The 60,948-nt window shown below is 36.4% G+C and overlaps 1 protein-coding gene across 1 annotated transcript; it reads left to right on the forward strand.

The window, feature by feature from the left end:
• Positions 1-42,706: 42,706 nt before the first annotated feature.
• LOC101051119 (synaptophysin-like protein 1) lies at positions 42,707-43,734 on the forward strand. The gene has a single exon (XM_039475511.2). It carries the CDS (start codon positions 42,804-42,806, stop codon positions 43,527-43,529), a length of 726 nt encoding a protein of 241 aa, XP_039331445.1. The 5' UTR covers positions 42,707-42,803; the 3' UTR covers positions 43,530-43,734.
• Positions 43,735-60,948: the final 17,214 nt, after the last annotated feature.

Consider the following 60,948-nt stretch of genomic DNA (forward strand, 5'->3'; position numbering starts at 1 on the left):
ACTGGAAACAGCAGGTATTATTGAGCTGTCATTATGCCCTCTGTTGGTATGTGTGTGTGCCTGGGGCAACTGATGAGGCAAGAGAATTCTCAGACCCCTGGGAAACATGATTGGGCACTGAAGAAAGCAGTGCCAGGCTGGGTTGTCCTGTCTTCAGACTTTCTGGTGGTGTACACAGACATAGGCTGTGGTGAGCAGGTCAGGGAGATACCCAGGTTGCAGGCAGCTTGCTTGGGTGATGATGCCAGTAGCAGCAGTTGATGGAAAAGTCCTGTCTTCAAAGGATGTGCAAGTGTGTAATGACCCTACTGCTTGAAGGAAATGAGTTTGCTGTCTATGGTAACTGCCTCAGATATGTGAGTTTCATGTTCTGAAGAGCATGGGTGTCAGCCTCTTGCAGAAGCAGTAGTTATGGTGGCTTAGAGGACATCCTGTTTTCAGGGTGCATGCAAGTTCATAGCAATCCTACTGCTGAGGGGCGTGAGGTTGCTGTCAATGACAGTAGCCCCCGGTAGGTGGGTTTCAGGCTCTGGGGAGTTTGCACTTCCGTTGTTTTTGTCTTAGGTGCAGCCTCTTTGGCGTGCCACCACCCTTTCACTGGTGTGCAGGACAATGTGTGGGCTAAAGTGCTGGGAACCCTGCTGCTCTGCTGGGCCTAACCAGTGTTTTACCATGTCAGCCCTGAGAGTGGACATGGGGGAATGTCGGTGGGGCTCCAGGGCTATGGAAATCCAGTCTTTAGGGTCCCAGAGCAGGATCCAGTCGGGTGGGGACCAGTCTTTCAAAACGGTGCTGTGCTGCAGATGCCTAGGACTCGAGGGTTGTGTGAGACCCAATGTAAGCTCTTTCTCTGGAATGATACTGCCACAGTGACTCCAGAGGTCCAGGACTCAGGAATCACAGGAGTTGAGGGGTTCTCCCATAACTAGGGTTATAGGAGTCTGCAATGAGAATACAAGCCACTGGCAATCTTTCATTTACCCTTAAGCCACAACTGGAAACCCTCTCTGGGTTCCCTGCTGCTCCTGGCCAGTCTATTTTTCTTATCTTCTCCTTTGGTACCTCAGGTGTGTTCTGTCACTTCACTACTGAATTCTAACATTTTTTTTTCTCATATGTTTGTTTAAAATGTGATTATCTACTTGCTATTTTGGCTCTTTGTTTTGTGGAGAAACCCAGTGTTCTTTGCCTCTAGTCATCCATGTTGAAAGTGGTAAGTAAAGTTTATTTTTCAATTGATAAGTAAATATTACATATATTTATGGCATATAGTCTGATGTTTTGATATACATATACATTGTGAAATGGGTAATACAGGCTATTTAATATATGCATTACCTCATGCAAATATATATATTTTTTGGTGAAAACACTTAAAATATACTTTTAGCAATTTTCAAGAATACAATATATTGTTATTAGCTGTAGTCACCATAACATACAATAGATCTCTTGAACTTATTTCTTTTTTCTAAATGAGAACACATGGACACAGGGAGGGGAGCACTACACACTGGGGTCCGTTGGGGGGAAATGGGGGAGGGGCGGGGGGGTGGGGAGGTGGGAAGAGATAGCATGGGGAGAAATGACAGATACAGGTGAGGGGACAGAAGGCAGCAAACCACACTGCCATGTGTGTACCTATGCAACAATCTTGCATGTTCATCACATGTACCCCAAAACCTAAAATGCAATTAAAAATAAATAAATAAATAAATAAATAAAAGAAAGTTTATATCCCCTGACTAACATCTTCACAATACCTTCACCCTTCAATGTCTCTTAACCACCGTTTTACTGTACATCTATGAATTTGACTTATTTATGAATTACACACAATGAGATTGTGCAGTATTGCCTTTCTGTGCCTGGCTTATTTCAGTTAACAAAATGTCCACCAAGTTTACCTATGTTATCAAAATGATAGGGTTGTCTTCTTTTTAAAATTTTTGAAGATTTTATATTATTTTTATGATGGCTAAGTGAAGTGATACTAACAGTGTACAAGAATTATCTTTTCTCCACATTCTCCCCAATACTTGTTATTATTTATTATCTTTGTAATAACCATTCTGAGAGGTTTGACTTGATAGTTTATTGTGATTTTACATTTTCTGAATGATTAGTGATATTGAGCATCTTAAAATATTATATATAATTTAAATGGGTATATATATATATATATATATATATATATATATATATATACATATATATGTGTATAAACATTATTGTGAGTACATAGTAGGTATATATATTTATGGGGTCCATGAGATGTTTTGATACAGGCATGCAATGCATAATAATCAGATCATAGAAAATAAAATATCCATTACCTCAAGTATGTATTCTTTGTGTTACAAACAATCCAGTTATACTCTCTCAGCTATTTAAAAAGGTACAATTAAATTATTATTTACTATAGTTACCCTATTTACTATAGTTACCGCACAATAGAGTAACTATAGTAAATAGGGTAGCTATAGTAAATAGCATTTACTTATAGTAAATTAAATGCCTCACTAGCATTTTTTAGCATGACTTTTAAATTTAAGCCATTTTAACTAGGGTGACATGATATTCCACTGTAGTTGTGATTTGTATTTCTCTGATGATCCATGAGTTTGAGCACTTTTATATATATTTATTTGCCGTTTGTATGTTTTCTTTTGAGAAATGTCCATTCAAATTTTTTGCCCATTTCTCAATCAGATTATTAGGTTTTTTGTTTCCTATAGAGTTGTTTGATTTCCTTACATATTTAGGTTATTAATCTCTTGTCAGATGAGTAGTTTGCAAATATTTCTTCCCAATCTTTGGGTTTTTTATTCGCTTTGTTGATTGTTTCCTTTGTTGTGCAGAAGCTTTTAACTTGATGTGATCTCATTTGTCCATTTTTGCTTTGGTTTCCTGTCCTTGGGGGATATTACTTAAGAAATGATTGTCCAGACCAAATATAGTTACTGCACAATAGGGTAACTATAGTAAATAATAATTTAAATGTACCTTTTAAACCTATCATTTTGATAACATAGATAAACTTAGTGGACATTTTGTTATTATTGGACAAACCTATCATTTTGATAACATAGATAAACTTGGTGGACATTTTGTTAACTCCTAGGTATCATTTTGATAACATAGATAAACTTGGTGGACATTTAAACCTATCGTTTTGATAACATAGATAAACTTGGTGGACATATTGTTATCGTAGGACAAACCTATCATTTTGATAACATAGATAAACTTGGTGGAAATTTTGTTAACTCCTAGGTATCATTCACTCTTTTCAACTAATTTTTTTGTACTCACTAACCATCCCTACCTCCCTCCAGCCCCCCTACTACTGTTCTCTGTGTCTAGTAACCATCCTTCTATTGTCTATCTCTATGCGTTCAGTTATTTTGATTTTCAGATCCCACAAATAATTAAGAACATGTGATGTCTTTCTTTCTGTACCTGGCTAGTTTCACTTAACATAATGACCTTCAGTTCAATCAATGTTGTTGCAAATGATGGGATCCCATTCTTTTTTTGTGACTGGATAATACTATATTGTGTATATGTATCACATTTTCTTTATCCATTCATCTTTCGATGGATACTTAGGTTGCTTCCAAATCTTGGCTATTGTAAACAGTGCTGCAACAAACATGGGAGGAGTCCAGATAGCTTTTTAATATACTGATTTTCTTTCTTATGAGGATATATTCTGCAGTGGGATAGCTGGATCATATTGTAGCCATATTTTTAATTTTTTGGAGAACCTTCAAACTACTCTTTATAGTGGTTGTGCTAATTTACAGCAGTTGCAAAGCCCTACACTCCTCCACTCTACCAGCTGAGCTATCAAAAGGTGTATACTAATTTACATTGCCACCAATAGTGTACAAGCGTTCCCATTTCTACACATCCTCACCAACATTTTTCATTGCATGACTTTTAAATTTAAGCCATTTTAACTGGGGTGAGATGATGTCCCACTGTAGTTGTGATTTGCATTTCTCTGATGATCCATGAGTTTGAGGATAGATAGATAGATAGATAGATAGATATATTTATTTATTTATTTATTTGCAGTTTGTACGTTTTCTTTTGAGAAATGTCCATTCAAATTTTTTGCCCATTTCTCAATCAGATTATTAGGTTTTTTGTTTCCTATAGACTTGTTTGATTTCCTTACATATTTAGGTTATTAATCTCTTGTCAGATGAGTAGTTTGCAAATATTTCTTCCCAATCTTTGGGTTGTTTATTCGCTTTGTTGATTGTTTCCTTTGCTGTGCATAAGCTTTTAACTTGATGTGATCCCATTTGTCCATTTTTGCTTTGGTTTCCTGTCCTTGGGGGACATTACTTAAGAAATGATTGCCCAGACCAACACCATGGAGATTTTCTCCAATGTGTTCTTGTAGTAGTTTTATATTTCGAGGTTTTAGATTTAAGTCGTTAATGCATTTTGATTTGATTTTTGTATATGACTAGAAATAAGGGTTTCATTTCATTCTTCTGCATGTGGATATCCAGTTTTCCTAGCAGCGTTTATTGAACATACTGTCTTTTCCCCAGTATATGTTCTTGAAATCTTTGTCGAAAATGACTTCACTGTAGATGTATGAATTTGTTTGTTGGTTCTCTGTTCTGCTCTACTGGTTTGTGTTTCTGTTTTTGTGCTGTTACCATGTTGTGTTGTTTTGGTTACTATAGCTAGTAGTATAATTTGAAGTCAAGTAATGTGATTCTTGCAGTTTTGTTCATTTTGCTTAGAATAGCTTTGCCTCTTCTGAGTCCATTTTAGAATTGTGTTTTTTATTTCTGTGAAGAATGTCATTGGTATTTTGACAGGGATGGCATTGTATTTGTAGATTGCTTTGGGTAGTGTGGACGTTTTAACAATATTAATTCTTCCAATCAATAAACATGAAATATTCTTCTATTTTTGGTGTCCTCTTTGATTCTTTTTATCTATGTTTTATAGTTTTTATTATAGCAATTTTTGAATCATTTGCTTAATTCCTAGGCATTTTATTTTATTTGTGGCTATTATAAATGGGATTACTTTTTAATTTCTTTTTTAGATTTTTTACTATTGGCATATAGAAATGCTACAGATTTTTGTATGCTAATTTTGTATCCTCCAACTTTACTAAAATTGTTTATAAGTTCTGATAACTGTTTTGGCAGAATCTTTGGAATTTTCTAAATATAAGATTATATCATATGTAAACAAAAATTTGACTTATTTCTTTCCAGTTTGGATGCATTTTATTTTTTTTACTTGTCTGATTGCTCTAGCTAGGAATTCCAGTACTATGTTTAGTAACAGTTGTCAAAGTGGGCATCCTTGTCATATTACAGATCTAGAAGGAGAGGTTTTAAGTTTTTCCCCAATTCAGTATATTAACAGTGGGTCGGCCACATAAGGCTTTTATTATGTTGGGGTGTTTCTTCTACACCCAGTTTTCTGAGGATTTTATTATGAAATTATGTTAAAAATTATTATATTCTTTTTAGCACCAATTGAAATGATTGTATAATTTTTGCCCTTCATTCTATTGATACAATGTGTCACATTGATTGTTTTTCCTATGTGGAACCATCCTTGCATCCCAGGGTAAATCCTCTCTGGTCATGATGAATAATCTTTCTAATGTATTGTTGAATTCAGTTTTCTAGTATGTTGTTGAGGATTTTTTCATCAATGTTTATTGATGGTCTATTTTTTTAAATGTATCTTTATCTAGTTTTGGTATCAAACAATATCTCAAAAATAAATATATTGGTCTATTTTTTTTTAAATGTATCTTTATCTAGTTTTGGTATCAAAGTAATACTGGCCTTTTGGAATGAGTTGGAAAGTAGTCCATCCTCTTCTATTTTTCTAAATAGTTTGAGGAGAATTGGTACTATTTCTTCATTATATGTTTGACAGAATTCAGCAGTGACACCTTTGTGTCCCAGGTTTTATTTCCTGGGAGACTTTTTACTATGGCTTCAATCTTATTACTTGTTATTGCTCTGTCAAGGTTTTAGGTTGTATGTGTTTAGGAATTTATTCATTACCTCTAGATTTTCCAATTTATTGACATACAGTTGCTCATAGTAGCCACTAATGATCCTTCAAATTTCTGCAGCATCAGTTTGAATGTCTCTTTTTTCATCTTTAATTTATTTATTCGGATCTTCTCCCTTCTTACTAGTCTCACTAAAGGCTTGCCAGTTGTGTTTCACTTTTAAACACCAAATGTTTTCATTGATCTTTTGTATTGTTTCATTTTCATTTCAATTTCAGTTATTTCTACTTTGATATTATTTATTTTCTTCTACTAATTCTGAGTTTGTTTTGCTCTAGCTTTTCTAGTTTTTAAAGATGAATTATTAGGTAGTTTACTTGAAGCTTTTTTTAATGTAGGCACTTATAGCTATAAATTTCCCTCTTAGGACGTTTTTGCTGTATCTCATAATCTTTGACATGTTGTGCTTCCATTATTATTTGTTTTAATTTTTTAAAAAATTTTCTTGATTTGTTTATTGATTCACTAGTCACTTAGAAGCATATTGTTTAATTTCCGTGTATTTCTGTAATTTCTAAAGTTTCTCTTGTTATTGATTTCTGGTTTTATTCCATTGTAGTTAGAAAAGATGCTTGATATTATTTCAATATTTTTTAATGTTTAAAGGCTTGGATTTAACATATTGTCTATCCTTGAGAATATTTCATATGCTAAGAAAAGTAATGTTTATTCTGCAGCTGTTAATGAAAAATTATTTAAATATTTGTTAGATTCATTTGGTCAATAGTGAAGATTAAGTTTGATGTTTCTTTATTGATTTTCCCTCTATTCCATGCTGAAAGTGGGATGTTGAAGTTTCCAGCTATTATTGTATTGGGGTTTATCTCTATTTTTAGCTTTAATAATATTCACTTTATATGTCAGAGTGCTCCACTGTTGAGTGAATATGTATTTAAAATCATTATATCCCCTTGCTAAACTGATTCCTTTATCATTATATAGTCATCTTTTATGTCTTTTTATACTTTTTGTCTTGATATCCATTTTGTCTGGTATAAGTATAGCTACCCTTGCTTTTTAAAAATTTTCCATTAGCACGGAATATTTTTTTCCGTCCTTTACTTTTTGGTCAACATGTGTCTTTATAGGTGAAGTGTGTTTCTTATATGTGACAGATTATTGAGCCTTGTTTTTTTAATGCATTGAACCACTCTTTGTTTTTTGACTGGGAAGTTTGCTCCATTTACTTTAAATATTATTACTGATATTTGATATTAAATATTTGTTAATATACCTGTTGGCCAAATGTATGTACGTTTTTAAGAAATTTCTTGACAGATACAGGTGAGGGGACGGAAGGCAGCAAACCACACTGCCATGTGTGTACCTATGCAACAATCTTGCATGTTTATCACATGTACCCCAAAACCTAAAATGCAATTAAAAAAAATAAAAAAAGAAATTTCTATTCAGAGTTATTATATATAAATAGATATAATAATTATGAATATATTCAGTTAGAATATATCCTCTACAAAATTTATCTGTTATCAGTGTGGTAGTATTAAGTAGAAACTTTAGGTGTTTATTAGGCCAAGAGGACTTTTCTTTTATGAATCGCTATAGGTCCCCTTATAAATACAAGGGAATATTTTCTTGCTTGCTCTTCCATTTTTCTCCATATGAGAACACAGTTGATTTTTCCTCTGGAGGATGCAAGCCTCAGCAAACACCAAATCTTGGTGTCTTCATCTTAGACTTCTAGCTTCCAGAACTGTGAGAAATACATTTCTGTTCTTTATTAATTACAGTCTGTGATATCCTTTTACAGCAGAACAAGATGGACTAAGTCAAGGTCCTTTGCCCATTTTTAAATTAGGTTATTTCTTTTTTTACTACTTAGTTATTTGAGTTTTCTATGTATTTTGATATTAACACCTCTTCATATGTATGGCTTGGAAACATTTTCTCTCATTCTGTAGGTTGTGTCTTTACTCTGTGTATTGTTTTCTATGTTCTGCAGAAGCTTTTTAGCTTGATGAAATTCAACTTTTTTTTTTCTTCTTTTTACCTGTGCTTTTGGTGTCATATCTAAAAAATTTTTGCGCAGACTAACATCATGAACTTTTTCCCTATGTATTTTCAGTGGTTTTACAGTTTCTGATTTTACATTTATGTCTTTAATTCATTTAAGGTGGGGACTTTAAGAGGTGATTGGGTCATGAGGCCTTTGCTCTGAATTAATGGATCATCACAGGAGTGAGTTACTTATCACAAGACTGGATCTGTTGTAAAAGCCAGTTTGGTTCTTAGTGCGTTCTCTCACCATGTGATGTCCTGCACCACCTCAGAACTATGCTGAGTCCCAATCAGCATGAAAACCATCATCAGACATGGCTCCTCAGCCTTGAACTTCCCAGCCTCCAGAAATGTAAGAAATAAATTTGTTTTAGGTATAGATTACCCAATTTCAAATATTCAGTTATAGCAATAGAAAATGGACTAAGTCATAAGATTATTTCAGTGAATAGATGTAATATATGTAGTGATGTGTTTGTAGACATATGTTTCAAAGATGTCTTATAGAAAGTTACTTATAAGCTATGTTATTAATGAGTGAATGTTAAGTGGTTATCCAACTGTAACATGTATAATGGGGTATGTAAAAATACTTTTTCAAGGTAGAAAGTTGCAATTTTATTTTATTTCTTGCTGAAAAGTAATGATTGTATATATTTATGTGATATGTGATGCTTTAATATTTGTTTACATTTTGAAATGATTAAATCAAGCTTCTTAACACATTCATCACCTCACATACTTATCCACTTTTTGTGATGATGACATCTGAAATAAAATCTTTAGGCAACTTTTAAATATACAGTGCATTATTATCAATTATAGTCATCAATTTGTATACTGCATTACTAAAGCTTATTTTTCCTGTGTAGCTGAAACTTTATATCCTTTGATCAACTTCTCCTCTTTTCTCCATTTTCCCCCTCTCCGAGCCTCTGGTAACCACTCTTCTGCTCTCTACTTCTATGAATTCCACTTTTTTAGATTCCACATATGAATGAAATTATGCAGTATTTTTATTTCTGTTCCTGGTTTATTTCACTTGGTATAATATCCTTCATGTTTACCTATGTTATAGCAAATGATGAAATTTCCTCCTTTTTAAAGGCTGAATAGTATTTCATTATATGTAAGCACACACACACACACACACACATATATATACATATATGTATGTATATACTCGCACATATTTATATATATACATATGTCTATAGATTACATTTTTAAAATCATTCATCTGTTGATGGAAACTTAATTTCATTTCTTAGCTATTGGTGTTAATGCTACAATAAACATTAGAGTGCAGCTATCTCTTTAACATACTGATTTGAAAACTTTGGATACATAGCCAGAAATGAGATTGTTAGATAATATAATAGTTCTAGTTATAGTTTTCAAAAAAACAACCATACTGCTTTCCAAAGGGGGTATATTAATTTATATTACCACCAACAGTGCACAAGGGCTATTTTTTCTCTACATTCTTGCCAAAACTTATCTTTCTAAAAAAAATAATAGTTATTCTTACAGGTGTGAAGTCGTATCTCTTTGTAGTTTTAATTTGCATTTTCCTAGTATTAATTGATATTCAGCATTTATTTATATATTTAATGACCATTTGTATGTCTACTTTTGATAAATATTTATTCAGGTCATTTGCCCATTTTTTTTATTGCATTTTAGGTTTTGGGGTACATGTGAAGAACATATAAGATTATTGCATAGATACACACATGGCAGCGTGGTTTGCTGCCTTCCGTCCCCTCACCTGTATCTGTCATTTCTCCCCATGCTATCTCTTCCCACCTCCCCACTCCCCCGCCCCTCCCCCATTTCCCCCCAACGGACCCCAGTGTGTAGTGCTCCCCTCCCTGTGTCCGTGTGTTCTTATTGTTCAACACCCGCCTATGAGTGAGAATATACGGTGTTTGATTTTCTGCACTTGTGTCAGTTTGCTGAGAATGATGGTTTCCAGGTTCATCCATGTCCCTACAAAGGACGTGAACTCATCGTTTTTGATGGCTGCGTAATATTCCATGGTGTATATGTACCACATTTTCCCTATCCAGTCTATCATCGTTGGACATTTGGGTTGGTTCCAGGTCTTTGCTATTGTAAACAGTGCTGCAATGAACATTCGTGTGCATGTGTCCTTGTAGTAGAATGATTTATAATCCTTTGGATATATACCCAGTAATGGGATTGCTGGGTCAAATGGGATTTCTATTTTTAGGTCCTTGAGGAGTCGCCACACTGTCTTCCACAATGGTTGAATTAATTTACATTCCCACTAACAGTGTAAAAGTGTTCCTATTTCTCCACATCCTCTCCAGCATCTGTTGTTTCCAGATTTGCCCATTTTTAAATTGGGTTGTTTTCTTGCTATTGAGTTTAGTTTCTCATATATTTTGAATACTGTTTCCTTATCAGAAGTATGGTTTGCACATATTTCCTTCCAGTTATGGGTTGATTCTTCACTCCATTCATTGATTTCTCTTCTCTGCAGAAGCTTTTTGGTTTGGTGCAATTCCACTTAGTTTGGGTTTTTGCTTTTGTATGTGTTTTTGGGTTCATATCCAGGAAATCTTTGCCCAGACCAAAGTAAAAGAGTTTTTCACCTATGTTTTGTGCTACTAATTATACAAGTTCAGGTTTCATATTAATCCCTTAATAGTATAAGTTGATTTTTGTATGTGACATGAGTTGAGTATCTAATTTTATTCTCTTTATGTGGATATCTAGTTTTCCCAGCACCGTTTATCCAAGGGACTGTCAATTCTTCATTGTGTATTTTGGCATCTTTGTCAAAAATCAGTTGAGTATGAAAGTGTGGGTTTATTTCTTGGCTCTCTATTCTATTTTATTTATTGATGTGTCTGTCTTTATACTAATACTATGCTGCTTTGATTACAATCACCTTATGGTATATTTTGAAATCAGGGTATGTGATGCTTTCTGCTTTTTTTAATTTTGCTAAAGATTGCTTTGGCTATTCTGGGTCTTCCATAGTTTCATAATTTCCAGGAGTTTTTTTTTTTAATTTCTGTGAAAAATGACATTAGGATTTGAATAAAATTACATTGAATGTTTAGACAGCTTTGGATAGCATGGAAAACAATAATAATTCTTTCAATTCTTAAATGAGGGCTACATTTTAATTTATTTTGTCTTCTTAAATTTATTTGATTAATGTTTTATAGTTTTCAGTGTACAGATCCTTCAGAAAATAAAAAGTATTATTTCTAAATATTTTCATAGCTATTAAAATGGAATTGCCTTGATTTCTTTTTCAGATAGTTTATTATTACTGTTCAAAACAAAATAGATTTTTGTGTATTGATTTTGTAACTGACAAATTTACATTATTTGTTTATTAATTCTAACAGTGGTTGGTTGAGTCCTTAGGGTAGACTATATATAAGATAATGTCATCCACAAAAATGGACACTTTTTTCATATTTGGATTTTTAAAAATTTGTTAATCTAACAATTCTTCTGGCTATGACTTCCAGTGTTGTGCCAACTAGAAGTGGCAAGAGGGGGCATCTTTGTTTCATTTTAAAAAAATATTTTTATGGGTATATAGCAGGTGTGTAAAATTATCAGGTATATAAGATATTTTGATACAAGGATACAATGTGTAATAATCATATCAAGGTAAATGGGGTATCCCTCACCTCAAAAATGTATCACTTCTTCGTATTACAAACATTCCAATTATACTTTTTTAGTTGTTTAAAAATGTACAATTATTGTTGACTGTAGTCATTCTGTTGTGCTATCAAATAGTAGATCTTATTAATTCTAACTATATTTATGTACACATTAAACATCCCCACTTCCCTCCACACACACACTATAGTTCTCAGCCTTTTGTAATCATCATTCTATTCTCTATCTCCATTAGTTCATTTGTTTTCATTTTTAGCTCCTACAAATGAGTGAGAACATGTGAAGTTTGTCTTTCTGTGTCTGGCACATATTGGTCTTAGAGGAAAGTTTTTAACTTTTTACCATTGAGTATGATGTTAACTGTGGGCTTGTTATATGACTTTTACTTAGTTTTTTGTTTGTTTGTTTGTTTTTCAAATTTAATTATATTTTATTTTACATTCTGGGATACATGTGCAGGATGTGCAGGTTTATTACATAGGTGAATACGTGCTATGGTGGTTTGCTGTACTAATCAACCCATCACCTAGGTGTTAAGTCCAGTAAGCATTAGCTATTTATCCTGATGCTCTCCTTCCCCCACCCCTTGTGTGTATTGCCCCAGTGTGTATTGTTCCCTCTCTGTGTCCATGTTTTCCATTGTTCAGCTCCCACATATAGGTGAGAACATGCAGTATTTGATTTTCTGTTTCTGCAGTAGTTTGCTCAAGATAATGTCTTCCAGGTCTATTCATGTCCCTGCAAAAGACATGATCTTGTTCCTTTCCATGACTGCACAGTATTCCATGATGTATATGTACCATATTTTCTTTATCCAGTCTATCATTGATGGACATTTGGGTTGATTCCATGTCTTTGTTATTGTGAATAGTGCTGCAATGAACATATGCATGCATGCATATCTTTATAACAGAATGATTCATAATCCTTTAGGTATATACTCTATTGAAATTGCTGTGTCAAATCGTATTTCTGACTCACATGACCTTTAATTTGTTGATGTAACTGTTTTCTATACTTAATTTGTTGAGAGTTTTCATTATTGAAGGATGTTAAAAATTTTGAAATTCTTTTTTCTGCATTTATTGAGATGAGCATATAATTTTTGTCCTTTGATTTATTAATGTGGTATCTAACATCTATTTATTTGTATATGTTGGACCATTTTTTTGCATCCCATGAATACATTCCACTTGATCATGATGAATGATCCTTTTAGTATGTTGCTGAATTAAATTTGCTAGTATTTTGTAAAAGATTTCTGCATCTATGTTCATCAGTGATATTGGCCTATAATTTTTTTTCTTGTAATATACTTGTTTGACTTTGGTATCAAGGAAATGGAAGTCTGAAGAGATGGTTTTAAAAGTGTTACTTTTTTGACTGTTTTGGAAGAGTTTGAGAAGAATTTGTATTATTTCATCTGGAAAAAATTCGGTAGACTTCACCTGGGAAGCCATCCAGTCCTGAGTTTCTTTGATGGAAGACTGTTTATTACTAATTCAATCTTTCTACTCATCATGTATCTGCTCAGATTTTTTATTTTTTAAAAATTTGGTGGCAGGTTTATGTGTCTAACAATTTATTCATTTGCTCTGAGTTATTTTGTCATACACTTATTCATAGTAATCCCTTTTGATCTTTTGGATATTTTTGATATCGGTTGTAATGTCTCTCTTTTCATTTTTGACTTTATTTTTTCTTATATAATCTAGCTAAAGTTGTCAGTTTTGCTCATCTTTTCAAAAAAAAAAACTTTTTAATTTCTTTTTCCATTGTTTGTAAGTCCCTGCTTCATTCATTTCTGCACTTACCTTTATTGCTTACTTTTTCCAACTAACTTTGGGCTACTTTTATTTTTCTTTTATAGTTCTTTGATATAATGCTAGGGTATCAATTTAGATTTTACTTATTCTTATGCGGTTCTTTGTTGCTGTAAACTTTTCTATTAAAACATATTTACTTTATCATATTCATTTTGGAGTTATGTTTACAATTTTGTCTCAAGATTTCTTTAATTTATCTTTTATTTTTTCCCTTGACTCATTGTTAAAGAGCCTGTTATTTAATTTGTATATACTCATGAATTTTTGAAAATTCTTCCTATTATTAATTTGTAGTTTTGTACAATTCTTGTGGAAAAAATATTATTTCCAACCTGTTAAAGTTTTAAAAATATGTTGTATGGCCTATATTTTGTATATTAGAGAATGTTTCAAGTATGCTTGAGACAAATTGGTATTCTGCCATTATTGAATGAAATGCCCTATATATGCCTATTAGGTTTGTTCAGTCTAAAGTGTAGTTAAAATATGATTTTTGTTTTATTCATTAGCTGTTTGGATGATGTGTCCATTGTTTAAATTGTGTATTGAGGTCTCTTAATATTTTTGTATTGGAGTCCATCTCTCTCTTCAGGTCTATTAATATTTTCTTTATATATTTAGATGCTACAATGATGAATGCATGCATATTTAAAATTTTTATATTTTCTGATAAATTGATTCTTTTGCATTATATAATGACCTTCTTTGTCCCTTGTGACAGTTTTTGACTTAAAGTCTATTTTGCCTGATGTAAGTGTAGCTGCTCCTACTGTCTTCTGGTTTGTATTTGTATGAAACATCTTTTCCCTTTCTTTTAAAAAGTTTTCAAATTTTTAAATTGAGGTAACGTATATATATAAAATTTCCCACGTTTGCCATTTTAAATGCACAGTTCAGTAGTAATAAATACATCTATATTTTTCGTTCTCCTTCATTTCCCCCATTTCTTCTCTCTTTCCTGGACTCTTAAATCCACTATTCTATTTTCTATCCTTATGTGATTCACAATTTTTAGCGCCCACATATGATTGAGAACACTTGGTATTTGCCTCTGTGTTTGGCTTATTTTACTTAACCAAATGGCTTCCAGTTCCATTCATCTTGCTAGAAATGACAGGACTTCATTCTTCTTTATGGCTGAATAATATTCCATTGTACATATATACATTTTCTTTATTCAGTCATCCATTGTTGGACATTTAGGTCAATTTCATATTTTGGCTATTGGCTACAGTGCTGCAAGAAACACGATAGTACAGATACTTCTTTGATATATTTATTTTCTTTCTTTTGAATATATGCTGGATCATCTGGTAGTTCTAGGTTTAATGTTGTAGAACATCTTTGTTGGCCTTTTTGATATGAGTCATTTTAACTGGAATGAGATGATCACATTGTGGTTTTGATTTACATTTTCATCGTGATTAGTAATGTTGATCATTTTTCTATACCTATTGGTCATTGGTATGTCTTCTTTTGAGAAATATCTGTTCAGATCTTTTGCCCATTTAAAATGGATTATTATTATTATTATATTTTCTATTGAGCTGTGTGAGCTCCTTATAAATTAAGGGTAAAAGTCTTGTCAGATAGATAGTTTGCAATACTTTTTTCCATTCTGGAAGTTGTATTTTCAGTTTGCTGTTTGTTTCCTTTGCTTTGGAAGCTTTTTAGCTGATATAATTCTATTTGTCAGATTTTCTTTGGTTGCCTGTGCTTTTGATGTTTTGCACAAGAAATCTTTGCACAGAATAGTGTCCTAATGCATTTCCCCAATGCCTTTTTTCTAGTAGGTTCAGGTCTTGGATTTAAGTCTTTAATTCATTTTGATTTAATTTTATGTAGTGTGAAAAAGAGTGGCCTAGTTTCATTCTTCTGCAAATAGCTATCCACTTTCCCAGCATCATTCACTGAGAAGACCGTCTTGGCCGGGCGCAATGGCTCAATCCTGTAATCCCAGCACTTTGGGAAGCTGAATCGGGTGGATCATCTGAGGTCAGGAGTTTGAGATCAGCCTGGCCAACATGGTGCAAACCTGTCTTCACTAAAATTACAAAATTAAAGAGGCATGGTGGCATGCGCCTGTAATCCCAGCTACTCTGGAGGCTGAGACAGGAGAATCTCTTGAACTCAAAGGCAAACTTTGCCATGAGCTGAGTTTTGCTGTGCAGTCCAGCCAGGCAAAAAGAGTGAAACTCCGTCTCCAGAAAATAAATTTAAAAACAAAAAAGAGAAAACAGAAAGAAAAGACTGTCTTTTCACCATTGTGCATGTTCTTGGTAACATAGTTAACGATAACTTGGATGTAAATATGTGGCTTTATATCTGGGTTATCTATTTGGGTCCATTGGTGTATGTTTCTCTCTTTATGTCACTACTATGCTATTTGGCTACAATATCTTTTTAGTAAATTTTGAAGTCAGGTAGTGTGATGCCCCCAGCATTGCTTCGTTGTTGTTGTTGCTTTTTCGTTTTGCTCAGAATTTCTTTGACTATTTGTCGTCTTTTGTACTTCCATATAAATTTTATAATCTTTTTTTATTGCTGTGAAGAATGTCATTGGTATTTTGACAGAGACTGTATTAAATCTGTAAATGGTTTAGAGTAGCATTGCCATTTTAAACACATTAATTTTTCCAATTCATGAGCATATACTATTTTTTCATTTGTGTCCTCTTCAATTTCTTTCATCACCGTTTTATAGTTTGCCTTTCATAGATCTTTAACTTCTTTAGTTAAAGTAATTTCTAGGTATTTTATATTTTTTGTAGTTATTCTAGTTGGGATTGCTTTATTGATTTCTTTTTTGTACTTTTCACTGTTGAATTTTTGTCCTGCAACTTTACTGAATTTATTTATCCGTTCTAACCATTCTTTTAGTAATGTCATTAGGTTTTTCTAGGTAGAAGATCAAGTTGTTTGCAAACAAGGCTAACTTGACATTTAAGAAAGTAATGGATGTTCTTAATTTTTCTCTCTTGCCTAATGGCTCTGGCAATGACTTCCAGTAATATATAAATTAGAGGGGTGAAAGTGGAAATTCTTTTTCTTGTTCCAGTCCTTAGAAAAAAAGATCATCATTTTTTTTTTTTTCTGTTCAGTACAATGCTAGCTGTGTGTTTGTAAAATATTGCCTTCTTATTTGGAAATATGTTAATTTTATACCCATTTTGATGAGGGCTTTTAAAATTAAAAATGAATGTTGAATTTTATCAATTCAACAAATAATTATTCAACATCTATTGAAATAATAATTCTGTTAATGACTTTTTGCCTTCATTCTGTTAATGCAATGTTTTATCTTTACTGTTTTGCATGTGTTGAATCATTCTTGAATCCTTGGAATGAATCCCACTTTATCATGGTAAATAATTTTTTAATTATGTTGTTGGGTTCTGTATGCTTGTATGTTGCTGAGCATTTTTGCATCTATGTTCATCAGTGATTTTGGCCTGTGGTATTCCTTTTTGTTGTGTCCTTATCTGATTTTGGTATCAGGGTAATGCTGGCCTTAGAGAATGTTTGGAAGTATTCTATATTCTTTTATGAGTTTGAGTAGAATTAGCATTAGGGCTTCTTTAAAGATTAGGTAGAATTCAACAGTGAAGTAATCAGTTTCTGGAGTCTTCTTTGCTGAGATACTTTTTATTACAACTTTGATCTCATTACTCGTTATTTGTTGAGGTTCTCTATTCTTTATGTTTCAATCTTGGTAAGTTATCTGAATTCAGGAATTTATTCATTGTGTCTAGATTTTCCAATTTGTTTGCATATAGTTGTTTATTATAGTGTCTAATAATTCTGTATTCTGAAGTCTCACTTATTATGTCTCCCTTTTGTTTCTGATTGTATTTGTCTTTTCTCTTTTTTCTTAGTATGACCAAATGTCTCTAGATTTTATCTTTTCAAAATGCTGATGTTTCATTTCATTGACCTCCTTTATTGTGTTTTTAGTCTCAATTTTATATTATTTTATTGTATTTTTTAATTCTCAATGTAATTTAGTTTGGCTCTGATCCTTATTTATTTTCTTCTACTTATTTTTAGTTTGTTTTTGTTTCTCTAGTTCCTTCGGTTGCATCATTTCTTTTATGTTAATTTAATTTTAAATTCTGGGATACATGTGCAGAATGTACAGGTGTATTACATAGGTAAATGTGTGCCATGGTGGTTTGCTGCACCTACCAACCCATCACCTAGGTGTTAAGCCCCACGTGCATTAGCTGTTTATCCTGATTCTGTACTTCCCCCCCCCCACCTCAACAGGTCCTAGTGCATGCTTTCCTCCTCTTTGTGTCCATGTGTTTCATTGGTCAGCTCCCACTTATGAGCGAGAACATGTGGTGTTTGCTTTTGTGTTCCTGTGTTAGTATGCTGAGGATAACAGCTTTTATCTCCATCTAAGTCTCTGCAAAAGATATGATCTCATTCACTTTTATGGTTGCATAGTATACTCTGGTATATATGTACCACATTTTCTTTATCCAGTCTATCATTGATCTGCATTTGGGTTGATTTAATGTCTTTGTTATTGTAAATAGTGCTGCAATAAACATATGCATGCAAGTATTTTTATAATAGAATGATTATATTCCTTTGGATATATACCCAGTAATGGGATTGCTGGGCCAAATGGTATTTCTGGTTCTAGGTTTTGAGGAATCACCACAGTGTCTTCTACAATGGTTGAAAAAATTTACATTCCCACCAAAGGTGTAAAAACGTTCCTATTTCTCCACAGCCTTGCCAGCATCTGCCATCTCTTGACTTTTTAATAATCACCTTTCTGACTGGCATGAGATAATGTCCCATTGTGGTTTTGACTTGAATTTCTCTAATAATCAGTGATGTTGAGCTTTAAAAAAAATATCCTTGTTGGCTGCATATATGTCTTCTTTTGAGAAGTGTCTGCTCATGTCCTATGCCCACTTTTTTTTCTTTTATTGCATTTTAGGTTTTGGGGTACATGTGAAGAACATGCAAGATCGTTCCAAATCACATGGCAGTGTGATTTGCTGCCTTCCTCCCCATCACCTATATCTGGCATTTCTCCCCATGCTATCTCTCCCCAACTCCCCACCCCGCACTGTCCCTACCCTATTTCCCCCCAACAGACCCCAGTGTGTGATGCTCCCCTCCCTGCGTCCATGTGTTCTCATTGATCAACACCTGCCTATGAGTGAGAATATGTGATGTTTGATTTTCTGTTCTTGTGTCAGTTTGCTGAGAATGATGGCTTCCAGGTTTATCCATGTCCCTACAAAGGACACAAACTCATCGTTTTTGATGGCTGCATAATATTCCATGGTGTATATGTGCCACATTTTTCCTCTCCAGTCTATGATCGATGGGAATTTGGGTTGATTCCCGGTCTTTGCTGTTGTAAACAGTGCTGCAATGAACATTCGTGTGCATGTGTCCTTATAGCAGAACAATTTATAATCCTTTCGATATATACCCAGAAATGGGATTGCTGGGTCAAATGGAATTTCTATTTCTAGGTCCTTGAGGAATCGTCACATTGCCTTCTACTATGGTTGAACTAATTTGCACTCCCACCAACAGTGTAAAAGTGTTCCTATTTCTCCACATCTTCTCCAGCATCTGTTGTCTTCAGATTTTTAATGATTGCCATTCTAACTGGTGTGAGATATCTTAGTGTAGTTTTGATTTGCATTTCTCTAATGACCAGTGATGATGAGCATTTTTTCATATGTTTGTTGACCTCATGTATGTCTTCTTTTGTAAAGTGTCTGTCTGTTCATATCCTTTGCCCACTTTTAAATGGGCTTGTTTTTTTTTCTTGTAAACCTGTTTTAGTTCTTTTTAAATTCTGGATATCAGCTCTTTGTCAGAAGGGTAGACTGCAAAAGTTTTTTCCCATTCTGTTGGTTGCTGATTCACTCTAATGACTGTTTGTTTTGCTGTGCAGAAGCTGTGGAGTTTGATTAGGTCCCATTTGTCTATTTTGGCTTTTGTTGCCAATGCTTTTGATGTTTTGGTCATGAAGTTTTGGCCTACGCCTATGTCCTGAATGGTTTTGCCTAGATTTTCTTCTAGGGTTCTTATAGTGTTGGGTCTTATGTTTAAGTCTTTAATCTATCTGGAGTTAATTTTGGTGTAAGGTGTCAGGAAGGGGTCCAGTTTCTGCTTTCTGTACATGGCTAGCCAGTTTTCCCAACACCATTTATTAAACAGGGACTCTTTTCCATTGCTTGTTTTTGCCAGGTTTGTCAAAGATCAGATAGTTGTAGATGTGTTGTGCTGCCTCCAAGGCCTCTGTTCTGTTCCATTGTTCTATATCTCTTATTTGGTACCAGTATCACGCTGTTTTGATTACTGTAGCCTTGTAGTATAGTTTGAAGGCCAATAGTGTGATGCCTACTGGTTTGTTCTTTCTGCTTAGAATTGATTTGGCTCTGTGGGCTCTCTTTTGGTTCCATATGAAGTTTAAGGTGGTTTTTTCCAGTTCTGTGAAGAAGGTCATTGGTAGCTTGATGGGGATAGCATTAAATCTGTAAATTACTTTGGGCAGCATAGCCATTTTCACGATACTGATTTTTTTCTAACCATGAACAGGGGTTATTTCTCCATCTCTTTGTGTCCTCTCTTATTTCGTTGAGCAGTGATTTGTAGTTCTCCTTGAAGAGGTCCTTTACGTTCCTTGTTAGTTGTATTCCTAGGTATTTTATTCTTTTTGTAGCAATTGTGAATGGCAGTTCGTTCTTGATGTGGCTCTCTTTAAGTCTGTTATTGATGTATAGGAATGCTTGTGGTTTTTGCACATTGATTTTGTATCCTGAGACTTTGCTGAAGTTGCTTATCATTTTCAGGAGATTTTGGACTGAGACAATGGGATCTTCTATATATATAATCATGTCATCTGTGAATAGAGACAATTTGACTTCCTCCTTTTCTATTTGAATAACCTTTATTATTTTTTTTTCTTGCCTGATTGCTCTGGCTAGGACTTTCAGTACTATATTGAATAGAAGTGGTGAGAGAGGTCATCATCGTCTAGTTCCCGATTTCAAAGGGAATGCTTCCAGTTTTTGCCCATTCAGTATGATATTGGCTGTTGGTTTGTTGTAAATAACTTTTATTATTTTGAGATACGTTCTGTCAATACCTAGTTTATTGAGGGTTTTTAGCATAAAGGGCTGTTGAATTTTGTCAAAGGCCTTCTCTGCATCAGTTGAGATAATCATATGGTTTTTGTCTTTGGTTCTGTTTATGTGGTGGATTATCTTTATAGACTTGCATATATTGAACCAGCCTTGTACCCCCGGGATGAATCCTACTTGATCACAGTGTATAAGATTTTTGATATGCTGTTGCAGTTAGTTTGCCGGTATTATATTGCAGATTTTTTTGTCTGTGTTCATCATGGATATTGGCCTGAAGGTTTCTTTTCTTGCTGAGTCTCTGCCAGGTTTTGGTAACAGGATAATATTGGTCTCATAAAATGATTTTGAAAGGATTCCCTCTTTTTAGATTGTTTGGAATAGTTTCAAAAGGAATGGTACCAGCTTCTCTTTGTATGTCTGGTAGAATTCGGGTGTGAACCCATCTGGACCTGGGCTTGTTTGTGGGTGGTAGGCTCTTAATTGCTGCTTCAACTTCAGACCTTGTTATTGGTCTATTCAGGTTTTGACTTCTTCCTGGTTTAGGCTTGAGAAGATGCAAGTGTCCAGGAATTTATTCATTTCTTTCAGGTTTACTAGTTTACCTGCATAGAGTTGCTTGTAATAATCTCTGATGATTGTTTGTATTTCTGTGGTATCTGTCGTGATATCCTCTTTATCATTTTTTATTGCATCTATTTGATTATTCTCTCTTTTCTTTTTTATTAATCTGGCTAGTGGTCTATTTTGTTGATCTTTTTGAAAAATCAGCTCCTTGATGTATTGACTTTTTGAAGGGTTTTTTTTTTGTGTGTTTCTGTCTCCTTCAGTTCTATTCTGATCTTAGTTATTTCCTGTCTTCTGCTAGGCTTTGTTTTTTGATCTTGCTCCTCTAGCTCTTTCAATTTTGACGATAGGGTGTTGATTTTAGATCTTTCTTTGCTTCTCATATGGGCATTTATTGCTATATATTTTCCCCTAGAGACTGCTTTAAATGTGTCCCAGAGATTCTGGTATGTTGTGTCTTCGTTCTCATTGGTTTTGAAGAACAACTTTATTTCTGCCTTCATTTCATTGTTTATCCAGTCAACAATCAAGAGTCAGTTGTTCAGTTTCCGTGAAGCTGTGTGGTTCTGAGTTAGTTTCTGAATTCTGAGTTCTAACTCGATTGCACTGTGGTCTGAGAGACTGTTTGTTATGATTTCCTTTCTTTTGCATTTGCTGAGGAGTGATTTACTTCCAATTATGTGGTCAATTTTAGAGTAGGTGTGATGTGGTACTGAGAAGAATGTGTATTCTGTGGATTTTGGGTGGAGAGTTCTGTAAATGTCTATTAGGTTTGCTTTTTCCAGGTCTGAGTTCAAGTCCTGAATATATTTGTTAATTTTCTGTCTCATTGATCTAATATTGACTATGGGGTGTTAAGGTCTCCCACTATTATTGTGTTCAAGTCTAAGTCTCTTTGTAAGTCATTACAGCTTGCTTTATGTATCTGGATGCTCTTGTATTGCATGCATATTTATTTAGGATCGTTAGCTCTTTTTGTTGCATTGATCATTTTACTATTATATAATGTCCTTCTTTGTCTCTTTTGATCTTTGTTGGTTTAAAGTCTATTTTGTCAGAGAGGAGAATTGCAACTCCTGCTTTTCTTTCTTTCTTTCTTTCTTTTTTTTTTTTTTTTTTTTTTTGGATGGGCTTCCCTTTGTGAGTAACCAGACCTTTCTCTCTGGCTGCTCTTAGCATTTTCTCCTTCATTTCCTTTTTTTTTTTCCCCTCCTTCATTTCAAACCTGTAGAATCTGACGATTATTTCTTGCTCTTCTTGAGGAATATCTTTGTGGTGTTCTCTTTATTTCCTGGACTTGAATATTGGCTTGCCTTACTAGGTTGTGGAAGTTTTCCTGGATAATATCATGAAGAGTATTTTCCAGCTTAGATTCATTCTCTCCATCACATTCAGGTAGACGTATCAAACAACATTATGTCTTTTCACATAGACCCATATGTCTTGGAAACTGTTCATTCCTTTTTACCCTTTTTTCTCTAATCTTGCCTTCTCATTTTATTTCATTGAGTTGATCTTTGACCTCTGATATCCTTTATTCTGCTTTGTCAATCGGCTGTTGAAACTTGTGCATGCTTCGTGAAGTTCTCATGTTGTGTTTTTCAGTTCCATCAATTCACTTATATTCTTAAGTTGTTTATTCTTGTTAGTATTTCTTCAAACGTTTTTTCAAGGTTCTTAGTTTCTTTGCATTGGGTTAGACCATGTTGTTTTAGCTCACAGAAGTTTCTTATTACCCACCTTCTGAAGCCTGATTCTGTCAATTCATCACACTCCTTCTCCATCCATCCTTGTTCCCTTCCCAGTGAGCAGTTGTGATCCCTTGTAGGAGGAGAGGCATTTTGGTTTTGGGTGTTTTCATCCCTTTTGCACTGGTTTCTTCTCATCTTTGTGGATTTATGCACCCGTCACCTTTATAGTTCTTGTCTTTCAGATTGGGTCTCTGAGTGGATGTCCGGGTTGTTGATGATGAAGTTCTTTCTTTCTGTTTCTTAGTTTTTCTTTTACCAGTCAGGCCCCTCTGCTGTAGGACTGCTGAGGTCCACTCCAGGCCCTGCTTGCCTGGGGATCACCTGCAGCAGCTGCAGAACAGTAAGGTTGCGGCGACTTTCTTCTTCTGCTATCTTTGTCCCAGAAGAATACCTGCCAGATGTCAGTCTGAGCTCTCCTTTATGAGGTGAGTCTTTGGGTATATGGTGGGTGAGGGAGCTGCTTGAAGAGGCAGTCTACTCTTTTTTTAATTGCATTTTAGGTTTTGGGGTACATGTGAAGGACATGAAAGATTGTTGCATAGGTACACACATGGCAGTGTGGTTTGCTGCGTTCCTTCCTCTCACCTGTATCTGTCATTTCTCCCCATGCTATCTCTTCCCACCTCCCAACCCCCCTGACCCTCCCCCATTTCACCCCAACAGACCCCAGTGTGTAGTGCTCCCCTCCCTGTGTCCATGTGTTCTCATTGTTAACACCCACCTATGAGTAAGAACATGCGGTGTTTGATTTTCTGCTCTTGTTTCAGTTTGCTGAGAATGATGGTTTCCAGTTTCATCCATGTCCCTACAAAGGACGTGAACTCATCATTTTTGATGGCTGCATAATATTCCATGGTGTATATGTACCACATTTTCTGTATCCAGTCTATCATTGATGGGCATGTGGGTTGGTTCCAGGTCTTTGCTACTGCAAACAGTGCTGCAATGAACATTCATGTGCATGTGTCCTTATAGCAGAACAATTTATAATCCTTTGGATATATACCCAGTAATGGGATTGCTGGGTCAAATGGGATTTCTATTTTTAGGTCATTGAGGAATCGCCACACTGTCTTCCACAATGGTTGAACTAATTTACACTCCCACCAACAATGTAAAAGTGTTCCTATTTCTCCACATCCTCTCCAGCATCTGTTTTCTCCAGATTTTTTAATGATCACCATTCTAACTGTTGTGAGATGGTATCTCAATGTGGTTTTCATTTGCATTTCTCTAATGACCAGTGATGATGAGCATTTTTTCATGTTTGTTGGCCTCCTGTATGTCTTCTTTTGTAAAGTGTCTGTTCATATCCTTCACCCATTTTTGAATGGGCTTGTTTGTTTTTTTCTTGTAGATCTGCTTTAGTTCTTTGTAAATTCTGGGTATCAGCCCCTTGTCAGATGGGTAGATTGCAAAAATTTTTTCCCATTCTGTTGGTTGCCGATTCACTCTAATGACTGTTTCTTTTGCTGTGCAGAAGCTGTGGAGTTTGATTAGGTCCCATTTGTCTATTTTGGCTTTTGTTGTCATTGCTTTTGGTGTTTTGGTCATGAAGTTCTTGCCTACATACATTCTATGTCCTGAATGGTTTTGCCTAGATTTTCTTCTAGGGTTTTTATGGTGTTAGGTCTGATGTTTAAGTCATTAATCCATCTGGAGTTAATTTTGGTGTAAGGTGTCAGGAAGGGGTCCTGTTTCTGCTTTGTGCACATGGCTAGCCAGTTTTCCCAACACCATTTATTAAACAGGGAATCCTATCTCCATTACTTGTTTTTGTCAGGTTTGTCGAAGATCAGATGGTTGTAGATATGTTGTATTTCCTCTGAGGCCTCTGTTCTGTTCCATTGGTCTATATCTCTGTTTTGGTACCAGTACCATGCTGTTTTGATTACTGTAGCCTTGTAGTATAGTTTGAAGTCCGGTAGTGTGATGCCTCCTGCTTTGTTCTTTTTGCTTAGAATTGACTTGGCTATGCGGGCTGTCTTTTGGTTCCATATGAAGTTTAAGGTGTTTTTTTTCCAGTTCTGTGAAGGTCATTGGTAGCTTGATGGGAATAGCGTTGAATTTGTAAATTATTTTGGGCAGTATGGCCATTTTCACAATGTTGATTCTTCCTAACCAGGAACATGGAATGTTTCTCCATCTGTTTGTGTCCTCTCTTATGTCGTTGAGCAATGGCTTGTAGTTCTGCTTGAAGAGGTCCTTTACGTTCCTTGTTAGTTGTATTCCTAGGTATTTTATTATCTTTGTAGCAATTGTGAATGGCAGTTCGTTCTTGATTTGGCTCTCTTTAAGTCTGTTACTGATGTATAGGAATGCTTGTGATTTTTGCATGTTGATTTTGTATCCTGAGACTTTGCTGAAGTTGTTTATAAGTTTCAGGAGATTTTGGGCTGAGACGATGGGGTCTTCTAGATATACAATCATGTCATCTGAAAATAGAGACAATTTGATTTCCTCCTTTCCTGTTTGAATACCCTTTATTTCTTTTTCTTACCTGATTGCCCCAGCTAGAAATTCCAGTACTTTATTGAATAGGAGTGGTGAGAGAGGGGCAGTCTATTCTCTATAGGATCTCAAGTGCTGAGCTGTGATCTCCGTTGTTCATTCAGAGCTGCTAGGCAGGTATGTTTAAGTCTGCTGCAGCAGAACTCATAAACCCCCCACTTTTTTTTTTTCCCAGGTGCTCTGTCCCAGGGAGTTACGGCTTTATTTATGAGAGTCTGTTGTGCTGCTGCCCTTTTTCAGGGCTGCCTTGCCCAGCGAGGAGGCAACTTAGTCAATCTCTGCCTGCAGAGGCTTGGCTGAGCTGCTGTGGAGTTCAGGATCTGTGTGGCTTCCCATGCTGTGACCCACTGCACCAGCTGAAACAGTGGCACTGAGATTCGTGGCACCTTTTTTGCCTGGGAATCTACCGGCCTGGCTCCTTGTTTCAGTCCCCTTTTGAATCAGATGAATGGGCGACTCTGCCTTCCCGGAGCTCCAATCGCCAGCAAAATGGCACCCAGACCCATGTATTTTGTACCTAGGACCGCAGCACCGCAGCATCAGGGCACCTGCAAAACAGCTGCACTGGCTAAAATGCTACACCAGCAAAAACAGCCATGGCAGCAAAAACATCTGCACCAGCCAAACTAGCTACACTGGCAATCCGTGGGGCTCCTCTGCCTGGTTATCTCCTGGTTTGTGAGCAATAAAAATCCATCTGGAAATGCAGTGTCCACTCACCCTTTCACTGGGAGCTGCAATCCTGGGCTGCTCCCAATTGGTCATTTTCAAAACCACTCTTTTAACCTTGTTAATTATTCACAAGCATGCTGACTTAGAACCTCTGTTATTAAATCTATACTGAAGAAATGTGAGAAGGAATAGGGAGTATGGGTCTGTTAGCTGCAATTGCTCTCTGAGGGCAGCTGTTGGTCTCCGTAGCCCACTCAATTCACGGTACTGTATGTGTGGGTGTATTTATTCATCTGTCGCTGAGTCAGGGTCTGCGGGACAGACTTCCGTAGGTGGTGATCAATGTCTCAAATTGGGGTATTGAGCCCATTTACATTTAAGGTTAATATTGATATGCATGAATTTGATCCTGTCATGATGATGCTAGCTGGTTATTTTGCATACTTGTTGGTGTAGTTGCTTCATAGTGTCATTGATCTTTGTACTTCAGTATGTTTTTGCAGTGGCTTGTAATGTTTTTTTCTTCCCATATTTACTTCTACCAAAAGTTACCAAAGTTATCTCGTTTGATCCATGTAATGACTCAGATGAGGCAGGAAGGCATCCCATTTCATAGATGAGAAAATGGGCTCAAGACAACAAGTATCCTCCCCAGTGTCATGTGGACAGAATGGGATCCAGATTCTGTAGGCAGGTCTTTACAAAGTCTGGCTACATAAAAGATCTGAGTTGAAGTCTTTCAGGAGTTCTGCATACATTTGATTTGTATTTTGTTTTAAAACATATATTTTAATAATTTAAAAAATGAATCATGTAAAATTCACTACTTTAGCCATTACAAGAGCAGAAAATCAAACACCACGTGTTCTCACTCATAGGCGGGTGTTGAACAATGAGAACACATGGACACGGGGAGGGGAGCACTACACACTGGGGTCCGTTGGTGGGAAATGGGGGAGGGATGGGGGTGTGGGGGGGTGGGGAGAGATAGCATGGGGAGAAATGACAGATATAGGTGAGGGGAAGGAAGACAGCAAATCACACTGCCATATGTGTACCTATGCAACAATCTTGCATGTTCTTCACAGTACCCCAAAATGCAATTTTATATATATATATATAACCCTTAAGCTCAGCAAAATTTGTTATTACCCACACTCTAAAGCCCGGTTCTGTCAATTTACCCATTCACTCTCTGCCCTGTTCTTTGCCCTTGCTGGAAAGGTGTGGCAATCATTTGGAAAAGAAGATGGCCCTTAGTTTTGAGTTTTTCTTGTTTTCTTGTTAATTCTTCTCATTTTTATGAGTTTATCTAGTTTTAACCTTTGAGGTTGCTGACCTTTGGATGGGGATTTTGTGGGTTCTTTTTTGTTGATGCTGTTGTTGTTGTTGCTTTTCGTTTGAAAATCTTCATTATTTATTTTTATCTATTTTGTGTCCTTCACGGTGAAGTAAGGCTCTTTTAGGCAGCATGTAGTCCAATCTTATATTTTATATTTAAGTCACTGTGTGTCTTATTGGTTTTTGCATGATTGTTACCATGAAGCTTACAAAAAATCTTATAAATATAAGTTATTTTGAAGAGATGACAACTTATCTTAGATCACAAATACAAGAATGCAAACAAATAAAGGCAAAGCCCCACAAATTACTATACTTTAACTCCACCCCTTCCACACACATTGTGACTCTTGGTTGTATGAAATTACATAGTTTTATATTACCTGTCTCTTAATAGGTTGCTATAGTTCTTATTGTTTTGATAGATTTATCTTTTGGGCTTCATACTAGAGTTATGAGTGAACTGCACACTTAGGTCTAGTGGTGATGAATTCTTTCAGCTTTTGTTTGGGAATAAATATCTCTCCCCCCCAAATTTGAATAACAATTTTTCTCGATACAATATTCTTGGATGTAGGATTTTTTTCTTTGAACTATTTGAAAGTGTCATCTTATTATCTACTGGCTTGTGTGGTTTTTGTTGAGAAGTCTGTGCCAGATAAATGTGAGTTCTTTTATATGTTATTTGCTACTAAGGGTAATCTTATTTGTATTAAATAACATTGGCATTCTCAGACCTTCCTGTACCTTTATATTTATAACTTTCTCAAGTTTTGAGAAAATTTCTGTTATTTTTTTGAATACTTTTTTTCCTTTCTTTTATTTTTATTGCATTTTAGGTTTGGGGTTACATGTGAAGAACATGCAAGATTGTTGCATAGGTGCACACATGGCAGTGTTGTTTGCTGCCTTCCTTCCCCTCACCTGTATCTGTCATTTCTCCCCATGCTATCTCTTCCCACCTCCCCACCTCCCCGTCCCTCCCCCATTTCCCCTCAACGGACCCCAGCGTGTAGTGCTCTCCTTGCTATTTCTTAGCTCGTTTTTGAAGGCCAATAATTCTTAAATTTTATCTTTTGTTGTAATTTTCTCTATCTTATCGATGGTCTTCATTTTTTTTTTTATTCTTTCCTTAAAACCTTTTCTCTTCTGACTGTGCATTTCTGAATAACAGGCATTCAAGCTCTCTGATTATTCTTCCAGTTGCTCCATTTTGCTGTTGGGGTCCTCTAATGAGTTATTAAGTTTAGCAAATGTGTTTCTGAATTCTAAGATCTCTGGATTGTTTTATTATTATTTCTAAGTTTTTTTCTTAATTTTCGCTCATAAATTTCTGTATTGCTTTTCATTGCTATCTTTGAAAGCACTGATTTTTTTTTTAAACTGCTATTTTGATTCCTTGGTCATAGAGCTCAAAAATTACTGTCTTCTTTTATTGAATATATTCTCTTGGTAAACCTTTAGCATTAGGGCACTGTCTTTTTTTCAGCTCTAGGTGGCAACTTAAGCCCAGGTTCACCTTGGCTCAAATGAATAATGGAGAAAATTTCACAGAACTTATCCTGTCAATGCGTGAAGGTTGACTAAGGATTTGTATACACAGGAATCCTGTGGAATATACCACCTACAATGTCATGTGGCTGAGAAACCATTCTCATTTGACATCTCCTTTGGATGAACTACGGAACTGAGTTTCCAGGGCTGAGGATAATAGTTATACCACTCTGCTTTCTCTCTGCCTGAATTCAGGACTATTTCTTCCTTTAGGTAGTCATGATGCTTTTCATGGGTTAGAGGACATGTTTCCCTTCAGGGCTGTGAAGATTGTAGAAACGTTGGATGACCACCTTGATCTCACTTTTTATAGTGTAGAAATTATGAGTTAAAGGAATATTTTTCACTTGCTTATGCAGGCAGAATGGTTGTGGGACACTGTGAATGTGGAAATCTGATTCTCATACCATCTTCTTAGAGTTTTTTACACTTTTCTGTATCCCAGAATGGAATCATTTTATTCTCAAATATGAATTCTGAGTTATTTTGGTGAAAATTCTCAGTGCTATATATTTGCTTTTGGTTTTCTGTGGAGGGCAGTGGTGTAGATGAAGTCAACTTGCTTCTATACCACCATTTTAGAACCAGAAATTTTCATTATTTACTTTCATCCCTTTTGTGTCATCAAAGGTGAATTGAGACTCTTTTGGGCAGTATGTAGTTCAGTCTTCTATCTTACATTCCATTCACTGTATGTCCTTTGATATAAAAATAAATTTAACCTATTTACAGTCAAGCTAATTAGTGATAGGTAATGGTTTTCTACTGCAATTTTGTTAATTTTATTATAGTTTTTTTGCAGATTGTTTTTCTTAATTGCTGTCTCCCTTTATGATTAAATAATTTTCTCTAGTGGTATGCTTTTGCTCTTTACTTTTTAAATCTTTTTTGGATCTACTATAGTTTTAAGCTTTGCAATTACCGCAAGGCTTACATAAAACATTTTATGGTTATAGCAGTCTATTTTGAGTTGATAATATCTTAATCTTCATTAAATAAAATAACTCATGTTTAATCTAAACCTCCACATATTTTTTGTATTGATGTTACAATCACATCTTTTTATGTTGTGGGTCCCTTAAACAATTATTGTAGCTATCATTATTTCTTTATAATTTCTATATTACCCTTCATACTAAAGATAGAAGTGACTTAACACAGCACTATTGCAGTATTAGAAATTCTGAATTTGACTGTGTTATTTTACCAGTGAGTTTTCTACTTTCATGTATGTTTATATTTATAATTATTATTCTTTTATTTCAGCTTTAAAATACTCCCTTCAACATTTTTTATAAGTCAGTTCTGGTGGTGAACTACATTAGTTTCTGTTTGTCTGGGAAAATCTACATCTTTCATTTTTGGATGATAGCTTTGCCAAGTAAAGTGTTCTTGACTTGCAATTTTTATCCTTTAGGGCTTTGAAATTATTTTCTCACTGTCCTGGTCTGTAACATCTCTTCTAAGAAATCTGCTGCTATTCTTATTGAAGCTCCATTATATGTAATTTGCTTTTTCCAAATAGGTGATGTGCAATGTTTCTGGTGCTAGTGAGGCTGCCATCTAAGTAGTCTCTGTGTAGCTCTCCCAGTCGAGGTTGGTTCTCATGAAGATTTCAGTGGCTTTGCTGTACATGTCTGCTGTGGCAGTGATGATTCTCTTTCTACTTTCAGATCCTTTCTTTGTCTTCAGTTTTTGAGTTTTATTACGTTTTATTTTTATCTTTTACACTCACTTAATTATATATTACAAAAAATACAGTAAAAATTATTGCCAAAAATTATTTAATAAAAAATTCAATTTACCTAAAAATATTGTGTCTGATCTTTCTGTAAAATTATCTACTTATTTTTCATAATAAACATATATTACTTTGTATTAAATCCACATCAGATTTATGAAGGGCCAATGTTTAATTTAATTTCTCTTTTTAAAATTTAACTAAAAGAGATACATATATATACACATATATATGTATACATATAGGTATATATATGTATATATATACTTATATATGTGTACATATATAAGTATATATATACACATATATATGTGTATATATATGTTCTATTTTAAGTTTTGGAGTACATGTGCAGAGTGTGCAGGTTTGTTACCTAGGTATACATGTGCCATGGTGGTTTGCTGTGTCTCATCAACCTGTCATGTGTACTCATTGTTCAACACCCACTTATGAGTAAGAAAGTGAGAACATGCAGTGTTTGGTTTTCTGTTAGTGTGTTACTTTGCTGAGAATGATGGTTTCCAGCTTCATCCATGTCTCAGCAAAGGACATGAACTCATCCATCTTTATGGCTGCATAGTATTCCATGGTGGATATGTGCCATATTTTCTTTATCCAGTGTATCATTGGTGGGCATTTGGGTTGGTTCCAAGTCTTTGCTATTATAAACAGTGCTGCCATAAACATAAGTGTGCATGTGTCTTTATGGTAGAATGATTTATAATTCTCTGAATATATATTCAAGAATGAGATTGCAGAGTCAAATGGTATTTCTGGTTCTAGATCCTTGAGGAGTCACCACAGTGTCTTTCACAGTGGTTGAGCTAATTTACACTCCCACCAACAGTGTAAAAGTGTTCTGATTTCTTCACATCCTGTCCAGCATCTGTTGTTTCCTGACTTTTTAATGATCACCAGTCTAACTGGCATGAGATAGTATCTCAATGTGGTTTTGATTTGCATTTCTCTAATTACCAGTAATGATGAGCTTTTCTTCATGAGTTTGTTGGCTGCATAAAAGTGTCTTCTTTTGAGAAGTTTCTGTTCATATCCTTCACCCACTTTTTGATGGGGTTGTTTGTTTTTTTTTTTCTTGTAAATTTCTTTAAGTTCATTGTAGATTCTGGATATTAGCACTTTGTCAGATGGATAGATTGCAAAAATTTTCTCCCATTCTGTAGGTTGCCTGCTCACTCTGAGGATAGTTTATTTTGCTGTGCAGAAACTCTTTAGTTTAATTAGATTTCACTTTTCAATTTTGACTTTTGTTGCCATCGCTTTTGGTGTTTTAATCATGAAGTTTTTGTCCATGCCTATGTCCTGAATGGTATTACCTAGGTTTTCTTCTAGGGTTTTTATGGTTCCAGGTTTACATTTAAGTTTTTAATCCATCTGGAGTTAATTTTTGTATAAAGTGTAAGGAAGGAATCCAGATTTAGCTTTCTGCATATGGCTAGCCAGTTTCCCAAACACTATTTATTACATAGGGAATCCTTTCTCCATTGCTTATTTTTGTCCGGTTTGTCAAATACAAGATGGTTGTAGATGTGTCATGTTATTACTGAGGCCTCTGTTCTGTTTCACTGGTCTATGTATCTGTTTTGGTACCAGTACCATGTTGTTTTTGTAATTGTAGCCTTGTAGTATAGTTTGAAGTCAGGTAGCATGATGCCTCCAGCTATGTTCTTTTTATGGAGGATTGTCTTGGCTATGTGGGCTCTTTTTTCATTCCATATGAAATTTGAAGTATTTTTTTTTTTCTAATTCTAATTAGACACAAATGGAAAAACATTCCATGCTCATGGATAGGAAGAATCAATATTGTGAAAATGGCCATACTGCCCAAAGTAATTTACAGATTCATTGCAATCCCCATCAATCTACCACTGACTTTCTTTACAGATTTGGAAAAAAGTACTTATAATATGTATAGGTTTTGCCTTATTTGAATTAAATCTGATCAGAGGTTTTTGACCTTTCTGTATCTAGATATTTATGTCTTTTCTTGGATTTGAAAGTTTCTCTGGTATTTCTTTTAATAAGGTTTCTTCGTTTTTTTCTTCTTTAACATTTATAATTTGAACATTTGCTTTTTCAAAACTATTACATATATCCCATAGGGTTGCTTCATTTTTTTAAATTTAGTCTTTTTAATCTTCTTACTATATAGCCAAATAATCTGTCTTTGAGTTCACATATTCTTTCTTCTTCATGATTAATTCCATAGTTGGTTCTATTGCATTATTATTTTATTTATTGCTTTTTAAGCTTCAGAATTTGTTTGATTTTTTAAATAATTTCAATTACTCTGTTAAGTTTCTTTGTATGTTCATTTTCTCTTTATTTTATTAAACCATTTATCTGTATTCTCTTAAAATTTACTGAGTTCCTTAAAACAATTATTCTGAATTATTCATCAAGCAGTTTATGTCTCTTTTCTGGGGGAAACTATTGAGAGATTATTGCACTGTTTTGGTGGTGTTATGTCTCCTTAGTTTTACATTGATCACTGTGCATTTGCTAGAGAAGTCATATTATGCATAATTTATGAGCTAGTTTCCCTTTGGAAAAAGCTTCCTCTAAAGGTGAGTGTAAAGGTGCTTTCTGGGTGGTAAACTGCAGTTCTGGTTTCAGTAAGCATGCTACCTAAGTAGTCTTTTTAAACCTCTATCTCCTGAGGCTGATGTTGATGAAGATTTCAGGAATACTCAATGGCTGAACTGTGGATGTCTTCAATGGCAGTGAGGCTACCTGGTTTCTTTATTGTTGATGGATGCTATGGTCCTATCAATCTTCTTTTCTTCTAATGAAGAAGTTGTGGCTGAATGGATTCTTTTTGGCACTGGGTTTGGCTTGTGTATTCCTTTGCAGCAGCAGTGAGACCAGTATCTGATGTGTAGTACCTGTGGAGTGACCACTAAGATGAGGCCTGAAACACAGGCACCTGTGGCAGTACTACCACTCTGGGATACAGGGTTGTAATGTCAATGGTGACTGCAATGCATATACTCCTACTACCTCATTGGTAAAAGTATGCAAGACGTGGATATTTGGGAAGCATCCAGAAGTGCCAATAATGAGAGCACAGGTGTGCAGTTCTGGGGTCATGGCAGGGCTTAACTCTCTATTCAGCTTAGTCATTGCCTGGAGTGTTGGCATTTTCTTTTCTTCTTCTTTTTTTTTTTTTTTGATTTTCTTTTTTTTTTATTGCATTTTAGGTTTGGGGGTACATGTGATGAACATGCATGATTGTTGCATAGGTACACACTTGGCAGTGTGGTTTGCTGCCTTCCGTCCCCTCACCTGTATCTGTCATTTCTCCCCATGCTATCTCTTCCCACCTCCCCACCCCCCCGCCCCTCCCCATTTCCCCCCAACGGACCCCAGTGTGTAGTGCTCCCCTCCCTGTGTCCATGTGTTCTCATTGTTCAACACCCGCCTATGAGTGAGAATATATGGTGTTTGATTTTCTGCTCTTGTGTCAGTTTGCTGAGAATGATGGTTTCCAGGTTCATCCATGTCCCTACAAAGGACGTGAACTCATCGTTTTTGATGGCTGCGTAATATTCCATGGTGTATATGTACCACATTTTCCCTATCCAGTCTATCATCGTTGGGCATTTAGGTTGGTTCCAGGTCTTTGCTATTGTATACAGTGCTGCAATGAACATTCGTGTGCACGTGTCCATGTAGCAGAATGATTTATAATCCTTTGGATATATACCCAGTAATGGGATTGCTGGGTCAAATGGGATTTCTATTTTAAGGTCCTTGCAGAATCGCCACACTGTCTTCCACAATGGTTGAATTAATTTACATTCCAACCAACAGTGTAAAAGTGTTCCTATTTCTCCACATCCTCTCCAGCATCTGTTGTTTCCCGATATTTTAATGATCGCCATTCTAATTGGTGTGAGATGGTATCTCAATGTGGTTTTGATTTGCATTTCTCTGATGACCAGTGATGATGAGCATTTTTTCATATGTTTGCTGGCCTCCTGTATGTCTTCTTTTGTAAAGTATCTGTTCATATCCTTCGCCCATTTTTTAATAGACATGTTTGATTTTTTTCTTGTAGATCTGCTTTAGTTCTTTGTAAATTCTGGATATCAGCCCCTTGTCAGATGGGTAGGCTGCAAAAATTTTTTCCCAATCTGTTGGTTGCCGATTCACTCTACTGCCTGTTTCTTTTGCCGTGCAGAAGCTGTGGAGTTTGATTAGGTCCCATTTGTCTATTTTGGCTTTTGTTGCCATTGCTTTTGCCGTTTTGGTCATGAAGTCCTTGCCTACACCTATGTCCTGAATAGTTTTGCCTAGATTTTCTTCTAAGGTTTTTGTGGTATTAGGTCTGATGTTTAAGTCTTTAATCCATCTGGAGTTAATTTTGGTGTAAGGTGTCAGGAAGGGGTCCTGTTTCTGCTTTCTGCACATGGCTAGCCAGTTTTCCCAACACCATTTATTAAACAGGGAGTCCTTTCCCCATTGCTTGTTTTTGTCAGGTTTGTCGAAGATCAGATGGTTGTGGGTATGTTGTATTTCCTCTGAGGCCTCTGTTCTGTTCCATTGGTCTATATCTCTGTTTTGGTACCAGTACCATGCTGTTTTGATTACTATAGCCTTGTAGTATAGTTTGAAGTCCGGTAGTGTGAAGCCTCCTGCTTTGTTCTTTTTGCTTAGAATTGACTTGGCTATGCGGGCTCTCCTTTGGTTCCATATGAAGTTTAAGCTGTTTTTTTTCCAGTTCTGTGAAGAAGGTCATTGGTAGCTTGATGGGAATAGCGCTGAATGTGTAATTACTTTGGGCAGTATGGCCATTTTCACAATGTTAATTTTTCCTAACCATGAACATGGAATGTTTCTCCATCTGTTTCTATCCTCTCTTATTTCGTTGAGCAATGGCTTGTAGTTCTCCTTGAAGAGGTCCTTTACGTTCCTTGTTATTTGTATTCCTAGGTACTTTATTCTTTTTGTAGCAATTGTGAATGGCAGTTCATTCTTGATTTGGCTCTCTTTAAGTCTATTACTGGTGTATAGGAATGCTTGTGATTTTTGCATGTTGATTTTGTATCCTGAGACTTTGCTGAAGTTCTTTATCAGTTTCAGGAGATTTTGGGCTGAGATGATGGGGTCTTCCAGATAAACAATCATGTCATCTGCAAATAGAGACAATTTGATTTCCTCCTTTCCAATTTGGATACCCTTTATTTCTTTTTCTTGCCTGATTGCTCTGGCTAGAACTTCCAGTACTATATTGAATAGGAGTGGTGAGAGAGGGCACACTTGTCTAGTGCCAGATTTCAAAGGGAATGCTTCCAGTTTTTGCCCATTATGATATTGGCTGTTGGTTTGTCGTAAATAGCTTTTATTGTTTTGAGATACGTTCTATCAATACCTAGTTTATTGAGGGTTTTTAGCATAAAGGGTTGTTGAATTTTGTCAAAAGCCTTCTCTGCATCAATTGAGATAGTCATGTGGTTTTTGTCTTTGGTTCTGTTTATGTGGTGAATTACGTTTATGGACTTGCGTATGTTGAACCAGCCTTGCATCCCCGGGATGAATCCTACTTGATCATGGTGGATGAGCTTTTTGATATGCTGTTGCAATCGGTTTGCCAGTATTTTATTGAAGATTTTTGCATCTATGTTCATCATGGATATTGGCCTGAAATTTTCTTTTCTTCTTGAGTCTCTGCGGGGTTTTGCTATCAGGATGATGTTTGTCTCATAAAATGATTTGGGAAGAATTCCCTCTTTTTGGATTGTCTGGAATAGTTTCAGAAGGAATGGTATCAGCTCCTCTTTGTATGTCTGGTAGAATTCAGCTGTGAACCCATCTGGACCTGGGCTTTTTTTGGGTGGTAGGCTCTTTATTCCTGCCTCGACTTCAGATCATGTTATTGGTCTATTCAGGGTTTCGGCTTCTTCCAGGTTTAGGCTTGGGAGGATGCAGGTGTCCAGGAATTTATCCATTTCTTCCAGGTTTACTAGTTTATGTGCATAGAGTTGTTTGTAATAATCTCTGATGATGGTTTGGATTTCTGTGGAATCTGTGGTGGTATCCCCTTTATCGTTTTTTATTGCATCAACTTGGTTATTCTCTCTTTTCTTTTTTATTAATCTGGCTAGTGGTCTGTCTATTTTGTTGATCTTTTCAAAAAACCAGCTCCTGGATTTATTGATTTTTTGAAGAGTTTTTTGTGTCTCTATTTCCTTCAGCTCTGCTCTGATCTTAGTTATTTCCTGTCTTCTGCTAGGTTTTGAGTTTTTTTGATCTTGCTCCTCTAGCTCTTTCAATTTTGATGATAGGGTGTCAATTTTAGATCTCTTCTTTCTTCTCATGTGGGCACTCATTGCTATATATTTTCCTCTAGAGACTTCTTTAAATGTGTCCCAGATATTCTGGTATGTTGTGTCTTCGTACTCATTGGTTTCGAAGAACATCTTTATTTCTGCCTTCATTTCATTGTTTATCCAGTCAACATTCAAGAGCAAGTTGTTCAGTTTCCATGAAGCTGTGCGGTTCTGAGTTACTTTCTGCATTCTGAGTTCTAACTCGATTGCACTGTGGTCAGAGAGACTTTGTTATGATTTCTGTTCTTTTGCATTTGCTGAGGAGTGATTTATTGCCAATTATGTGGTCAATTTTAGAGTAGGTGTGATGTGGTGCTGAGAAGAATGTATATTCTGTGGATTTGGGGTGGAGAGTTCTGTAAATGTCTATTAGGTTTGCTTGTTCCAGGTCTGTGTTCAGGTCCTGGATATCCTTGTTGATTTTCTGTCTGGGTGATCTGTCTAATATTGACAATGGGGTATTAAAGTCTCCCACTATTATTGTGTGGGAGTCTAAGTCTCTTTGTAAGTCATTAAGAACTTGCCTTATGTATCTGGGTGCTCCTGTATTGGGTGCGTATATATTTAGGATCGTTAGCTCTTCTTGTTGCAGTGATCCTTTTACCATTATGTAGTGTCCTTCTTTGTCTCTTTTGATCTTTGTTGCTTTAAAGTTTATTTTATCAGAGATGAGAATTGCAACTCCTGCCTTTTTTTGCTCTCTATTTGCTTGGTAGATCTTCCTCCATCCCTTTATTTTGAGCCTTTGTGTATCCTTGCATGTAAGATGGGTTTTCTGGATACAGCACACTGATGGGTTTTGGCTTTTTATCCAATTTGCCAGTCTGTGTCTTTTGATTGGGGCATTTAGTTTATTGACATTTAGGGATAGTATTGTTATTTGTGAATTTGATACTGTCAATTTGATGCTACCTGGCTGTTTTGTTGGTTAGTTGATGCAGATTCTTGATTGTGTTGATGCTCTTTTACCATTTGGTGTGTTTTTGGAGTGGCTGGTACTGGTTGTTCCTTTATATGTGTAGAGCCTCTTTCAGGAGTTCTTGTAGAGCAGGTTTGGTGGTGATGAAATCTCTGAGTGCTTGCTTGTTCACAAAGGATTTTATTTTTCCTTCACTTATGAAGCTTAGTTTGGCTGGATAGGAGATTCCGGGTTGAAAGTTCTTTTCTTTCAGGATGTTGAATATTGGCCCCCAGTCTCTTCTGGCTTGTAGGGTTTCTGCTGAGAGATCTGCTGTGAGTCTTATGGGCTTCCCTTTGTGGGTAACCCGACCTTTCTCTCTGGCTGCCCTTAGCATTTTCTCTTTCATTTCAACCCTGGTGAATCTGACGATTTTGTGCCTTGGGGTTGCTCTTCTTGCGGAATATCTTTGTGGTGTTCTCTGTATTTCCTGGATTTGAATACTGGTCTGCCTTGCTAGGTTCGGGAGGTTTTCCTGGATAATATCCTGAAGAGTATTTTCAAGCTTGGATTCATTCTCTTCATCACATTCAGGTACACCTATCAGACGTAGATTAGGTCTTTTCACATAGTCCCACATTTCTTGAAGATTTTGTTCATTCCTTTTTGCGCTTCTTTCTCTGTTCTTGCCTTCTCTTTTTATTTCATTGAGTTGATCTTCGACCTCTGATATCCTTTCTTCTGCTTGGTCAATTCGGCTGTTGATGCTTGTGCATGCTTCACGAAGTTCTCGTGTTGCGTTTTTCAGCTCCATCAATTGACTTATACTCCTCTCTATGCTGTCCATTCTCGTCAGCAGTTCGTCCAATCTTTTTTCAAGGTTCCTATTTTCTTTGCGTTGGGTTAGAACATGTTCTTTTAGCTCATTGTAGTTTCTTACTACCCACCTTCTGAAGTCTGATTCTGTCATTTCATCACCCTCCTTCTCCATCTGCTCTGGTTCCCTTGCTGGTGAGGAGTTGTGATCCCTTTTAGGAGGAGAGGTGTTCTGGTTTCGGGAGTTTTCATCCTTTTTGCGCTGGTTTCTTCCCATTTTTGTGGGTTTATCCACCTGTTGTCTGTCTCTGTCCCAGGGAGTTGGAGCTTTATGAGTTTCCGTTGCACTACTGCCTTTTTTGATTTTTCTTTCAGGTCTGACCCGCCCAGCTAGCAGCAATCCTAGCCACTGCCTGCCCGCAGGGGCTTTGCTGAGCTGCTGTGGGCTCTGCCCAGCTGCCCTGAGCTCTTCCCTGTAGTCCTTTTTATGTGGGCATAGTTAGAACTGTCTGGGCAATGGTGGCCCTGCCTCTGTTATGGCGGATTCTCTCTGTTGTGGCAGGTTTCCTTGGCAACGGCGGGTTGCCTTGGCAACGGCAGCCTGCCTCCGTAGTGGTGGAGAGTCTCAGTAATGGTGGAAGCCCCTCCCCCACGGAGCGGGACCATCCCGGTTCAGCTGTGCTTGGTTTGGAGGGCTCAACCCAGAGGGTTTCCAATTACTGTTTTTGTTTTCGTTGTTGTTGGGGGTGGAGGGGTGGGACCAATCAAGCCTGATCACCTGGCTCCCTGACTCAGAGTCTTTTCTTTTAAGTTGAAGGACCCCGCGTTCCGGTCGCTTGTTGAAAAGGCGCCGGGATCTCCCGTGCTGCGACTCACGGAGTCGGCTCAAACTGTGGCGCCGGCTCCTGGCGGATTTTTTGCCTAGGAATCTCCTGGCCTGACTCGCTATTTCAGATGAATGGCCTATTCTGCCGTTTCAGGGCTCTGCTCGCCAGGTAAGAAGGCTCCCAGACCAGTGGCTTTTGTACGGAGAACCGCAGCAACAGGGCGTGGTCACAGCAGCCGCGCGGGCCGAATCAGCCCCACGGGGGCCAAAACAGCCGCACTGGCTGGGACTGCGACGCTGGCGACCCCTCTGCCTGGGTATCTCCTGGTCTATGGGCAATAAGAGTTTGTCTGGAAATGCGGCGTCCACTCACCCTCTGCACTTTCACTGGGAGCTGAAGTCCTGAGCTGTTCTTAGGCGGCCATCTTCCCAGCATTCCCGAGTGTTGGCATTTTCCAGTGAGCACTAGAGAAGAAAAGGTAAGGAGTTCAAACCAGCAAGCTATGGTGATGGCTCTGGTGTCTGAGAGCATTGGGCAGGCACAATGTTGCTACAGAGTCTGGATTAAGAGTATGCCAAAGTGGCTCACCAGGTACTGCTTCTTGTGGATGTTGGAATGTACAGCCTTATATCTAATCTCTGGAGTTTCCCAGCAGAAATGGCATTTGTTTACCTCAGCAGCAAGATATACCATTGTTCTCCATACAATGGGCTGCAGTATCAGCCATAGGGTGAAAATTACTGTGGTGATTTCTAAATTACTACAGTGATTTCCACCCATGGCTGATACTGTTGCTTTTTGCCTTTCTCCTTTGCTCCTAGCCATCTCCTGACATTTCAGGTATGCCAATCTTACCAGCAGTTTTTCATGTGTAAGTATTTCCTATTTTGTTGCTGTATTGTGTTGTTAAAAATATTTTAATGAGCCCTTAAAGACTGTGTGATCTAATTTAACATACATGTGTGTGTATATATAGAGAAAAAGCTGTATAGCATATATTGCTATATATAGAAACACACACACACATATATATGTGTATATATATGTTTGTATATATATATGTGTGTGTGTGCATATATATGTGTGTGAATACATATATGTGTGTGTATATATATATAGCAGTGAAAAGAAGGCTGGTACCTCCTACTCTGCTATCTTGAAGACATTGCCTGATTAAATCAACTTTTAAGTATCACTTACCATGGTCAACTTCTGATCAAACTGACCAAACTTGTGTAAGGCTCTATATGCAATTTATAAATTTGATAACATCAGACAACATACAATGGCATCAAATATTATTCAAGACAAAATTTATAAAAATAAATATTATTCACAACAAATCTCTAACTGGTGCTAAATGCATAAAATACAAGAAAAATAGTTCCTAAAATGTGTATTTCACTTGCCTTTAATGCACTTGTCTTATTAATCTTTATTTTTTTTAATACTAAAGTTGAAGTGATTTACCAGTCCAAATATACATTACACTACTTATTTAAATTAGCTCTGATGTATAACAGTATACTCTTGTCATATTATAAATATCTCCAGATAGTCTCACATTAATTATAAACCAATTAGTTCAAATTTTCTATAGTGAAATTTACAGAATTTATCTTCCTCAAGTTTATTGGAGTCATAATTTGATCAATTTAATAAATATGTAATATAATTTTACACTTTAAGTTAAAGTGTCATATTATATGTAAAGAACATTATATCCTCTATACATATATAAACACATGTATCATTTGATTTGTCTTGAAGTATAAAATAAATTATCAATATACACCCAATTACATGAAGTTATTGAGTAACTAATATCTAAAAATATTACACTATATCTACATTATACTAAAATATAATTAATATGTCACATTCTATAGTATTTATTGGTGAAGTGGATGGGAGAATGCAATGCCAGCCATGAGAAGAATTAGAAAAGATGGCTTTATACAGTGCTACATAGACCAATGTATAAAAGTTTTTTGAAAACCTTGAGCAAACAATATTAAAAAAAATGGCTTGTCCTTTTAGTTCAACAAAATGTTCACATTTTAGAGTAGATGCTCTTGAAGTATCAGGCTCTCAAACACTAGAGAAGAAAAGATAATATGGTCAGTGTCTATTTTTAAGAAAGTTTTACTTCATTATCTCATTCAATGACATTTGCTACAGTTCTAGTATTTGCTCTCTGTTCTAGTTGATTAAACAGTAGAGAAACCATAAATTTTTGTCATACTGAATTTCCAATAGTTGGGTTGTTATAACCTACTTTTGTTACATTTTATTCAAACTCTTCAGTTCCTTTTTTAAAATTTAAGTATATTTACATAAAATAAATGTAAATGCACAAGTTAATGAGTTTTGGTAGGTTCATAAACCATTGTAAAGTATACTCTAATAAATGTGCCGAACATTTTTGTCACCACAGAATTATCCTTCATGTGCTTATACAGTCAATCCTCACCACCTACAGACAACTACTTTTCTGATATCTATTACTATATTTTAATTATTCAGTCTTGAAATTCATATAAATAGGATTATACAATGTGGACTGTATTCTTTTGAATTTTTTTGTTAAACATAACTTTTTTGAGATTCATCTACACTGTTGCATGTATCATTACCTCATTGTTTAAATTTCTTTGTAGCATCTCAGTACATAAATATACAATATTTGCTTATACATTCTCTTGTTTAATGAATATTTGGGATAATTCCAGTTTGGGGTTATTATAAATAAAGCTGTCATAAATATTTTTATACAAATTTTATTATGGACGGTTTTTGAATGAATAAATAAGAGTGGAATTTCTTGAACACAGATTACAAATGTGTTGAACATGTATACAAAATTGACACTATTTTAAGTGGTTATAGAAATTTAACTCCCACCAGTAATATATGACATTTCAAGTTTCTGTGCATTGATACCAACATATGATGTGATCAGGTTTAATATTTTTAAAAAATTTTTCTTGTAAGTTTTTTTTCACTCCTTCTCTGCCCCGTCGTCCTGACTTTCCCTCCCTCCTTCCCTCAGAGGATGTCCGGCTTCCAGATCAACCTCAACCCGCTCAAGGAGCTGCTCGGCTTCATCAAGGTCCTCGAGTGGCTTGCTTCTATCTTTGCTTTTGCTACCTGTGGAGGTTTTAAGGGCCAAACAGAAATTCAGGCGAGTTGTCCTCCCAAACTTACTGAAAATAAAACTACTACAGCTGTTTTTTGTTATCCATTCAGGTTGAATGAGGCATCATTTCAGCCACCTCCAGGTGTAAATGTATGTGACGTAAATTGGAAAAGTTTTGTCCTCATAGGTGATTACTCTTCTTCTGCACAATTCTATGTTACCTTTGCTGTCTTTGTGTTCCTGTACTGCATTGCTGCCCTTCTGCTTTATGTTGGCTACATGAACCTATATCTGGATAGTTGTAAACTTCCTATGATTGACTTTGTTGTTACTCTTGTTGCCACTTTTTTGTGGTTGGTGAGCACTTCAGCCTGGGCTAAAGCTCTGACAGATATTAAAATAGCTACTGGTCACAATATTGTTCAGGAAATTTTGCCTGGTCAGAATAAAGAAGCCCTATGTTACTTTAGCTCTGTGACCAGTATGGGATCTCTAAATGTATCTGTGATATTTGGCTTTCTGAGTATGACACTTTGGGGAGGAAATGCTTGGTTTGTGTATAAGGAGACCAGCCTACACAGTCCATCAAATACGTTTGCCCCACATAGCCAAGGAGGTATTTCACCTCCTGCTGGAATATAATTAAAGGCAGAAATACACTGTATGAAATATATGTTGATACTATGACATGTTGCCAACATCTGGAGAAGCATTATTTGTTTCTAATAAAAGTAATGGCTTTGTTAATATATTGGTGGGTTTAAAATTTTGCTGCTTTTTTACATAAAGTCTGTGCCTTTCCTAGAAATTTAAGATGTAAATGTATTCTCACAGGCAAATTTGAAAGTTCAGGGTCCTATTATGAGATGATACACATTTTTTAATAAACAGTAATTTTTTCACTAAACTGTTTGCCTTCTAAAGTGTTTACACCTTAAGACTTAACTTGTGTCTTCATTCAGAAAACAATTATATTGTCATATCATAGTAGGAAGAAAAATCTTTATTTGGATTATACACTACTGTAAGTTTGTACAGATCACATACCTAAAGACCTGCCGTTGCTCAAAAAGCCTTGATTACATAAATTGTATTTAGGAAAAACATATTTAGTTCAAAATATATATGTAACATTGCTTATGTTATGATTTTTTTAATTGCAAAGACTTGGGATATATTTCTTTCTGTTTTACTAAATGACTGGTGGTACTTAATAGGTGTACTAAAATTGTGTTAGGAGCAGGGATTTGGAAATTTCTGATAGATGTGTAGTTAATTCAGTAAATCTGTTGATGATCTTCTAGTGGTTTAATAGGCTTGCTATGTAAGTAGAAAGAATATGGCTCAATTAGATATTTTTATATGTATGGGCATTACTCTTAGTGATATTTGTTTCCTGTCCTTTGTTGCTCAGGCTGTTTAAGTGCAGGCTGAGACCCAGCCTCTTTGTAAGCAGAGTAAAATAATCCATCTTTTTTTTGTAGACTCTATCCACAGGGTTAAAAAAATTAAGATTGCATTCCAGGTTTGAAATTTACCATTGAGAGTTAATGTAGTTATCACCACGAAACCTGCTCTACAAGAACTCCTGAAAGAGGCTCTACACATATAAAGGAACAACCAGTACCAGCCACTCCAAAAACACACCAAATGGTAAAAGAGCATCAACACAGTCAAGAATCTGCATCAACTAACCAACAAAACAGTCAGGTAACATCAAAATGACAGTATAAAATTCACACATAACAATACTGTCCCTAAATGTAAATGGACTAAATGCCCCAATCAAAAGACACAGACTGGCAAATTGGATAAAAAGCCAAAACCCATCAGTGTGCTGTATCCAGGAAACCCATCTTACATGCAAAGATACACAAAGGCTCAAAATAAAGGGATGGAGGAAGATCTACCAAGCAAATGGAGAGCAAAAAAAAGCAGGAGTTGCAATTCTCATCTCTGATAAAATAGACTTTAAAGCAACAAAGATCAAAAGAGAGAAAGAAGGACGTTACATAATGGTAAAAGGATCAATGCAACAAGAAGAGCTAACAATCCTAAATATACACGCACCCCATACAGGAGCACCCAGATACATACAGCAAGTTCTTAGTGACTTACAAAGAGACTTAGACTCCCACATAATAATAGTGGGAGACTTTAACACCCCATTGTCAATATTAGATCAACCAGACAGAAAATCAACAAAGATATCCAGGACCTGAACTCAGACCTGGAACAAGCAAACCTAATAGACATTTGCAGAACTCTCCACCCCTAATCTACAGAATATACATTCTTCTCAGCACCACATCACACCTACTCTAAAATTGACCACATAATCAGCAATAAATCACTCCTCAGCAAATGCAAAAGAACGGAAATCATAACAAACAGTATCTCAGACTACAGTGCAATCAAGTTAGAATTCAGAATGCAGAAACTAACTCAGAACCACACAGCTTCATGGAAACTGAATAATTTGCTCTTGAATGTTGACTGTATAAACAATGAAATGAAGGCAGAAATAAAGATGTTCTTCGAAACCAATGAGAACAAAGACACAACATACCAGAATCTCTGGGACACATTTAAAGCAGTCTCTAGAGGAAAATATATAGCAATGAGTGCCCACATGAGAAGAATGGAGAGATCTAAAATTGACACCCTATCATCAAAATTGAAAGAGCTAGAGGAGCAAGATCAAAAAAACTCAAAACCTAGCAGAAGACAGGAAATGACTAAGATCAGAGCAGAACTGAAGAAAATAGAGACACAAAAAACTCATCCAAAAAATCAATAAATCCAGGAGCTGGTTTTTTGAAAAGATCAACAAAATAGACAGACCACTAGCCAGATTAATAAAAAAGAAAAGAGAGAATAACCAAATTGATGCAATAAAAAAAGATAAAGGGGATATCACCACAGATTCCACAGAAATCCAAACCATCATTAGAGATTATTACAAACAACTCTATGCACATAAATTAGTAAACCTGAAAGAAATGGATAAATTCCTGGACACCTGCATCCTCCCAAGCCTAAACCTCGAAGAAGCCGAAACCCTGAATAGGCCAATAAAAAGGTCTAAAGTCGAGGCAGCAATAAAGAGCCTACCACCCAAAAAAAGCCCAGGTCCAGATGGGTTCACAGCCGAATTCTACCAGACACACAAAGAGGAGCTGATAGCATTCCTTCTGACACTATTCCAGAGAATCCAAAAAGAGGGAATCCTTCCCAAATCATTTTACGAGACAAACATCATCCTGATAGCAAAACCCGGCAGAGACTCAACAAGAAAAGAAAATTTCAGGCCAATATCCATGATGAACATAGATGCAAAAATCTTCAATAAAATACTGGCAAGCCGATTGCAACAGCATATCAAAAAGCTCATCCACCATGATCAAGTAGGATTCATCCTGGGGATGCAAGGCTGGTTCAACATACGTAAGTCCATAAACGTAATTCACCACATAAACAGAACCAAAGACAAAAACCACATGATTATCTCGATTGATGCAGAGAAGGCTTTTGACAAAATTCAACAGCCCTTTATGCTAAAATCCCTCAATAAACTAGGTATTGACGGAACGTATCTCAAAACAATAAAAGCTATTTACGACAAACCAACAGCCAATATCATACTGAATGGGCAAAAACTGGAAGCATTCCCTTTGAAATCTAGCACTAGACAAGGATGCCCTCTCTCACCACTCCTATTCAATATAGTACTGGAAGTTCTAGCCGGAGCAATCAGGAAAGAAAAAGAAATAAAGGGTATCCAAATTGGAAAGAAGGAAATCAAATTGTCTCTATTTGCAGATGACATGATTGTATATCTGGAAGACCCCATCATCTCAGCCCAAAATCTCCTGAAACTGATAAACAACTTCAGCAAAGTCTCAGGATAGAAAATCAACATGCAAAAATCACAAGCATTCCTATACAGCAGTAACAGACTTAAAGAGAGCCAAATCAAGAACGAACTGCCATTCGCAATTGCTACAAAAAGAATAAAATACCTAGGAATACAACTAACAAGGAACGTAAAGGACCTCTTCAAGGAGGACTACAAGCCACTGCTCAAGTAAATAAGAGAGGACACAAGCAGACGGAGAAACATTCCATGTTCATGGTTAGGAAGAATCAACATCGTGAAAATGGCCATACTGCCCAAAGTAATTTACAACTTCAACACTATTCCCATCAAGCTACTAAATGACCTTCTTCACAGAACTGGAAAAGAACACCATAAACTTCATATGGAACCAAAAGAGAGCCCGCATAGCCAAGTCAATTCTAAGCAAAAAGAACAAAGCAGGAGGCATCACACTACCGGACTTCAAGCTATACTACAAGGCTACAGTAATCAAAACAGCATGGTACTGGTACCAAAACAGAGATATAGACCAATGGAACAGAACAGAGGCCTCAGAGGAAATACAACATACCTACAACAATCTGATCTTCGACAAACCTGACAAAAACAAGCAACGGGGAAAGCACACCCTGTTTAATAAATGGTGTTGGGAAAACTGGCTAGCCATGCGCAGAAAGCAGAAACAGGACCCCTTCCTGACACCTTACACCAAAATTAACTCCAGATGGATTAAAGACTTAAACATTAGACCAAATTCCATAAAAACCTTAGAAGAAAATATAGGAAAAACCATTCAGGACATAGGCATAGGCAAGGACTTCATGACCAAAACACCAAAAGCAATGGCAACAAAAGCCAAAATAGACAAATGGGACCTAATCAAACTCCACAGCTTCTGCACGGCAAAAGAAACAGTCAGTAGAGTGAATCGGCAACCAACAGAATGGGAAAAAATATTTGCAGCCTACCCATCTGAAAAGGGGCTGATATCCAGAATTTACAAAGAACTAAAGCAGATCTACAAGAAAAAAACAAACAAGCCCATTCAAAAATGGGCGAAGGATATGAACAGATACTTTACAAAAGAAGACATACAGGAGGCCAACAAACATATGAAAAAATGCTCATCATCACTGGTCATCAGAGAAATGCAAATCAAAACCACATTGAGATACCATCTCACACCAGTTAGAATGGCGATCATTAAAAAATCGGGAAACAACAGATGCTGGAGAGGATGTGGTGAAATAGGAACACTTTTACACTGTTGGTGGGAACGTAAATTAATTCAACCATTGTGGAAGACAGTGTGGCGATTCCTCAAGGACCTAAAAATAGAAATCCCATTTGACCCAGCAATCCTATTACTGGGTATATATCTAAAGGATTATAAATCATTCTACTACAAGAACACGTGCACACAAATGTTCATTGCAGCACTGTTTACAATAGCAAAGACCTGGAACCAACCCAAATGCCCAACGATGATAGACTGGATAGGGAAAATGTGGTACATATACACCATGGAATATTACGCAGCCATCAAAAACGATGAGTTCACGTCCTTTGTAGGGACATGGATGAACCTGGAAACCATCATTCTCAGCAAACTGACACAAGAGCAGAAAATCAAACACCGTATATTCTCACTCATAGGCGGGTGTTGAACAATGAGAACATATGGACACAGGGAGGGGAGCACTACATACTGGGGTCCGTTGGGGGGAAATGGGGGAGGGGCGGGTGCGTGGGGAGGTGGGAAGGGATAGCATGGGGAGAAATAACAGATACAGGTGAGGGGACGGAAGACAGCACACTACACTGCTATGTGTGTACCTATGCAACAATCATGCATGTTCATCACATGTACCCCAAAACCTAAAATGCAATTAAAAAATTATATATATATATATATATATATATATATATATATATATATATATTAAAAAAAAAGAAAAATCTGGAAAAAACAGATGCTGGAGAGGATGTGGAGAAACAGGAACACTTTTACACTTTTGGTGGGAGTGTAAATTAATTCAACCATTGTGGAAGACAGTGTGGCGATTCTGCAAGGACCTAAAAATAGAAATCCCATTTGACCCAGCAATCCCATTACTGGGTATATATCCAAAGAATTATAAATCATTCTACTATTAGGACACATGCACACGAATGTTCATTGCAGCACTGTTTGCAGTAGCAAAGACCTGGAACCAACCCAAATGCCCATCGATGATAGACTGGATAGGGAAAATTTGGTACATATACACCATGGAATATTACGCAGCCATAAAAAACGATGAGTTTGCGTCTTTTGTAGGGGCATGGATGAACCTGGAAACCATCATTCTCAGCAAACTGACACAAGAGCAGAAAATCAAACACCGCATGTTCTCACCCACAGGTGGGTGAGAACTCATGGACACATAGAGGGGATCACTACACACTGGGGTTTGTTGGGGGGTAATGGGGGAGGGAAGGGGGATGGGGAGGTGGGAAGAGATAGCATGGGGAGAAATGACAGATACAGGTGAGGGGAAGGAAGGCAGCAAACCACACTGCCATGTGTGTACCTATGCAACAATCTTGCATGTTCTTCACATGTACCCCACAACCTAAAATACTATTAAAAAAAAAGTTTTTTTTCACATTAGAATCAGCTTTATTGATTCTGACAGATGTTTTCATTGCATCGAAAACCCTCAGAACATTTGTCATGACCCATCTTAAAGTACTGCAGTGCCAGTGGGCCTAGATTTTTACCTCCTACTAAATTATGTCATCACTATGCATTTTTTTGTGAAAATAAGTAGGTAGAATGAATCCCATAATAAAACAATTTTACTTAAACAAGGCTTTGTTATACACTTTTATACACTGTAGTTGCTTTTTTTTTTTTTTTCTTTTTTTGAAACAGAGTCTCCCTCTGGAGGCTGGAGACTGTTGCTGGAGTGCAGTGGCACTGCCTCAGCTCACAGCAACCTCCCCGTCCCAGGTTCAAACCATTCTCTTACCTCAGTCTCCTGAGTAGCTGGGTGTATAGGCACGTGCCACCGTACCCAGATAATTTTTGTATTTTAGTAGTGACGAAGTTTCCATTGGCCTGGCTGGTCTCAAACTTGTGACCCCAAGTGATCCATGCACCTTGGCCTCCTAAAGTGCTAGGATTACAGGCGTGAGCCACCACACCTGGCCTGTAGTTGCTTTTAACTGCTAATACAGGAGTCCACTATATTTATCTATCTTTATTACCTGACACTCAGATGAATCCTCTTGCTTCTCTGCTCTCCCCAAGAAACCTATTATAATTGTGGAAGCAGAATATTGTATGCTTTACATTTGCTTCTTAAAAATCTATTCCTTTCAACATTCTTTTATTAAGTGTTGGATTTATTTATTCCCTGAACTTTCTTTTTAAAAAAAAATTATTTATTTTACTTTAGGTGCATACTATATCTGGCATTTCTCCCCAGATTATTCCTCCCCATCCTCCCATCCCTCCCCAACTCCTGCTGTCTCTCCCCTATCCCCACCAACTGCCCCCAGTGTGTGATGCTCCTCTCCCCGAGTCCACGTGTTCTAATTGTTCAACACCCATCATGAGTGAGAACATATGGTGTTTGGTTTTCTGTTCTTGTGTCAGTTTGCTGAGAATAATGGTTTCCAGATTCATCCAAGTTCCTACAAAGGATACAAACTCATCATTTTTTATGACTGTGTAGTATTCCATGCTGTATATGTACCACATTTTCTTTGTCCAATCTATTATTGACGGGCATTTGGGTTGGTTCCAGGTCTTTGTAATTGTACACAGGGCTGCAATGAACATATATGTGCATGTATCTTTATAGTAGAATGATTTATAGTTTTGGGGGTATCTACCCAGTAATGAGATTGCTGGGTCAAATAGAATTTCTATTTGTAGATTCTTGAGAAATCACCACACTCTCTTCCACAATGGTTGAACTAATTTATACTCCCACCAACTGTAAGAGTGTTTCTATTTCTCCACATCCTCTTTAAATTAAACAAAAACAAAAACAAAAACAAAAACAAAAACAACCCTTTTTTGGAGATGGGGTTTTACTCTGTCACCCAGGCTGAGATGCAATGATATAATCATAGTTCATTGCAGCCTTTAATACCTAGGCTTAAGGCTCAAACAATCCTCCTGCCTCAGCCTCTTAAGTAGCTGGGACCACAGGCACCCACCACTCCACCAGGGTAATTTATTTTTATTTATATTTATTTATTTATTTATTTATTTATTTATTTATTTTTTAGAAAAAGGCTCATTACATTGTTCAGACTAGTCTGGAATCCCTAACCTCAAGTTATCCCCCTGCCTCAGTCTCCTGAGTAGTAGAGACTACAGAAACAAGACACCATGATCAGAAAACAGGTTTTCTAATGAGCCATTTTTATGGATGTGGCATGTTATCTCATTGTAATTTTAATTTGCATTTCATAATGGCTAATTATGTTGAGCAACTTTTTATGTGCTCAGTAGCCATTTATGTTTTAGTTGTCTATATTCCATGGAATACAACATGATGCTTTTATATATGTATAAAATGTGGAATGATGGAATCAAGCTGATTAATATGTTCATCACCTCATATACTTACCATTCTGTGATGAGAATCTTTAACATATACTTCCAGAATAATTTTCAAGTACAGAGTACATTATTAACTATAGTCAACACGAAGTACCACAGACCTCCAGAACTTATTCCTCGAACTAAATCTTGTTATGCTTTGATCAACATCTTCCCATTATTTACCCATTCACTGCTCATAACCACCATCCTACTTTCCATTTATATGGGTTTGAGTTTTTTAGATTCTATATAAAAATTAGATCATGCAGTACTTTTCTTTTGGATCCTGGGTTTTTTGGTTAACATGTTATTGCCAATGACAAGATTTCTTTCTTTTGCAAGACTGAATGGTATTCCAATGTAAGTATACATGACATTTTCATTATACATTTATCCACTGATAAATGCCTAGTTTGATTCCATATCTTGGCTATTTTGAACAATGCTGTAATCAACATGGGAATATAGTTATGTTTTTGAGATACTTATTTCATTTCCTTTGCGTATATGCTGCTATGATTTGGTTCTGTGTTCCCACTCAAATCTTATCTCAAATTGTAATTCCCAGGTATCAAGGGAGAAACCTAATGAGAGGAGATTGGATCATGGGGGCAGTTTCTCCCATGTTGTTCTCATGATAGTGAGCTCTCATGAGAGCCGATGGTTTTAAAGTGTGGCACTTCCTCACACTCTTTCTCATCTGTAACATGTAAGATGTGACTTGCTTCCCTTTTACCTTCTGCCATTATTGTAAGCTTCCTGAGGTCTCTCGAGCCATGTGGAACTGTGAGTCAATTAAACCTTTTTTCTTTATAAATCACCCAGTCTCAGTTACTATCTTTATAGCAGTGTAAAAGTGGACTAATACAGATAATTGGTTCCAGAATAGTGGGGTACTGCTGTGAAGATAAGCAGAAAATGTGGAAATGACTTTGAAACTGTGTAACAGGCAGAGATTGTAACAGTTTGGAGGGCTCAGAAAAATGTGGGAAAATTTGGAACTTCCTAGATACTTGAATGGTTTTGACCAAAATGCTTATAGTGATATGGACAATGAAGTCCAGACTGAGGAGGTCTCGGATGGAAATGAGGAACTTATTGAAAACAGGAGTAAAGGTCACTCATGCTATGCTTTAGCAAAGAGACTGGTGGCATTTTGCTCCTCCCTTAGAGATCTGTAGAACTTTGAACTTGAGAGAGATGATTTAGGGTATCTGGCAGAAGAAATTTCTAAGCGGCAAAGCATTAAAAAGGTAACCTGTTTTTATTTCTGAAAGCATAAAATTATATGCATGCATGTAAAGATGCATTGAAATTGAAACTTATGTTTAAAGAGAAAGCAGAGCATAAATGTTTTGAAAATTTGCAAATTCTGACCATGTGACAGAAAAGAAAAGCCCATTTCTTCTGGGAGAAATCCAAGCCTGCTGCATACATTTGCATAAATAATGCAATGTCTCCACATCATGTCATATATCTTCAGGGCAACCGCTCCCATCACAGGCCCAGAGACCTACAGAGAAAATATGGTTTCATGGGCCATGCCAAGGGCCCTGATGCTCTATGCAACTCCAGGACATGACACCTTCTATCCTAGCCACTCCAGCTCCAGCTGTGTATAAAAGGAACAAAGGTACAACTTAGACCATTGTTTCAGAGGGTGATAACCCCAAGCCTTAGTGACATTCACATGGTATTGAAACTGGAGGTGTGCAGAAGACAAGAGTTGAGCTTTGAGAACCTCTGTGTAGATTTCAGAAGATGTATGGAAATTCCTGGATGTTCAGGCAAAAGCCTACTGCAGTGGTGGAACTCTTACAGAGAACCTCTGCTAGGGTAGTGAAAATTGAAAATGTGGGGTTGGTCTCCCCACACTGAGTCACCAATGGGGCACTTCTTAGTGTAGCTGTGAGAAGAGGGCCACAATCCTCCAGATCCCGGAACGATAGATCCACTGACATCTTGCCTAGTGCACCTGGGAAAATCACAAGTACTCAATGTCAGCCCATGAAAGCAGCGATGGGGGCTCGACCCTGCAGAGCCACAGGGGCAAAACTGCCCAAGGTCCACCTACATGCATCACCTCTTGCATTAGCATGCTCTGGGTGTGAGACATGGAGTCAAAGGGGATTTTGGAGCTTTGAGATTAAATGACTTCATAGCTGGGTTTTGGACTTGCATGGGGCCTGTGGCTTCCTTGCCTTGGACAATTTTACTCATTTGGAATGGGAACCCAATGTCTCCATTGTATCTTGAAAGTAACTAATGTGTTTTGACTTCACAGGCTGATAGGTGGAGGGGCCTTACCTTGTCTCAGATGAGACGCTAGACTTGGGCTTTTGGGTTAATGTTGAAATGACTTAAGACTGGAAGACAGGATTGATTTTAAAATGTGAAAGAACCTGAGATTTGGGAGGGGGCAAGTGCACAAGATTATTGTTTAGCACTGTGTCCCCACCCAAATCTCATCTCAAATTGTAATCCCTAGGTGTTGAGGGGGAACCTGGTTAGAGGTAATCAAATCAAGGGGGTAGATCCCCCCATGCTGTTCTTGTGATAGTGAGTGAGTTCTTATGAGAACTAATGGTTTTAAAGTGTGGCATTTCCTTGCTCTCCCTCTTGCCTGCTCCCATGTAAAATGTGTCTTGCTTCTCCTTTGCCTTCTGTCATGATTGTGTCTTGAGGCTTCTCCAGTTATGCAGAACTGTGAGTTAATTAAACATTTTTTCTTTATAAATTACCCAGGCTCCAGTAGTATATTTATAGCAGTGTGAAGATGGATTAATACATATACTCAGAAGGGGAATTGCTGGAATTTTTCATATTTTTATTTTCTGGTAGTATCTTTATACTATTTTCCATAATAATTATACTAATTTACATTTCCACTAACAGTATACAGATGATCCATTTCTCCACATTCTCATCAATATTTGATATCTTTTTTTTTCTATAAAAACTACTTTAACAGGTGGGAAGTAATATCTCATTGTAATCTTAATTTTCATTTTTCTGATGATTAGTGATGTTGAACTTTTTTATATATCTTTGTTGTCCATTGATGTTCTCTTTTGAGCAATATGTATTGAGATTCCATGGCCATTTTTAAATTGGTTTATTTGTTGTTGTCATTGCTTACTATTGAGTTGTTTTGAGTTATTTATATATCTTGAAAAGTAACCCCTTATCTGTTGTATGGTTTGTAAACATTTTCTCTCAACCCATAGGTTCTCTCTTCACTCTACAATTTTTTTCCTCTGCTTGGCAGAAGCTTTTTAGGTCATGTAATCTCATTTGTCTATTTTTGCTTTTGTTGCCTGTCCTTTTGCAGTCAAATCCAATAAATCTTTCTCAAGATCAATTTCATGAAGGTTTTCTCCTGTTTTATTCTAATAGTTTTATAGTTTTAGGTTTTACGTTTAAGCCTTTTGTCTATTTTCAATTGATTTTTGTATATGGGTTGAGATAAGTGCTCAGTTTCATTCTTTTACCTGTGGATATCTGGTATTTTCAGCACTATTTATTAAAGACTGTCCTCTCCCCATTGTGGGTATTTTGCATCTTTGTCAAAGATTAATCATAGTTAAGTAAATTTATATCTAGTCTCTTCTTTAAGTTTTGTTGATCTTATAGTAGAATGATTTATAATCCTTTGGATATATACACACTGGGGTCCATTGGGGGGAAATGGGGGAGGGACAGGGAGGTGGGGAGGTGGGAAGAGATAGCATGGGGAGAAATGACAGATACAGGTGAGGGGACGGAAGGCAGCAAACCACACTGCCATGTGTGCACCTATGCAACAATCTTGCATGTTCTTCACATGTACCTCAAAACCTAAAATGCAATAAAAAAAAAGTTTTGTTGATCTATATGTCTGTTTTGCTGCCATACCATGCTGTTTTGATTATTATCAAATAAGCTTGGTAGTTGAATTGTGACCATGTAGTGTTATGCTTTCAGCTTTTTTCTTTCTGCTCAAGATTGCTTAGGTTATTTATGGTATTTTCTGGTTCCATATGAGTTTTAGGATTTTTCTACTCATTTCTGTGAAAAGAGTCATTGGAATTGTGATAAAAATCACACTGAATCCACAGATTGCTTTTAGTAGTATGAAACTTTAACAATATAATTTTTTTCAATCTATGAACATGGAATAATCTTTCCATTTATTTGCATCTTCTTTAATGTTCTTGATCAATGTTATAGAGTTCATTGTACAAATTATTCAACTCCTTTGTTAGATGTATTCCAAAGTATTTTTGTAAATATTTTACATAGGATTGCTTTCTTGATATTTTTAAGATAGTTTGTTTTTAACATATACACATGCAACTAACTTTTGTACTCTGATTTTGTATCCTGCAATTTTAATAAATTTATTTGTTCTAATGGTTTTTTGGTGGACTCTCATGGTTTTTCCATATTGCAAATTATGTCATCTGAGAACAGACACCATTTTCTTCTTATTTTCCAATTTGAATGGCTTTTTTTCATGCCTAATTGCTCTGGCTAAGAACTTCTTGTAATATGTTGAGTAGAAATAATGTGACTGAATATCCTTTTCTTGTTTCTTACCATAGAGAAAAAGGTTTTACCTTTTCATTCTTGCATTTGTTGTGGGCATGTAATACATGGCCTTTATTCTGTTGAGGTAGATTGCTTTTATACCTGATTTGCCAAGAGTTTTTATCATGAAAGAATGTTGACTTTTTTAATGTTTTTGTTCAGTATTTAAATAATCATAAAATTTTTATCCTTCATTCTGTTAGAGAGCTGCTTCATATTTATTGATTAGTGTATGCTGAATTATGCATCTTAGGGAAAATCCTACTTAGATATTATGAATGGCCTTTTTTATTTGGTATTAAATTTGTTGTGTTAGTATTTTGTTGAAGTTTTCTCTCTCTCTCTCTCTTTTTTTTTTTTTGTATCTATGTTCATCAGGGATATTTGCTTGTAATTGTTTTTCTCAGACTGCTTGTGTCTGGCTCTGGTGTTAGGGCATTTCTTGCCTAGGACATGTTTTTAAAAATATTCCCTGAATTTAAATTTATAAAAAAATCTTTATCAGGATTTGTATTAGTTCTTCCTTAAATATTTGATAAAATTCAGACACAAAGCTGTCAAATTCTGGGTTTTTCTTTTTTGGGGGGTTTGAATACTAATCAGATCTTTTTATTACTGGTATAAGATTTTTTATTTCTTCATGATTCAGTTTTGGTAGATTATGTAATTGTATGAATTTATTCATTTATTCTAGATCATCCAATTTGGCAGTGTGTGATTGCTTATAATGTTTTTTTATGATCCTTTGTATTTCTGTACTATCAGTTGTAATGTATCCTTTGTATTTCTGAGGTATCAGTTATAATGCATCTTTTCATTTTTCTAATTTTGTTTATTTAAATATCTCTTCTTTTATAGTGTAGCTAAAGATTTGTTGATTCTGTTTATCATTTACAAAACCAACTCTTGTTTATCTTTCCTTTTATTTTACTGGTCTCTATTTTATTTATGTTCTGATCTTTGTTTCTGTCTTCTTCTTTTTTTTTTTTTTTTTGCAACCTCTGTCTTCCAGGTTCAAGTGATTCTCCTGCCTCAGCTTCACAAGTAGCTGGGATTACAGGTGCCCACCACCATGCTTGACTAACTTTTGTATTTTTAGTAGAGATGGAATTTCACCATGTCAGCCAGGCTGGTCTCAAACTCCTGGCCTCAGGCGATCTGCCTGTCTGGGCCTCCCAAAGTGCTGGGATTACAGGTAGGAGCCACCGTGCCCGAACTCATCTGAACTATTTGATTGAGGTGATGTCTACCAGGTGTCTTCACTGGAGTTACTTTTTTTTTTTTTTTAAGGACGCTTTTTCTTTTTTTTTTTGAGAAAAATAATAATAAGAAAAAGAATAAAGAAGAGGAAGAAAGAGAAAGAGGAAGAAGGAGAGAGAATGGGGGTATTGCTTTGCTGCCCGGGCTAGAATGCAGTCTAAATATGGGTATGCCTATAATTGTCCTTAATAATGGAGACATGAAAGAAAATAAGGGAAGAGAGTAGCAAACAAGGAGCCAACCAACATTTCGTTTAAACTCCTAAGTTGATATGATGTGGTACTGATAAGAGTGTATATTTTGTGTAAAGTGGAGAGTTCTATAAATGTTAATTACATTTACTTGTTCCAGATCTGAGTTCAAGTCCTGGATATCATTGTTAATTTTCTGTCTCATTGATCTGTCTAATATTAATGTTGAAGTCTCCCACTATTATTGTGTGGGAGTCTAAGTCTCTTTATAAGTCTTGTATGTCTGGGTATTCCTGTATTGGGTGTGTGTATATTTAGGACCTTTAACTCTTCTTGTTATTGCATTAATTCTTTTATCACTATATAATGTCCTTCTTTGCTTCTTTTGATCTTTGTTGCTTTAAATACTATTTTATCAGAAACAAAAATTGTAACTTCTGCTTTTTATTTATTTATTTTTGCTCTCTGGTTGGTTGGTAAGTCTCTCTCCATCCTTTGTTTTGAGTCTTTGTGTATCCTTGAATGTGAGATGGGTCTGGATGCAGCATACAGTTTTAGTTTTTTGTCCAAATTGCCTGTCTTTGAATTGAGGAATTTAGTCAATTTAATTTTAGAATTAATAATGATATATGTGAGTTTAATACTGTCATTTAATATTAGCTGGCTATTTTGCCCATTAGTTGATGTAAATTCTTCATTATATTGATGTTTTTTACTTTTTGGTATTTTTTAGAAAGGCTGATACTGTTTGTTCCTTTCTATGTGTAGTGGTTCTTTCAGAAGCTCTTGTAAAACAGGCCTGGTGGTGATGAATTCTCTGAGTGCTTGATTGTTCACAAAAAACTTTATTTTTCCTTCACTTATGAAACTTAGTTTGGCTGGATGTAAAATTCTTGGTTGAAATTCTTTTCTTTAAGGATGTTGAATATTGGTCCCCACTCTCTTCTGGCTTGTAGGGTTTCTGCTGAGAGATCTGCTGTGAGTCTGATAGGCTTCCCTTTGTGGGTAACCTGACCTTTCTCTCTGGCTGCCCTTAGTATTTTCTCCTTCAGTTCAACGCTGGTGAATCTGACGATTATGTGCCTTGGAGTTGCTCTTCTTGTGGAATATCTTTGTGGTGTTCTCTGTATTACCTGGAGCTGAATATTATCCTGCTTTACTAAGTTGGGAAAATTTTCCTGAATAATATCCTGAAGCATATTTTCCAGCTTGGATTCATTCTCTTCGTCACATTCAGGTATACCTATCAAGCATAGATTAGGTCTTTTCACATAGTCCCATATTTCTTGGAGACTTTGCTCATTCCTTTTTATCCTTTTTTCTCTAATCTTGTCTTCTTGTTTTACTTCATTGAGTTGGTCTTCAACCTCTGATATCCTTTCTTCTGCTTGATCAATTCGGCTGTTAAAACTTGTGCATACTTCACGTAGTTCCCGTATTGTGTTTTTCAGCTCCATCAATTCACTTATTTTCCTCTCTAAATTTTGTATTCTTGTTGACATTTCGTCAAACCTTTTTTCAAAGTTCTTAGCTCCTTTAGATTGTGTTAGCACAAGTTCTTTTAATTCACAGGAGTTTCTTATCATCCACGTTTTGAAGCCTGCTTCTGTAATTGGAACACACTCGTTCTCCATCAAGCCTTGTTTCATTGCTGATGAGGAACTGGGATCCCCCGCTGAGGGAGAGGCATTCTGATCTTGGGTATTCTCAGCCTTTTTTGGCTGTTTTCTTCCCTTCGTTGTAGATGTATCCATCTGTGGTCTTTATAATTACCGTCTTTGTAATTGGGTTTCTGAGTGGACGTCCAACTTATTGATTCTCAGCGCCAAAATCTGAGAATCCCACTGCGCCGACCAAATCAGCGGCGTTAAGATTGATGGTGCCTTTCTGACTCTGCACCAAGAACCGACGCTCCGAGGCGCCGGCAAAACCGCCTCGCCAGTCACAAGAGTCGCGCTGGCGACCCGTGGGGCTCCTCCGCTGGGAATCTCCCAGTGCGTGAGCAACAAGAATTCATGTGAAGGTGTGGCGTCCCTTCGTTCTTTGCGTTTTCACTGGGAGCTACAATCCCGAGCTGCTAGTGATCAGCCATCCTGGATCTCTCTCGAGAGAGATCTGTTTCTGTCTTCTTACACTAACTTTGGACTTAGTTTAAATGTCTTCACTCAGCTCCTTGAGATCTTATGTTAGGTTGATTGTTTGAGATCTTCATTCATTTTTGATGTATTCATTTACTACAATAAGCTTCTCTTTTAGAACTACTTTTGCTGCATCTCAACAGTTTGTAAATGTTGTGGTTCGATTTTATTTTCTCTCAAGGTATTTTATTTATTTATTTATTTATCTGTTCAGTTCTCCTTTAATCCATGGGTTGTTTGGTAGCATGCTGTTTAATTTCCATATATTTGAGAATTTTCCTGTATTTTTCTTCTTATTGATTTCTAGTTTCATACAATCATAGTCAAAGAAGATGCTTAACATAATTTATATCTTCCGAAATTTGTTATTACTTTGTTTGTGGACTGACATATGACCTATCTCAAAGAATGTTTCATGTATGCTTGAGAGAAATACATGCTTTGCTGTTGTTGGATAGAATGTTTTGTATGTGTGTTCAGCCCACTTTATCTAAACTGTAGTTCAAGGAAAGGAACAAGATGACTGGCTAGATAAAGCAAGGAAGCACCTATTACACAAAAAGAAAGCAAAATATTTAGTAAACCTTCACACTTTTGAGAGAAAATACTGCAAGTTTATAGGTGACACAGACACAGAGGCTAAAGAAGGAAGAAGCTAGGAAACTCCCATACAGTTAGCAAGAACAAGGACCAGCTCACAATCCTGAACAGGTCCTAAGGAAGGGATGAGTGAAGAAACACTGGGGCATCACATTCCCACAGTGGATCTCTAAGATCTTAAATATAAGAGATCCAATTACCCACATAAACATTTGAATTGACAAAGCAAACGGCATGGAGAATAGGTGAAGGCAGAACTCAAACCTGTGCAGATACCAGAATATTTTATAGCATACAGAGAAGCTGCATGAAAATATGATCCTTTGGTCACCATATAACCATCCACTAAGGTTCTTGATTTTTCTCTAAGTGGCTGTAGTCCCAGCTGACTGTCAGGCCAGGAAAAATCACGGTTTCCATTCCTGTTAGACCATGGCACATTTTATCTTTATATCACCTTGTGTGCTGGCCCCTCCTAGGGTAGCCTGCCTGGCTGCTTCTGCAAGAGGATGCACACAGCACATAATTCACTGCCTCACTTTCATGTTTTGTTGGTGGCTTGGGAGCAGTTTGGCTCCACCAACACAACCTAGTGTTTGACTCTAAGGACTCAAAAGAAGAAGACACAGGCCCAGTCCCAACTCTAGTGTTTTAGCGCACATCCCAGGGGCATTGAGCTGATCTCTGTGGCCTGAGGTTGAGCAGGAGAAAAGCCTCCAGTTTCAGAACACTAAAAAGCATAAAAAATGTGTTTGTGCACTGAAATAGGAGGTAGATACTTCTCTCTCTGCAAGACTGGCCTGGGTTGGCATGTTGGCCA

This window comes from Saimiri boliviensis, chromosome X (genome assembly GCF_048565385.1).
Source record: "Saimiri boliviensis isolate mSaiBol1 chromosome X, mSaiBol1.pri, whole genome shotgun sequence".
NCBI lineage: Eukaryota > Metazoa > Chordata > Mammalia > Primates > Cebidae > Saimiri > Saimiri boliviensis.

What these genes read in the sequence shown, in the direction of transcription:
- LOC101051119 (XM_039475511.2), top strand. Translation starts at nt 42,804, where the DNA reads ATGTCCGGCTTCCAGATCAACCTCAACCCGCTCAAGGAGCTGCTCGGC.